The sequence below is a fragment of the Scleropages formosus genome, chromosome 6 (genome assembly GCF_900964775.1).
Source record: "Scleropages formosus chromosome 6, fSclFor1.1, whole genome shotgun sequence".
Classification (NCBI taxonomy): Eukaryota; Metazoa; Chordata; class Actinopteri; order Osteoglossiformes; family Osteoglossidae; genus Scleropages; species Scleropages formosus.
In genome coordinates this window covers 2,383,755-2,455,843 of record NC_041811.1, presented here as the reverse complement: position 1 = coordinate 2,455,843, position 72,089 = coordinate 2,383,755, and the positions used below count along the sequence as shown (strand labels likewise).

The following is a 72,089-nucleotide window of genomic DNA, read 5'->3' as shown; positions in this document are numbered from 1 at the left end:
TGCTACGAGGCCGTGGCCGTGCTCAAGGAATACAATTACTAATTACGTTGGCGCTTCGACACCAAACACGGAGCTAAGTATGCTAATCATAGCTACCAAGAAAAGCAACAAAACAGTATGTGAGCAGCAGGTGTGCCCCGACCAGAAATAGGCGTTTAACAATGTTAGCTTGTCAAGTAATACTGATGCGGACCGAGTCTGGGAACTAGCGGAAAATCTGACGACACAGCCGGCTGAAGAGAAGCGCGCAGTTTTCTGGCGTTTTCGTTAGCTGTTGGAACAAAAACACTAAGTTTCTATACCACAGACTGCACCTTGGATCAGAGCACAATTTGTTGTACCATGCTTTTGCCCCAGGGGGCACGGTGGTGCAGTGGGTTGGACCGGGTCCTCCTCTCTGGTGGGTTTGGGGTTTGAGTCCCGCTTGGGGTGCCTTGCGGCGGACTGGCGTCCCGTCCTGGGTGTGTCCCCTCCCCCTCCGGCCTTACGCCCTGTGTTGCTGGGTAGGCTCCGGTTCCCCGCTAACCCTGTATGGGACAAGTGGTTCAGAAAGTGTGTGTACGTGTACTTTTGCCCCTTTCAACAGTGACTTAAAAAGTTAAAATAATTCATCATGGGGCTTGCTATTTTTTGTATTATGCGAAATGCACTTTATTATTCATTTGATTTTGAAATTTTGTTTTTTGATGTATAAGTAACGATTTTTTCTTAATTTAATGAATTAATTTAATTTGGACTATCACAGAGAAATCTGAGTGTGTGCTCACATGCATGCTACCACATATATTTTTTAAATAAACCGTACAACAGTAGTTGTACACTTGAATACACTTTGTCATTATTTGTCCTGGGCTTATACTTTCAAAGCTAGGTATTAATTGAGTTACTACCAAAACCAGTAGTAACTGAATGCAGAGGTAATTATGCAATGTAATAAAAGAGTAGATACATTCATATAGTCTTACAGTTACAACCGGCCCTTTGAGAGCAACCATAATGCTGATGTGGCCCGGGATGAAATTGAGTTTGACGCCCCTGACCTAGTCAAAGCCCAGATTTGAATCCTGTTGTGGGGGAATTTGAAACGGGCTGTACATGCAAGAAAACCCTAAAACATTTCACAGTTAAAGGAATTCTGCATGGAAGAATGGTCAAAAATGTCAAAGTTGATGTCAAAGACTGGTAGACGTACACAACGGCTACTAGAAGTTTTCTGAAAACGGGCAATACCAGCTTCTGAGGCTTGGGGCTTATGTACTTTTTCCACATAGGAATATTACCTCAGTTAATTACCTTTACGTACAAAAACTGTTTAATAAAGGTCAGTTGTGTGCATGTCCAAATCTTTTTTGAAAAAGGCAGCATTTTCCATGAAGTGTACTTACTTTCTCACATGCCTATACATTTATTCCATTAGCTGATGTTTTCCTCCAGAGTGGCTTTCAATTATTCACTCAGCTATACAGTTTGGTAATTTTACTGGAGCAATTCAGGTTTAGTAATTTGCTTAAGGGCTTTACAGCTGGAGGTGCGAACAAAACCTGCGACCTTTGGGTCCAAAGGCAACAGCTCTAACCACTACACTCCCAGCTGTCCCTGTGTGTCATAGAACATGAAGAAGGCTTGTATTTTTCTGGACATCCAGATGACTTTCACCACACCCTTATACCGTGAGTAATGGATTGGGACAGTGTTTTAATAGGATACTCCCCACGTAGCATTCAGTCATTACCTCCAAAATGACAGGGATTGACACAGTTAAGTAGACATGCTGCCCTGCCTTCCAGGAGTCTACTGGCTATACATCTGTTTTGCTGATGTCTGGCTGGGAACTAAGGACCTGGATAGACATAACATTCGGCACCAGATCGAAGGTGTCCACGGAGCCTGGGCTGACATACCTTCAGCAATTGCAAAAGTACTTACAGTCAATACATAAGTTAGCCAACATGCAACTTTTCACGAGACCATTGATGGGAGAGCCTCAGAAATTGGGTGTCTCTCCAATCAGTCCTAATTGCCTGCTTCTATTTGCAAATTTCATACATAATTCATTTCAGGGTGTGATAACAGGCATATCACATATAATTATATATAACTTTTCCACTTCTTAGTTCTCAAAACTTTCTTTTTTATCGGTTTCTGCTCTTTTCGTGGAACCAGAAGCAGTTAACACCCCACCTCTTGCTAACCTTATTTCATATCATATCTCACGTATACAGGCACCACCTCACCTTGCACGTGTTTGGTCACTTCTGGGTGTCACAACAAGCTTGTTTATTATTTTACTGACTTAGTTAAGTCACATAACATTGTAAGCAAACATTTTAATTTTTAAACATGTATAATCATCAAGGCATACGTCTAGGTCACATTTCAATGAAATTTAACACCACACATGATATGATAATGTAAAATTTTGTGTATTGTTTGTTGTAACAAGGCTCTGTTTATTATTTTGACAGATGTTCGCATCACATTTTAGGACCTCTTTCAATACAATCAGTCAATACAAGCTTAGTAACACAGGTTACATTCTGTAATAAAATATTATGCCTTACAAAATCTCTAAGATTTTGTCTATGAATGTTTTCAATGTTCTTCATGTTCTTATTGAATCCCGGTCAGGAATTGTAAACATTGCTGAACGGAAGTCGCATCTGGATGGGCGATCTACACGGACGTAAAGTATAATGACCCCATGTGCAGAGTATTTATAAGTTCACAGTGCAAACTGGAAAATACAGTACAGATGTAACATAACGAACATGAACATGAACCAAAGACACGGATGTGATATTTGCGCAAGTTAATAAATGAAACAGGAAAGTGTGATTTGAACGTAGTGGTATCACAAAATAAGGACTGAAATCGAGGAACTGGGCAGGTGTACAGAATGGCTCAGACAAGACGGAAATCGGGACTTGGAACACAAACTCCCCCAGGACAGGACAAGACTTACCAGTGCGTAAAAAGGATCACTAGGCATCACAAGAAAAGCAATAGAGCACTAACCAAGAACTCACAACTTTCTGGATTGTTTTGTTACTTTTATAGCTGATGATGGTTGATAATGAGACTATGAATAGATGTGTGGTTGTGGCCTGATGAGACAGAGTTACACCTCTTATTGTTGCAGGGGTAATTACTTGTCTGGGACATGACAAATGTGGAAAGACAGTTTAATACAGTTCCACTGACTGTAAGAACACTATGTCTCTTATTTCATGTCACCAATGCACTTTATCTCCGAGTTTGCACTGCACACTTGTGTATACACTCTTCAACTGAGGTCATTGCACTTTATGTCCGTGTCCAGACATCACAGAAAAACACATTCGAATTTGTTTCACATCCGGGTGTCATGTATAGAGCACCTAAATATCAGAATAATCTTTGAAAATATCAGAAAGAGAAGTTCAGAAGTTTTATAAACATCAGAAGAAGCAGCAACTGATTCTTTGTTTGGAACCAGTGGATCTTATCATTTTTTTCATCTGCATGTTGATGTTTAGAATGATGCACTATTGTGACTTTGAGTGAGTCATTCTGTGCCTTAAAAAACCTCATGGTGACATTTCTGCTGCCGGGAAAAGTTCACCAGTGAAGTGTACAATCATCATACACTTTTCATTGATTGCTGAAAACATACAATAGGTACTGGTAAAACTCTATTACTGTCATTTTGTGCCTTTAAATGTGGGCCTTGTAAATTATTTCAACATTTGTGTGCTTTGCCCATAATCACCCTAACTTTATAGACTATACATTTACCATAACAATTGTTAGGGAAATTATGAAAACTGGCAATGAAGATCTGACACCCTGGTGTAAACTGATTCTTTTCTTAATCATGCCATCAGACCTGGGCATTTTACGGCCCCCGGGCCACATCCGGCCCTTTGGCTGTCCCTGTCCGGCCCGCGAGAGATCAATCGGAAATTAGAAATCAAATGTAAATAAGTGTGCACCATTCACAGAATACAACCGCATGGCTTTTATTTTGAAAGTGACGGCTTTTTTTTTTTCAATTTATGCATGTGTGTTGTAATGATTATTATTGTGGAGACCGAGGGGTTGTCGCTGCCCCCCCGCTCCCCATTCCCCTCTCCCTCGCCGGCTGTTATACTTATCTGTGTAAACATTTGTGCCCTGCACGTTTTGGAGTTTAATGTTGTTTATTTTATCGTGAAGCCAGCTGTGTGAAGTATAAGTCACCCATAGTTGCCTACAAGATATTAAACAAAGAGCTTCTATTCTTCCGTGTCTGTCTGGGTTTATATACACCTCTTTTTCGGAATACTCGTGAGGATCTAGGCTAACTCGTTAGCCAGATCGTTAGTGTGCGTGCCGTAATGAGGAGAAGGATCGAGGACATCGGTCGCGGAAAATCTGGAGCTTCAGCTGCAAAAGCGGACAATTTTGACTTTTCTCCTTGGTTTTGATGAGAGCTGTGATGTCCGCAACACAGCCCAGTTACTCGTCTTTGTACGTGGGATAATGAAGGAAAGTTTAAGGTTACGGAGGAGCTGGCAGCAACGCGGTCAATGAAAGGGATGACGACAGGCAGGGAGGGATTTGTTTTAGTCAGTATCACTGCTGGATTTTTACTCTTCTCTCAAAGAGGAGAACTTTCCACACATGAGGAGGCATGCTCAGAAAATGTTTGTTCTCTTTGGATCTACCTACATATATGAACAAACATTCTCAGTGATGAAGTTCAACAAATCCAGATACAGATCCTCTCTCTCTCATGATCAGCTGTGAGCTGTCCTTCACATATCCACCTCAGGCATTCAACCAGACTTCAGTGCACTTGTTCAAACCCAAGACAGACTGGATTTTTCTCACCGAACACGAAAAAAGAACCAGAAAACATCAAAAGCACTTGTTGCTTTTTGTATAAAGTTAATTAATTGCTGGTCTTTAACACACTGCAAAACATACACATTTTCAGTATTATTTTTGTGAAGGTTAAAAGTACGTTATGTTAAAAATAAAATGAAATAGTGGTGTAATGATTGGTTTTTCTACTATTTTTTACTGCTATATTTGACCTACTCCACATTTTCATACCCTTATCGTAACTTGTATTCTTACGCATAGAAGCTAATTAAAACCATACAATTTACTGCTTTTTATGAAGCGATAAAATTAGTATTGATCAGAATTAAGTTCAGCCTATTGGTTCGGCCCTCCACAACAGTCCCAGTTTCTCATGTGGCCCCTTGGGAAAATTAATTGCCCACCCCTGCATCCCATGAATTGTAGATTAAACTGTATATTCAATTAGGAAATGTGAAAAATATGAGTGTCTATACTTTAAACAAGAAAAGCAGAAGTAAAGCTTACATTTTAAGCTCCTTCTGTCATCAGTCTGCCTGACTCCAACCCTCTGATGGGGTGATAGAAATGTGAAAGACATTCGTTTTTCTCAGAAGAAGTATAACTTGGAAATTCTTGACGGTCAGTAAATAGGAAAGAGCTGAGAGCAATAGGAGCAGCAGAGTATGACAGAGAATAAAATACTTAAATGGTTACTTTCTTAGAGCATGATTTTATTTGCATTTTTTTGCTTTTTTGTCACTAGGTCAATATGAGATTAGTTAAGGTAGTGTAGTGGACTCTCCAGTGTCATCAACATTTTTCAGGAGTTCTAGTGGGTCAGTGGGCTGTATGGTATCCACAGAAACCAGTGTGTGCAGTGAGAAGATTCAATTCAATTTATTTTTATAGAGTGCTCTTCTCATATCGGGGCGTGGTGGCGCAGTAGGTTGGACCACAGTCCTGCTCTCCACTGGGTCTGGGGTTCAAATTCTGCTTGGGGTGCCTTGCGATGGACTGGCGTTCCGTCCTGGGTGTGTCCCCTCCCCCTCTGGCCTTACGCCCTGTGTTACCGGGTAGGCTCCCGTGACCCCGTATGGGACAAGCGGTTCTGAAAATGTGTGTGTGTGTGTGTGTGAGTGCTCTTCTCACGCAGTGACATGGAGCTCTTTTATACAGGCATAAGGCAAGAAAAAAAATACATCCGAACAGTAGAAAAGATCTACTGTGCTCATTCCCTCTATATGTGATGATCCATATAGAAACCAAGGGAAGGAGGCAACGTGGTGTTATGATGTATACTGCACTGGCAACAAATGTCAGTCACAGTAAGAATGTAAACATTAGCTCAGAGAACTAAGACAGAGCAGAGTGTTTGTGTGATAAGGAGAACTGAAGTTTTTTTTTTTTTTCAGAATATCAGACACAGATGCTGGAGAGTAAAGATGCTGATTTATTACTGGAAAGAACAAATGGTTTGGGAAACATGGAGAGATCTCACTATTGTACTCTCATGTTGTCATAAGTTAGTGTAGTTTTTAAACATTTTCTGTTTTATCCTTTTAATGAACTCATATTTGAACTAATTTGGTAATATTTGAAGCCTCCTTTTTTTTTAATCCTGTCCCAGCCAAAGAAGTTTCTCTTCCATTTTTCCAGCACCTGTTTCTACCACAGCTGCTGTTACCAGTGCTCCGAGTTGCTTGGGTCCACTCCAACTCCTCGGCTTTGCATCTTTTGAGATGACAGAAGGACAACCAGCAGGAAACAACTGCTGCTCTCAAAAAAAAAAAAAAAAAAAAAAAAAAATTCATGCACACCACAGGTTTGCGAAAGAGCACCTAGGTGTGACAAAATGCTTGAGAAATAATGGTCTGTGGGTGAATGACTCAAAAATTGAACCATTTTCCTATCTGTTCACATCAAAACCATGAAGCATGATGGAGAGAGCATCATGCACTGGGGCTGCTTTGCTGTCTCACTAAATACAAAGGTTTCTAATACATACTTTTTTCAGTCCGAACTGTGATTATGTCAACTGTGTTCTATATAGAAAAGTATAGTTTGTAACTAGGTTAAGAGTTAAGCAGGTTTCCTCTAGGTGATGTCATTCTTCCAGGACAGGCTCCAGACAACTGCAACCCACACATGGGTAAATAGTTCCTGCCAGTGAATGACTGCATTTTAAACATATCTTTTTTTTTGACTGAATTGGCGATGATCTCTTCTACAGGAAATGAAACAATGACAGAAAGGCAGTGACTCTGATCTGTTGCATATAAAGCTGCTCTCTCAACCAATCAGACTTCACCTGGCTTAAAGACAAACCATTCCTCCCAGAGACACACTTCACACTTCGCTTAAATCCAGTGTCTCTCAGTCAATCTGGAAACTACTCTTGTGCTTTAAAAGGCCACAGGGAAACTGTTTCTGTAGAATTCAGTCTGGATCTGTAAAGGAGGTATCTGTCTTCTGTACAGCTGATATATAAAAGGTGTTGCTGTAGATACAGTGTATTCCATACAAGTGGCTGCATCACTGCATTTCTCATGTATTTCTGAAACAGGTTGTTTTCAAAAGGTCTCATATCCAAAAAAAAAGGGGGGGGGGGGGGGGGGGGGGGGGGGGGGGGGGGCAACTGGACTTAGATGAGTTTTCTTCAATACATTTCACCACTCCTCCAAGTGGCTTCTTCAGTTCCAAAAGACTGGTGGGGAGTTTTGGTTTTTAAACTTGGAACATCTATGGGTGGAGCCCATTTGAGACTCACATGATTGGGGTCTGTTAACGACCCAGTAATCACCTGCCAATTGGAGGATGTTGTTGAAATTAGCCTGGGTGGTGTCCTGTTTTTCTACAATTAGCAGTACTTAACAACCCATTAATGGCCAGAGCCACCAGACCCAAGGTGTAAATGGTTGGGAAACTTTTTGGGAACAGATGCTAAAACTGTATTATATGTGGTTGATAAATTGTGTCTCAGTCCACCTCCCCTGTTCAGAGAGGGGTTTTCCAATTTTACATAGATGGCTTCCTTCACTCCTCTTTCAAACCATCTGTCTTCTCTGGCTAAAATATGTACGTTGTTATCCTCAAAAGAATGTCCCTTGCCCTTCAGGTGTAGGTGGACTGCTGAGTCCTGACTTGAAGAACTAGCTCTCCGATGTTGAGCCATACGTTTATGAAGGGGTTGTTTTGTTTCGCCAATATACAGGTCTGTGCATTCCTCAGTGTACTGAACTGCATAAACTACATTGCACTGCTTTTACCTAAGTGTTTTGTCTTTGGGGTGAACAAGTTTCTGCCTCAGAGTGTTGCTGGGCTTGAAGTGAACAGGGATATGGTGTTTGTTGACCTTTTTTCAAAAGGTCACATATGCTCTGAAAGGTATCCGAAGAACCCAATGTGTGCAGTGAGATGATCTACTGTGGTTGTTCCCTGTGAATATAGTTATCCAGAATCATACAGAATGGAAACAGTGAGGTGTGGTATCATGAGCAGCAGGGCTCTACTGACAGCAAATGTGTTCTGTCCAAGAGGAAGAATACGAGTCAGTTCTGTGTATAAAGACAGAGCAGAGTGCCCGTGGAATACAATTACAAACTGTTCAGTAAAGACAAACGACCTTAAAAGTATCAGTTCTGCGGTGTAAAAAATCAAATCAAAAGCATCTCTTGTGAGATATAGAAATGCAATATTCCCTAAAACTACATCTAGACGGAATCTCTTTACATGTGTTTTATGCAGGAGTAGCTGATATCAAAGTGGTTATAGCTGCAGTCTTCAAATCCAAAACTTGCAGGTTTGAGTCTCATTTATTGCTGCCCTAGAACAAGGTACTTACCCTCCATTGCTCCAGTAAAAAATACTGAGCTGTGCAAATTGGTAAATAACTGTAGTTTTACATTGTAAGGTGCTTTAGAGAAAAGCTCCAGCTAAATTAATAGATGTGTTAAACATGTTTGGGTGTGTCTAAACTAGCCATTACACAGTTTTATTTCCTTTTTCTGTCTGATCACAGTTGTCTACATTCTAAATATATAGGTTTGTGCTTTATTAGACCCTTATGTTAGTATTGAGTCTCAGTTCAACAGGTTTACAGTGTTAAACAGCCTATCCCAGAAGCACTGAGGGAAAGGCTTGGAGGGGTAAACTCAAGACAGGACACTAGCCTATTGCAGGGTACCTACAGACACACAATAAGCTATTTGTTGTCACCAATTCACTTGGACTGTGGGGGGAAAAAAACCCACACAGATGTGGAAAGAATATCCCAACTCCACTAAGACTGAGCAGGGATCAAACCCCTGTTTCTCACACCACAAGACAGCAGTACTACTCACTGGGCCAATTTGCTGTTGATACTTAAGTGCACTCCTTATAACTCCTATTGTTCTGGATCTTTCTTACAAAACAATGTGCATGGTTAATATAGCTTTTTAAATGTGTTCTTGCACAATAAGGCTGCGGCAGTGGGTGAAGTCTGGCAAGAGGTGTTAAAATCACTGGACAGTGTTGGGGCAGCATGGCTCATGTACCTCCCCATTGTTCAGTTTCAGCTCTGTCATAGTGGAGTGTGTATGTTGTGCGTCTCACCATGGTCATTTTCTACCCACCACTCAAAGACCTACTGTTTGCATGAACTGGTGCCTCTGAATTCTCTTTAGTGTGTGACTTGTGTGGTGAAACACTCACACCTTCAATTACTGCCTGAGATTCTCTGCCACAATAACTGACTGCGATACTAAGTGACTAACAGTACTGAGAAGAAAGGGATGAAAATATTGCAGTGTCCCCCATGGAGCTACTAGAAATGGGTTCAGGAGTCCGAGTAAAAGGAATATGCTCTTTATTTACAGGGTACATGTCTTTTGACAGCAGTCTTAATAGAGCCACTAAAGACAGTACAAGTGATGCAGAACAGTGGGGAGTTCGCCTAGGTCACTCTCAGCCCCCCTACTGCACACAACGGTTAGGGGACCACCCCTAGAAGTACCTGGAATTGGCCCCATAACAAAATGCACGTAAACGACAAAACAACCCATCATAACAGAACACCCAACTATGTTCAGACGTGAACACTAATAGTAACTATTTACACTGAGCTATTTCAGCGCCAAAGGGGGTGCGGTGGCGCAGTGGGTTGGACCACAGTTCTGCTGTCCGGTGGGTCTGGGGTTCAAGTCCTGCTTGGGGTGCCTTGCGACGGACTGGCGTCCCGTCCTGGGTGTGTTCCTTCCCCCTCTGGCCTTACGCCCCCTGTGTTACTGGGTAGGCTCCGGTTCCCCGTGACCCCGTATGGGACAAGCGGTTCTGAAAGTGTGTGTGTATTTCAGCTCCCCTTAGCGCCATTACAATATCAGTGATATGTACTGCAACAGTCACTGTGGTTTTACTGCGAGGGACAGGCATCTAACAGCATATTTATGATATTATAACTGTAAATGTTATATGTGTAATAATCATATACAAAATCAGTTATCCTTTTACAATATGTCTGTAAAATGACTAAAAACTTTACGATATTTGTCTTTCATAAAGTACAGAAAAAAATTGTGTACATTTTAAAAAAAGAAAAGCAGAAGTAGAAGAGATCTTCGTGAGGCAGTGTGTACAGCTTCTTATGTCAAATGAAATGGAAATTGTGCAACATGTCTTTCAACAGAAGCAGTAGAGAAGGAAGTTGGAGAAAAATTGATCTTCTGGGATCTGACTCTGGTCATTTTAACAAGCAAGAACATTACTCACCCATGGCAAATATATCCATCCATCCATCCATCTTCCTCCGCTATCCGGGACCGGGTCGCGGGGGCAGTAGTCCGAGCAGAGCCCCCCAGACTTCCTTCTCCCCGCACACCTCCTCCAGCTCCTCTGGGGGAACCCCAAGGCATTCCCAGGCCAGCTGGGAGACGTAGTCTCTCCAACGTGTCCTGGGTCTGCCCCGAGGCCTCCTCCCAGTGGGACAAGCCCGGAACACCTCCCCAGGGAGGCGTCCAGGAGGCATCCGGAACAGATGCCCGAGCCACCTCAACTGGCTCCTCTCGATGCGGAGGAGCAGCGGCTCTACTCCGAGCTCCTCCCGGGTGACTGAGCTCCTCACCCTATCCCTAAGGGTGCGCCCGGCCACTCTGCGGAGGAAACTCATTTCTGCCACTTGTATCCGCGATCTCATTCTTTCGGTCATGATCCAGAGTTCATGACCATAGGTGAGGGTAGGAACGTAGATCGACCGGTAAATTGAGAGCTTCGCCTTACGACTCAGCTCCCTCTTCACCACAGCAGACCGGTACAATGACCGCATTTTAAAATTGTTTTGTTATTATATGGTGGGGTAGCATGGTGGAGCAACAGGCTTGTGGCTGAGTCCTGCTCTCTGGCAGGTCTGGGGTTCGAGTCCTGCTTGGGGTGCCTTGTGACAGACTGGCGTCCCATCCTGGGTGTGTCCCCTCCCCCTCCAGCCTTACGCCCTGTGTTTCCAGGTTAGGATCTTGCTCGCTGCAACCCCACTTGAGACAAGCGGCTTCAGCCAGCGTAGCGTGTGTGTGTGTGTTTATTATACAGAGATTTTTCTATTGTCATCTCAGAAGAAAGGAAACCAATCACAGGTGTGTTTATTTCCAGCAAATCCAAAGGGGCAGGCAAAAACCGTTGTTCGGGGCAGGTGTGAGTCAGGTGATGCACAGACATTGTTCTGTGGGGTGAGGTGAGGCATGTAGTCGGGAAACATACAGAGAGGGTCAGAAGACAGGAAACAGAGAACAAGAGAGGATCGAGGATGCTAAGCACGTGGGAGTTGCGGGTGTTCGAGATGAGGTTCCGAGAGCAGGTGTGGAGTCCCAGCCCCTTCATACCATGTCTCATTGATCAGAGGCACATGTGGGTGTGTTGTACCATTAAGTTTTAATTCTGCTGGCAGTACATTTTCTATATTACAGGTTTTGCCATAAAGTCGTGACTAAAATTTATTGCTCAGATGTTCCTCAACAGATGTATCTCAGTAATATTTCAGTCATACAGGACATTCTATTCAGAAGACACATTAAGTTCTTACTGTTCTCCAGCATGTCTGTGAGGTCCTTCTGATTCATGGTCCTCAGGATGTACAGTGTGATCTTCAGAGCCCCTCTCTGCCACACATCTTCTGGATCTCATCTTCACTCTCCAGGTCATTGTCATCCTGAGGCTCAAAGCATGCTGGGTAATCCTGACTCAGATTCCTCTTGAACTTGCTCCACTCATCTCTCAGGAACTTCAGGGCTTTGTCCTCAAGAGGCTAAAAGAAATATTGAAATTTTAGAGCAATAATAAAATATGGTTCTGTCTTCCTTATTATATACGTATAATTTGACAGCAAACTAATTCATTTCCACTTTTCAACACCAGGGAAGTCCTCTTAATTAATTTAATGTAGCAAATGTAGGAAGACATATAAAAGCTGTGTAGAATGATGGACAGACAATAGAAACATCATGAGGCCAATTAACTGTTATACATACAAGTCCAGCAGAGGATTGTGAAACACTACTAAACTATCCAAAACAAGTTAACAGTTAATACATGTGGGAACAGAGGAAATTACCATTTTAAACTTATAGAGAAATGGGCTGTAAGGAGAAAAGCGTGGACATTTAAAAAAGGTAAACAGAACACGGTAACAGTGAACATATTGTTTAAAACTGTGAGTTAAGGTGTTTCTCAGAAAAAAGGTAGTTTCATCATATCACAACTCATTTTATTGCTACTAATTTGTATAGAACATCATCCATCCATCCATCCATCCATCCATCCATCCATCTTCCTCCGCTTATCCAGGACCGGGTCGCGGGGGCAGTAGTCCGAGCAGAACCCCCCAGACTTCCCTCTCCCCGCACACCTCCTCCAGCTCCTCTGGGGGAACCCCAAGGCATTCCCAGGCCAGCTGGGAGACGTAGTCTCTCCAATGTGTCCTGGGTCTGCCCCGAGGCCTCCTCCCAGTGGGACAAGCCCGGAACACCTCCCCAGGGAGGCGTCCAGGAGGCATCCGGAACAGATGCCCGAGCCACCTCAACTGGCTCCTCTCGATGCGGAGGAGCAGCGGCTCTACTCCGAGCTTCTCCCGGGTGACTGAGCTCCTCACCCTATCCCTAAGGGTGCGCCCAGCCACTCTGCGGAGGAAAGTCATTTCTGCCGCTTGTATCCGCGATCTCATTCTTTCGGTCATGATCCAGAGTTCATGACCATAAGTGAGGGGAGGAACGTAGATCGACCGGTAAATTGAGAGCTTCGCCTTACGACTCAGCTCCCTCTTAAACACAACAGACCGGTACAATGACCGCATTACTGCGGATGCCGCACCGATCCGTCTGTCAACCTGCCGCTCCATTTTTCTCTCACTCGTGAACAAGACCCCGTGATACTTAAACTCCTCCACTTGAGGGAGCAACTCCCCCCTAACCTTGAGGGGGCAATCCACCTTTTTCCGACTGAGAACCATGGCCTCGGATTTGGAGGTGCTGATTCTCATCCCCGCCGCTTCGCACTCGACTGCAAACCTCTCCAGTGCACGCTGTAAGTGTTGATTCGATGAAGCCAACAGGACCACATCGTCCGCAAAAAGCAGAGACGAGATCCCGCGGCCACCAAAACAGACACCCTCCGTTCCCTGGCTGCGCCTAGAAATTCTGTCCGTGAAGATAATGAACAGAATCGCTGACAAAGGGCAGCCCTGGCGGAGTCCAACATGCACCGGGAACAGGTCTGACTTACTGCCGGCAATGCGAACCAAGCTCCTGCTCCGGTCATACAGGGAACGAACAGCCCGTAGCAGCGAGCCCCGAACCCCATAATCCTGAAGTACCGCCTACAGGATGCCACGAGGGACACGGTCGAATGCCTTCTCCAGGTCCACAGAACACATATGGACTGGTTGGGCAAACTCCCACGAACCCTCCAGCACCCTAGTGAGGGTATAGAGCTGGTCCAGTGTTCCACGGCCAGGGCGAAAACCGCATTGCTCCTCCTGGATCCGAGGTTCGACTGTCGGTCGGATTCTCCTTTCCAGTACCCTGGCATAGACTTTCCCAGGGAGGCTAAGGAGTGTGATCCCCCTGTAGTTGGAACACAATCTCCGGTCCCCCTTCTTGAAAAGAGGGACCACCACCCCGGTCTGCCAGTCCAGAGGCACCGTCCCCAAACTCCACGCGATGCTGCAGAGGTGTGTCAGCCAAGACAGCCCCACAACATCCAGAGACTTGAGAAACTCAGAGCGGATCTCATCCACCCCCGGAGCCTTGCCACCGAGGAGTTTTTGACTACCTCAGCAACTTCAGCCAGGGTAATGGACGAGTCCCCCTCCAGGTCCCCAGCCTCAGCTTCCTCTACGGCAGGCGTGTCGGAGGGATTGAGGAGATCCTCAAAGTACTCCTTCCACCGCCCGAGGACATTCTCAGCTGAGGTCAGCAGCGCACCATTTCCACTGTAAACAGTGTTTGTGGAACACCGCTTCCCCCCTCTGAGTCGCCGGACGGTTTGCCAGAATCTCTTTGAGGCCGATCGAAAGTCTTCCTCCATGGCCTCACCGAACTTCTCCCAAGCCCGAGTTTTTGCCGCGGCGACTGCCAGAGCCGCGCTCCGTTTGGCCTGTCAGTACCCGTCAGCTGCTTCAGAAGTCCCATGAGCCAGCCAGGCCCGATAGAACTCCTTCTTCAGCTTGACGGCATCCCTTACCTCCGGTGTCCACCACCGTGTTCGGGGATTGCCGCTGCGACAGGCGCCGGAGACCTTATGGCCGCAGCTCAGAACCGCCGCCCCGACAATGGAGGCGTGGAACATAATCCATTCAGGCTCAATGTCCCCCACCTCCCTCGGGACCTGGTTGAAGCTCTGTCGGAGGTGGGAGTTGAAGACCTCTCTGACAGGGGGCTCCCCCAAACGTTCCCAACAGACCCTCACTATGCGTTTGGGCCTGCCAGGTCTGTCCAGCTTTTTCCCCCGCCATCGAATCCAACTCACCACCAGGTGGTGATCAGTTGACAGCTCAGCCCCTCTCTTCACCCGAGTGTCCAAGACATATGGCCGAAGGTCAGAAGAAACGACTACAAAGTCGATCATCGACCTCCGACCTAGGGTGTCCTGGTGCCAAGTGCACTGATGGACACCCTTATGCATGAACATGGTGTTTGTTATGGATAAACTGTGACTAGCACAGAAATCCATAATAACTCACCGCTCGGGTTCAGATCAGGGAGGCTGTTCCTCCCAATCACGCCCCTCCAGGTATCACTGTCGCTACCCACGTGGGCGTTAAAGTGCCCCAGTAGAACGACAGAGTCCCCGGTGGGAGCGCTTTCCAGCATGCCCTCCAGGGACTCCAAGAAGGCCGGGTACTCTACACTGACACTAGGCGCATAAGCACAAACAACAGTGAGAGACCGTTCCCTGACCCGAAGGCGCAGGGAGATGACCCTCTCATTCACTGGGGTAGACTCCAACACATGGCGGCTGAACTGGGGTGCTATTAATAAGCCCGCACCCGCCCGCCGCCTCTCACCCCGGGCAATAGCAGAATAGTGGAGAGTCCACCCTTGGTCGAGAAGAGTGGTTCCAGAACCCAAGCTGTGAGTGGAAGTGAGCCCGACTATATCTAGATGGTATCTCTCAACTTCCCGCACCAGCTTAGGCTCCTTCCCCGCCAGTGAGGTGACATTCCAAGTCCCAAAAACCAGAGTTGGCGCCCGAGGTTTGGGTCGGCCGGGCACTCGGCCCCGACCACCGCCCAAATCACAATGCACCGGTCCCTTACGGTCTCTCTGGCAGGTGGTGAGCCCACCGAAGAGCGGCTCCACGTCATGGCTTCGGGCTGAGCCCGGCCAGGCCCCGTGGGCATAGACCTGGCCACCAGGCACTCGCATGCGAGCCCCCCCCCAACGCCTGGCTCCAGGGTGGGGCCCCGGTGACCCCATACCGGGCGGGGTAAACGAAAGCCTTGATTTTTTCTTCATAAGGGGTTTTTGAACCACACTTTGTCTCGTCTGTCATCCAGGACCTGTTTGCCATGGGAGACCCTACCAGGGGCATATAGCCCCAGACAACATAGCTCCTGGACTCATTCAGACACTCAAACCCCTCCACCACGGTAAGGTGGCGGTTCACTGAGGGGTCATTTACATTATTTATTCATTGAGCAGACACTTTTCTTCAAAGCTACTTCCAATGGATGCTATGTAGTGTAATCAGCCCACACACCTTATTCACCACAGTACCTTACACTGCTAGGTACACTACTTACAGTGTAGTTACTCATCCATACATCAGTGGAACACACTCTCTCTGTCTGTCACTCACACACTATGGGGAACCTCTACAGCATGTCTTGGACTGTGGGAAGAAACCAGAGCACCCAGAGGAAGCCCACACAGACATGGGGAGAACATGCAAACTACATAGACTGAGCAGGGACTGAACCCACATTCTCTCGTACCACCCCAAGTTTTGTAAGACAGCAGCGGTACTTGCTCTGCCACCACGTCACCTGTCTATATTTTAGCACGCATAAAAACTTTTCCCCTTTAAAACGAATGGTAACAACATCTTTCAGTTATAAAAGTTCGTGTTACGAACGGTTTTTTTCAAACACATTACCTTCATAAGGTTGGGGGAAACTGCTTAAAAATAAAACTTTTCACAGATTCATTTCTTTCATGCATCTTGCAATAGATTACATCAGGATGTTGAAGGATCCAAGACACCCAGTGTGCTCACTGAGTTAGTTAATTTTTTGGGCTTGACGTTTGAACAAGTGTTGAATGTGAATTGTTTTTAGTTCTTTGTAGTCGAAATGTGAGTTGGTGCCATCTACTGACAGCTTCTTGTATATTTTACCTAATACTGAGACTTTTATGCTTCCTCTCTGAAAGGAAGCAGGAAGTAGTTCTGTTATCATCAGTGCACATGGTGAACTCCTCTCCTAATCTCTCTGAATCTTTTCCACCCTCAGCCCTGCAACAGCATCGCCTTTTCAACCTTGCCTAAAGGCATTAAACCTATGGGCAAAAGAAACACTTGTCTTCAGAGTCGTGTGAAGGCTAGGAGTTTAGCTGTCAAACCACTAACGCTGTGTAGAGGACAGTACATCCAGTAACCCTCACCCAGGGTACCCAACTACAGTTGATCAAACACTGACCTGCACCCAGGTAGCACTGTGTTGACCTGACATCTCACCTCTCCTGATCTACAGCCATCTAGATGTCCTATCTGCCTTCCTCAGCAAGGTGATACAGCCTTCATTCAGTGAGTATCTCTACCTATTCAACACAAAGCAAAGTCACTGCAGTCTGCTTTGAGCACACACCTTGCCCCCAGACTGAATCTACTTTTTTTAAAAAAAAAAATTCAGTACTAAATTTTTAAATGCTTACTCTGTAACAGTCCTCTCTAAGCACAAAACCACATCCCAAAACACATCACTTTTCTCTCAGCCTCTCAAAATCAACTGTTTTATACTCTTTCATTTGTTGGGTGGCAACATCTAGTACACATTGTCATTTTAACAAGATGGGACCATGTGCAGCTTTCAGTCTGGGAAATTGGCCATGGGCTGAATAAAGTCTGTCACACTGACAAATCTCTGTCTCGAGGATGCAGTGTGTATTCCCCCAGTAGTACTGACCTCAGTATCTCCAGTTGATATAGTTTGAAACTTGATATCAACATTTGACACAACTGAGTATTCAGTTCAGTGTTTACAAATCTTAAGTTCATGCATTGCTGTGGTAAATATGACATTTTATAAGTGATTTACAGTAATATTGTAAATTAATGTTTAAAAAAATAAGGATTTCTTTAGCAGTATACTGTAACGACCCACGTTACTTGTGTTTAGGTGAGAAGATGTTAGATGGAAATAGATGCATTGTGGGTAACTTGTAAATAGCGTGTCTAACCACTGGGGCCCTTAGGGGGAAAATAATGGGGTGACTGTCTCCCCCAGTGTGTTGGGAGAGAGCCTGGGGGCGCTAAGCAGGGTGGGAAGGCTGGTAGTAGGCACAGGTCCTGGAGGAAACGGGGTCCTTGGACCGAGAGCATTATTTCCCTGGTGCTGGTGTTCAAATAAATTGTTCGTCATGAACACTGCCTTTGTGTCCTTCTTCACCTATCCAAACCACGGTGCTGCGTGCCATAATACTAACAAAGAATTATTAAGGATTAATAGTAGTGACACTCTCATACAATCTCACTCTGTGACACAACAGCCAGACATTCTGTAGAGAGGCTCATTACTGATCATGTACAGTGTGTATTCTCCAGTGTTACTGACCTCAGTATCTCCAGTTTACAGTGTTTGTTCCCCAGTCCAGCAGAGAGTATCTTCACTCCTGAATCCTGCAGGTCATTGTCACTCAGGTCTAACTCTCTCAGGTGTGAACAGGAGCTTGAGGTGAGAACTGAGGCCAGAGCTTCACAATATCTCTTTGTCAGTCTGCACTGATTGAGCCTTAAAAAGATAACATTTGGGGGGCGCAGTGGGTTGGACCGGGTCCTGCTCTCCGGTGGGTCTGGGGTTTGAGTCCCGCTTGGGGTGCCTTGCGGCGGACTGGCGTCCCGTCCTGGGTGTGTCCCCTCCCCCTCCAGCCTTACGCCCTGTGTTACCGGGTAGGCTCTGGTTCCCCGCGACCCCATATGGGGCAAGCGGTTCTGCACATGTGTGTGTATTATAGAAAACTATACAAAAATCTTTTGAATACAGACAATTTAACATTAACAGAAGGAATATGAATAAGTTAAGATTTTTGTCTTCTTTTTCTATTATTGTTTTTATTTGGCTGATAATTCATTTTAATTATTACCTCTCTTTGCCATATATTTGATGTGGTTTCATTTTTACTGACTGAAAATGTTGTCCAGATACGTCCAAAAGATTTGATGCAGTAATATTTCAGCCAGATAAGACAGTAAAGAGAGAGACAAAGTTCCTACTCTTCTCCATTGTGTCTGCAAAGTCCTTCTGGTTCATGGTCCTCACAATATAAAGTGCTATCTTCAGAGCCCCCTCTCTATCTTCTGGATCTCAACTTCACTGTCCAGGACATTGTCATCCTGGGGCTCAAAGCATGCTGGGTAATCCTGACTCAGATTCTTCTCCAACCTTTTCAGTTCATCTTTCATGCACTTCACAGCATTGTTCTCAAAGTGCTACATTAAAAAAAAAAAAAATGCTGATGTTAATCATCAGAAAATACGCATGCAGAAGAAATTATCATCTAACGTCTCCAAAAAAGAGATCCAAGGAGAAAAGTAAACATTACAAAATACAGACAAAATGCACACAGCATTGGCCTAAAGCCCTACAAATTAAATGTAATTGTTTGCCACTACCAGTATAAACCACCTCTATAAACTTATGGAGAAAGGGGATGTGAGGAGAAGAAGGGAGGAAATTTTTAAAGTGCTGGTAAACCACAGTAACATTGAAGATATAGTTTAGAAACGGCAGTTAAAGTGGTTTTCAGAAACAGTTCATTTCTTCATGTCATAACTCATTTTATCTTCACAAAGTTTGTGTAGAACATTAAATACTTTATATTACTTTGTTCCGCCTACTTCTAGGAAGATAAATCATGAGCAGTAAACAAAATAAAATAACAAGAAATAAAAAATTATAAGGGAAACACAAGCTAACAGGAGGATCAGCTTGTGTTCTGATTCTACATCACAAATATATTTCAGTATTTACGTGCTGATGACTCCATTCTGTTTTCATTAACTCCTGTCAAATATAGAATACTTTAAGGCTCAGTGCTGGGTCTGTTACCCTTATCTTACTCCACATTATCCTAACATACAGTATAATATTATCTTCTACTTCTATGTTGATGATATGGAGCGCTAACTGTCTATGAAGCATTAAAACATTCTCAGTACAAAGCACCTGTCTTACTGTCATCAGGAACTGGACACTGATTATCTCACAAAATGGTGACAAAAAACAGAGATTTTGCTTCTGTTTCTGCTCTCCTAGCAGTAAGCTGTCTTTGCTGAAATTGGAGGGGCTATATTTCAGTGTTGTATCATCTACAAATGATCTTTGGGTTGTGATGGTACCAAAGCTATCATTAAAACCCTGTATCAGTTTAGTTACAGATCTGTTTCCAGCTTGTTGCCCTCTACGAGGATTGCCATCAGCTCCAGAAACTTTTACAGTCATATTACCTGTCATATTACTCACCCCGTCATATTACTCACCCCGTCATTGCCTCCATGGATTCAAATAGCATTGCTACGCTGATGATACCCAGCTCTTCCTCCTGCTCTTCCTCCTTCCTCCTTTTCACCTGGAGCATCAGATATTTCCGCACACATCGCTGCCTGTCTGTCGGACATCTTTGCATGGATGTCTGATCACCACCTACAACTCAGCCTCTGCAAAACAGAAATCCTACACCTCCCAGCTGGCCTGTCTTCCTGTGACGATCTCTCGATCAAACTGGACAACTCATTCATTTTGCCTACTTCCTCAGCTAAGAGTCTACGAGTGATGAGTGACTCAAGTCTATCTTTGTCTCACCACACTGAAGCCACAACGCGGACCTGCAGATACATCCGTAGGATCCGTCCTTACCTCACAACTGACTCTGCACAACTACTTCTCCAGGCAATAGTGACATCCCATCTGGACTACTGCAACTCTCTCCTGTGTGGCCTTCCTGCTAATGCCATCAAACCTCTGCAGCTGATACAGAACGCTGCTGCCCGAGTTATGTACTTGTCAAAGCATTCGTATGTATCTCCTCTATTTGTTTCTCTGGACTGGCTTCCCATGCACAGATCAAAATTAAGATTCTGGTTCTGGCCTACAAATGCATCAACAGAACCCCTTGCAGCTATCTACAGGGCTTGATCGTTTTCTACACACCTGCCAGACTGCTTCGTTCCTCCATACCTGCCCACTTCGTGGTCCCACGCACAAAAGGTAAAGCACGGAGGTTCTCGGTTCTGGCTCCGTTGTGGTGGAACGTCCTACCCCTCTTGCTCAGAACTTCTGAATCTTTGTCCACATTTAAATACACACACACACACACACATTTTCAGAACCGCTTGTCCCTCACGGGGTCACGGGGAACCGGAGCCTACCCGGCAACACAGGGCGTAAGGCCAGAGGGGGAAGGGGACACACCCAGGACGGGCACATTTAAATATCGTCTTAAAATTCATCTCTTCCAAACTCATTTTGCCCATGACTCTTAAAATCATGTAAGGTGTAAATCTTCATGCCCGTAAGGCATACATGTTCACGATCATGCTCCAATCAGTAAGTTTACAGAGCCACTCCTAAAAAGTAACATAAGTGTTTATATATATCTCACACACACACAAAGTCTATAACTGCTTGTCCCAGCAAACCAGAGCCTAACCCAGCAACACAGGGCACAAGGCTGGAGGGGGAGGGGACAAACCCCAGACAGGACATGAGTCTACTGCAAGGCACCCCAAGCAGGACGTGAACTCCAGCTCCAACACAGAGCAGGCCCTGGCCTAACCCACTACACCACTGCAGCTCCTATATGTAACTTTTAAAAAAAAAAATACTAGGGAGGTGATTAGGAATTAGCAGTATTCTGGTAAAGTTTTATGCAGCTACTTGTGTAATGAACGCCAGTGCATATGGTGAGGGAAACATACTGTACTTAAGAATCACACATATGCAGCTATGCTGCTTTCTCCTAAGGTAATGCACAAACTGTATTTTCTATGAGATGTACATCACTTTGGAGAAAAGCGTCTGCTAAATGAATAAATGTAAATGTAAATTACATCCACTCTTTGTTCCCTATACTGACTGCCCATCTCTTACAGGTGTAATTTCCAAATACCTTATAAACCTTAGTATTACATCCTGGTGTGGCAGCTGCTCCATACAGGACAAGAAAGCCCTACAGAGGGTGATCAAAACAGCTCAGGAAATCATGGGCACACAGCTACCAGCAGTCCAGAACACCTACACCACATGCTGCCTCAGAAAGAAAAAAATATTGCTGTAGAGAAGGTAATTCTAAAACAGTTTGTGATATCTTTCGAAGTGAAAACACACACACGCACTTTCTGAACCGCTCATCCCATACGGGGTCGCAGGGAACCGGAGCCTAACCCAGCAACTCAGGGCATAAGGCTGGAGGGGGACACACCCAGGACAGGATGCCAGTCCGTCACAAGGCACCCCAAGCAAGACTCAAACCTCAGACCCACCAGAGAGCAGGACCCAGTCCAACCCACTGCACCACCTTCCCTGAAGTGAAAACACACACACACACACTTTCAGAACCGCTTGTCCCTTACGGGGTCACGGGGAACCGGAGCCTACCCGGCAGCACAGGGCATAAGGCCGGAGAGGGAAGGGGACACACCCAGGATGGGACGCCAGTCCGCCGCAAGGCACCCCAAGCGGGACTTGAACCCCAGACCCACCGGAGAGCAGGACTGCGGTCCAACCCACTGCGCCACCACACCCCCCTGAAGTGAAAACAGTGAAGGGAAAAATGATCTAAAGATTAATAATTTCTAAAACTTTACAAAGAAGCAAAACACACACACATCTCCTCTCTTACCTATTCGGACTCATTTTTAAATAAGTTTCCCCCTCCTTATGCTCCCCAGAGTGACTCATTTCTGAAGCAGCACCTTGACCTTCAGACTCTGGACTGAGACACACCAGATTAAGGGTCTATAGGGACAACAGTTCTGTAAATACACACCACAAGATGTATTAACAGTACACCTCATTCGTATTAAAATATATTTCAATTAATGAGCTCAACTTCTTGTATTGTAATAGTATTGTTTTTGACATACTGTATTTTCAAGATCTTTTTTAACAGAAATTAGTTAAATTTAATCAAATCTTTCTGTTAACATATATTCTCAATCTAAATATTCATATGACCTGACGAACCAGATTTAAACATAAAAAACATTTTACATGCCACGTCGCCGAGCCAATGTGGAACATCTGAGGCACGGCACAGACTGATGCGTAAAACGCAGCATCAAACCAGGAGCTGACGTGGAATCTTGTTCAGCCTTATAGCTTGCAACCTCCTTACTGATACTCTACTCCTCCCTGATCCCTGAGTTCTTCCCCTATCCCGTAATCCTAGTCTTTAGTCTACGTACCTCCTTATGATCATCGACCTCTTGCTTGTGTATTGACCTTGCCTTTTGGATTGTCCCTGTAACGACGTTTGCGCCTCGAAGACCTTTTGCCTGTCCTGTGACAAAGTCTCTCGGATTTCCCCGAATAAAGCACAAATTCCACTCCTCACTTGGGTCCGCCACATCCTTCCGGAACCAGCCATGACATTACATATCAGCAAAAATTCACAAGTAGAAGAAAAGCAAACTAATAAAAAGCAAATGAAAAAGTTTGACAGCAGTGACTAGTAATTGTATGGATTCAAATACCACTTCTATGCTGATGATACCCAGCTTTTCCTCTCCTTTCCACCTGGTGCGTCAGACATCTCCGCACGCATTGCTGCCTGCCTGTCAGACATCTCTTCATGGATGTATGATCACCACCTCCAATTCAACCTCTCCAAAACAGAGATTCTTTACTTCCCAGCTGCCCTGTCCTCCTGTCACCACCTGTCGATCAAACTGGACAACTCACTCATTTCACCTACCTCCTTTGCTAAGAGTCTGGGAGTAACGATTGATGTGAGTCTGTCATTCTCTCAACATAGCAAAGCCACAACCCGGTTCTGCAGATACATCCTGCATAATATTCGTAGGATCTGTTCCTACCTCACTACTGACTCCACCCAACTACTTGTCCAGGCCATGGTGACTTCCCGTCTGGACTACTGCAACTCTCTCCTGTGCAGCCTTCCTGCTCCTGCCATCAAACCTCTGCAGCTTCTACAAAATGCTGCTGCACGAGTTGTGTTTGATTTGCCAGAGCATTCCCACCTATCTCCTCTTCTCATTTCTCTGCACTGGCTTCCTATAGCTGCCCGAATCAAATTCAAGACCTTGGTTATTGTCTACAAATGCATCTATAGAACTCTTCCCAGCTACTTATAAGACTTAATCAACCGCTACACCCCAGCCAGGCCCCTTAACTCATCTACTTCTGCTCGCTTGGTGGTCCTGCACACGAAAGGTAAAGCTCGGAGGTTCTCGGTTCTGGGTCCGTCACTCAGAACTGCGGAAACTCTGTCTACTTTCAAGAAGGGTCTGAAAACTCATCATTTCCAGATCCACTTCGCCCAAGATCTCTCCAGCTCATTTACGATGTAACTGTTCACGCATCGTAACTCCATAAGCATCCCCAGATACAACCCTTATTCAGCCACTACTCTGGCATTGTACTTGCTTATTTGTGTATCTTATAATATTTAAAAAAAAAAAAATGGTGGGAGGGTATCAGGATTTGTCTATCCTATGTTTTATGCACCTACTCGAACGATGATGCACCTACTCAAACGGTGCAGCAAGTGGTAGGTAACAAACTAGGTTTGCCTGAGACTTTCATATCTACAGCTATGTCTCCTTCTTTTAATGTAATGCATGAATTGTACTTTTGCTGAGATGTATGTCGCTTTGGACAAAAGCATCTGCTAAATGAATAAATGTAAATGTAAATGTAAATGTAACAGTAATGGTAATTCCCACAATAAGTATATTGTGTATTTAAGTATACACATAAGTATAATGTATTTAAGAGACAATCATTCCAATAACTCACACATATTATAGTAACACTAATACTTCCTTGTTCTCAGAGACTTTTTCCCGTGTTACTATGAAACACAGCTAAACTCAACTAAGACAAAAATATTTTGTTGAAAATGCTGATCTGTACAGAAACCAATAGTTTACATTGTTCATTACATCACTGTGGACTGCAATATCTCAGCTATGAATAATTCATTTGAGCAGTTTTGTTCTTAGGTATTCTGCTCATATATACACACACACACACATTTTCAGAACCGCTTGTCCCTGACGGGGTCACGGGGAACTGGAGCCTAACCCGGCAACACAGGGCGTAAGGCCGGAGGGGGAGGGGACACACCCAGGACGGGACGCCAGTCCGTCGCAAGGCACCCCAAGCGGGATTCGAACCCCAGACCCAGCGGAGAGCAGGACTGCGGTCCAACCCACTGCGCCACCGCGCCCCCTCCTGCTCATATATAACAAAATAAAAGTGAAAGTAAAAGTTAAAAATGTTTCCTTTAAAGCAGCAACAATGCAGATAAAACAGAATGCTTTCTAGCAACACAATACACAGAGACACACACAGACACACTAAAACCGTTTGCCCCAGGCAGGGTCATGGTGAACTGGAGCCTAACCTGGCAACACAGGGTGTAGGGGACACACCTAGGGCGGGATGCCAGTTTGTCACAAGGCGCCCCAAGCGGGACTCAAAACCCAGACCACCCAGAGAGCAGGCAGAGGCCAAACCCGCTACACATATATTGATTGTTATTTTACTTAAAGACAAGTAAAGCATCTTTATCTGTGAAATTCACATTTACTCGGGTGGCTTGATGGCATAGTGAGTAGCACTGCTATCTCACAGCACCTGGGTGGTGTGAGAGATTGTGGGTTTGATCCCTGCTCAGTCTGTGTGGAATTTGCATGTTCTCCCTGTGTCTGCATGGGTTTACTGCAGGTGCTCCAGTTTCCTTCCACAGTCCAAAGACATGCTGTTCAGGTTTCCCCATAGTGTGTGAGTGACAGAGAGAGTGTGTTTCACTGATGTATGGTTGAGTGACCAGTGTAAGTCACCTTGGTGAATAAGGTGTGTGGGCTGATAACACTACATAGAGTTCATTGGAAGTTGCTTTGGAGAGAAGTGTCTGGTAAATAAACAAATGTAATTGTGTGTGTATCTCTGTGTCAGTGTTTCGGTATGTGTGTGGGCTTGTGGGCACATCTGAGTGTTTGTGTGTGTCATTCTCTGTTTACATGTTCCTATCTCAGCTCACACAGGGACACTGAGCCCCAGTAAACTCTAAAAACAGAACAGAGGGTCTCATTAAATGTGGAGGTGAAGCTGTACAGAAGGGTCAGTTCACCAGAGGAAACACTTTAGAAGGATAGAGTGCTGGACACCCAGTCCACATACACTCCTAATTTGAGGGAGGGGGCTGCACGTATGTCAGTGTGTTTGACAAAGTAATTCCCACCTATGTAGCACAGACTCCAGGACTTCTCATTGTTTCCAGGCTGACAGTCAAACCTGTGTCCTTTCCTCCCAATTGCTTTGTAGGTCACTCCTATAACCACATATAATCACCCTTCCACTGAGGGGTGTATCCATGTAAATGGAATAAAATGAATATTTAAATGAATAATATAAATTAATTAATAAATACAACTGGCAACTATTTGTCTCTATCCGCACAGCAACACGGTAATGTGCCTCGAGATATAACGGTAGCAACAAATAAACTCATCGGAATCGACTGCAGCAAGAATCCCCCAATGCAAAATATAATGCACAATGAGGAGAAATAAAAGACTCCCAACAAGCGCAGAAAGTTTGCAGAATCTCTTAGAGAAAACATGCCTCCCTTGCAATCTTTCCAAGTCCCAAAACCTCAGAGTAAACTATTATGTGACCGACCTTTGCTCTGTCTCTTGATACTGAATCAGATAAAGATTTGGACTTTACACCTGACTTGCTGTTCCGTGGACAACGAACTTGACCCTCACCTCGGACCTTGACTTTGATTCAGCTTGCCTCTCGACAGAACTCCGTACCTTGTTGACCCCGCTGATGAAAATGGACAGTCATTTCCCCGCACAGACCCCCGGTCTTCACTCCAGCAACCCTGCACACAACGTCCCCTACCTCAACAGAGCTCCGTCCTACTCAAGATTTCCTAGTTTTCTAGTTTCCTAATTTCCCATCCCATCAACTCTGCTCTTTGTTCCACTCATAACCTGTTTTGACATTCACTGTGACATTTTGAATCATTCATTTTATTTTGCTGACAGCTCATTTTCACTGTTGTCTGTCTTTGCTCTATATTTCATATGATGTAATGTTTACTGATTGAAAATTTTGTTGAGATGTTCCTCTGGTTTGGTGCAACAGCATTTCAGCGATGTGAGACTGTAAAAACAGACACAAAGTCCTTACTCTACTCCAATGTGTCTGCGAGATCCTTCTGGTTCATGGTGCTCAAGATATACAGTTTGATCTTCAGAGTTCTCTTCCTCTGACAAGGGTGAAAGAATGCTCAGTAAACCTGACTCAGATTCCTCTTGAACTTGCTCAATTCATCTCTCCGGAACTTCATTGCACTGGCTTTAAGTATCCAGAAGAAATATAAAATGTTTTACTGGTGAACCCACAGAAGAAACCATTATGTATGAAAATATGGAGGGGGTCAAAAAAAAGGGAGGTCACTTTTATATATACATAAACAATAACACTGTTAGCATTGAAAGTGAGTGAAAAAAGAAAAGAAAAATAAAGTTATCTTTGGCTCAACTGTCCAGACATTAGGGTGAAGACAGATAACTTGTGTAATAATATTGTTCTTCACTATAACCATAAGATACTGTTCTTGACTGTAACCATATTTTATTTATCGTATGATCAAAAACAGATCTTTAGCAACATAGGGCAAGCTTTACACTCTAAAACTGGCTTCATGTAGCCAAAATTTAACATGTTACCATATCATGCGTTACATAGTGCTATTCCTCACATAGTTCACCAAGGCCAATGTTGCAGCAACCAAAGAGAACCAACCCTGGGACCAGAGCTAGGTCCCTTTATACACTTGAGGAAAACATCTTAGAGACTCCTCTTGTTTCATTGACACCTACTGCCTTGGACTTTGGTACAACACCTCTGGGGAAGGATAGGCCCTCTAAATTGCTATTAAAGTTTTAAAACTGTTGTGAATGAAACTTACAAATCATCAGTATAAACAAAAATGGTAACAAAATATTGCATGGAATAAAACAGTCATGTTACAATAGTTATGAAAAAAAATGCAACACTAGAAAAAAGGTGAAAAAAAATTTTGTAGCTGACAAAGATATCTTGGGCTCAAGAGGTGACAACTTCACATAGCAGGAGGGTAGTTCAGACTCAACCCTAATAAATAAGTGAATAAGCTGCTTCTTAGATCCCTGTGGTTGGCTGTAAAGATTGTACTGTACCGTATTGTACTGTAAAGATTCTCTGGGAGCTTCCTGTGCAAATCGATCTCATGTTAATGCAAACAAACCAGGGATCATTTATACCAACCTATCCACCAGTAAAACTTTATTAACAGATATCTCTGTGTAGTGTCACTATAACAAGTGATGATCCAAGGGAAAAGAAACTTACCCATACCCTGGAACTTAGCTATATCCAAAACCTACAGCTATGTCCTCTCTCAAGAGGACTCTTGAGAGCATACAGTATTATTCATAGCTGAAAAGCCATGGGGTCTGGGGTTCAAGTCCTGCTTGGGGTGCCTTGCGGCAGGCTGGCGTCCTGTCCAGTGTGTGTCCCCTCCCCCCCAGCCATGCGCCCTGTGTTATAGGGTTAGGCTCCAGTTTGCCACGACCCTGCTCGGGAAGAGCAGTTGTAGACATTGTGTGTGTGTGTGTGTGTGTGTATGTGTGTGAAAAGCCATGAGAGCCAAAGAACTGAAATAAAAATTAATAAATAAATAATAATAATAACAAAAAGTCTTATAGTATTGATTTGATACCTTGAATATGGTTCATAAAACGATCCATTGGTGTACTGAGATACATCTCTCCAGTTGATCTCTACTATATGCAAATGTGAAGGGAAAAACAACAGAGCATGATACAGAAATATAAATAGCGGAAAAGTCATATTTTCATCTGAAAGCACATCTACCTTCCACCAGCACAAAACTGTCCTTGTTTGAAGTAGTGGGCAATCCACTGAATCTTCGCTCTTCATGGACACACAGTTCGGTACAGGTGAGTGTTCACTCCAACTGGACACTGTCATCAGAAACAGGAATCTACTAGTAGACATTCCAGTTAGTGTCTTTCTGTGACTGCAAACCTCCTAGCTATCCTCACCTGACAACTGCACATTAAATGAACATGAAGAACTCAAGTATCTTGTTTGCATTTTGAATCACTTCTACCTTTCAACTGTTTAAAACTTCCTTAGTCGAAAGTAGATTGGTCAATCCATTGACCTGTTGCTCTTCATGGACACAGAGCTGGGTTTAGGTGAGTCTGTTCTCTCTTGATAGGGGGGTGCGGTGGTGCAGTGGGTTGGACCGGGTCCTGCTCTCCAGTGGGTCTGGGGTTTGAGTCCCACTTGGGGTGCCTTGCGACGGACTGGCGTCCTGTCCTGGGTGTGTCCCCCCCCCCTCCGGCCTTACGCCCTGTGTTGCCGGGTAGGCTCCGGTTCCCCGTGACCTCGTATGGGACAAGCGGTTCAGAAAATGTGTGTATGTGTGTGTGTGTGTGTGTGTGTGTGTGTGTTCTCTCTCTTGCTGGTCTCTGTGGTCACAAAGAGAAAACATCTCATAGACTTTCTAGTGAATGTCTTTCTATAACAATGACATTGCACTTAACCAGAAAAGTTAATTTCACCATACAGTCTTGTACTTTGTCTGCCCATCCATCCATTGAAAGAAATTTTGTTGACCTTTAGGATGCATCCTGACAAACTTCTTAAACAGGGACAAATTGTTTAGAGCAGACCTCTTCTGCATCGGACGCAAGGGAAGTTTGGAAAGTGTTTACATGCCTTATGATGACCTATGTTGGAGTTTGCAAATAAAAGGAGGCAACGCAAAGTGATCGGGGAGACACCCAGTTGTCTGGGGCTCTTCCATCAGCCGATATTGTCGTGTGAAGTCTCTGCATCAAAATTAAAATTACCGAAAGAAAAATATCAACAATATTAACCTTATATTCAGTTTTAAATGCTGAATAAATCAGAGCATAACAATAGTAGATGTTTATTAGCTTCTGGTCACTTCTAGATTTCCTTAGTTTCACAACCATCAGTTGAAGCTTAATAATAAAGTTGATGTTCAAATGATGTATGAGGTTCTGTAAAAGTATGACTGTATTTTATTGTCTTCATAGTATTGACAAATAGTACAGATGTTTCTGTGTTGTTAGCTTAAGCAGATTTTGTTTGTTTATTATTGTGACTTAGATGAAAATAAGACTACATTATAGGACTAATTAATGAAGAAATCTACAAACCACAAGCTGGCATTCTTGGTTTTCCAGTGCCAGCCTGGATGGCTTCCTGTACTGCCAGGAGCTGGGAGTCTGTCTCTGTTCTGCATACAGGTGCATTAGCCACACACTGTTCACCACTGTTTACAACTGAAATCCCTATTTACCATTGTTTACCGTTCTTTATAGCTGTTCCCCATTGCCACTGAATTTCTGCTGTTCACTCCTTTTTTTCCATTTGGAAAGGATTCCAGTTGTCTGAAATGTTTTTGTTTGAATAATTCTTGTTTGGTTGTGTGGCTTTTGGTTGCGTTTAAAAGTTTATTAAAAGTAACAGAAGGCAGTTGATGTAAATTTTATCACAGAACACAAATTTTATGCAAAATATCAAAAATTTATTTAATATAAAATACACACAATCCCCTGATTCCCGCTGGATCTAGAGTCTGCTGCACAATTACACACAATGTTTCTTGTGGGAGGCAGTGGGGAAACACACAGTAGTTTTAATTAACTGTGTAAACAACAAATGGAATGATCTGCTGCAACTGTGGATATGGCTTATTGCGTGTCATATTTACCCTCTCTGTCTCTCTTCTTTCAGTGGGTAATTCTTACCTGGACAGAATGATCACACAGTGCACTAAAAGGTTTAGTGTGTGAAGAGACGAGCTGTGAAGTTGAGCAGATGTCTTAACCAAAGGACACTTCTTGAGCTGGTCCTAATCATGAGATGGAGTTAATAGAAGCTGCTGTGCTCAAATACAGGATGAACATGGACCATGCAGTGATGTGAAAAACTAAGTACAATCCCCTGGAAAGCATTGTAATTTTCAATATATTAAGATGTCGATGGCTGAGCCTCACTGGGATAAAGTAATTGTATATAACAAATGTGTAATATCCGAGGGTTGCAAGGTGGTGAAAGAGGGTTTCCTCCAGATATTCTGGTTTCCTCTCAAAGTCCACAGACATGCAGTTCAGGTGAACTGTTAACTCTAAAATTGCCCTTTGTCTATAAATGGGTGAGTGACTTTGTGTATTGCTACTATCCAATGGACTGGAGTCTCATCCAGGGTTTACCTCCACCTCCCAACCCCACCTTGTGGCTACTATTTCCAGGATAGGCTCCAGGTCACCACAACCCTGCCTGGGACAAGAGGTTATTGAAATTGAATGGATGTAATATTTAAACTTTGGTCTGATTTATTCAGCAAACTTTAGCAAAAATGCAGTTCCTGTTTAAATGCAATAAACAGTAATAATATAAGCTCAATATTAAATTCAGGAGATGGAACAATTAGACAGTCATTGTGCATTTTGGCAAATGCCTACTGTACTTTCCTTTGGGTTAGTGGTGATCAGTAAATTGACCAGAATTGTGGTGACAAGCAGGCCAAGTAGCGAACTGACCCCTAACAGCAGCGTGGACTGACAACCCAAACTAAACAGTATGAAGAGTGATGCATGACAACAGGAACAAAAACAGGTTGTGCTGGTGATGCCCAATGCTATTAAACAAACTGCAGGATCATTGGTACATCTAATCTGAAGTGTGGATTGGGCATTTATGTAGGCTTTTAGGCTATAGTACTGATTTTATTGAATGGTGGATTTAGTTAATGTTAGTTTATTCATTTAACTATAAGTGTAAACTTTAGCGCCTGAGACACAGGAACCATGATGAACAGGGAAGTGTATGGTGACTAATGGAACAGGCACAATGCAAATTGGATGGAGTGGGTTCATTGGGTTCAGAATGAATACAGCAGCCCTGGAGACAGAAGAGAAAAAGGAAACTGTAGAAGCACAAGTGCTCTGAGGAAGAAACCTGAGGTGCGGCACCAAGAAAAGGGGAGGGAGCCTTAGGCAAATAACGGGTGGTGCATGCAGTGGATTAGACAATGGAGTTGATGGGGTTGGTAGTAGACGGCAAAGTTAGTCAAGGGAAAAAGCCGTTTGACGGACTCGCAGTGGTCCACACAGTACTTGGGCACAAAGAAGACAAGGGAAATAGAGGCTGATGGATTTTGGACAGAACAAAGGCAGGAAAAGCACTACATACTGTATATGTTACACATACACTGACTTCTGGGTATAGCCAAAAGTTTGGTCTAATACTTCCCTCCTGACTTTTTCTTAACAAAACTCCAGTAAATGCAAGCACATCCCTGGATTCAATACCATCTGTTTAACAGAAATAACTTCATGTAAGAGTTTTCTGTAACTGTCTATCAGTCTTCTACATGAACCGTGGAGAGCTGTGTCCCGCATTTGCACACAAAACCTCTTCAGCATCACATTTTGAAGTCTGAGTAAAACTTTCCGGGGCTTGTACTTTTTTAACCTCACTGTTCATGTTCCCGATTTCCCACAGTGATCAATATCAGATGTTTCACTCAAAAGTAGCTTGGGTACTAAATAGATCATATTGTAAAATTGGTCATGAGTCCTGAAAATGTTTCTCCATTCAGGACGTCAACATGCTGCTGCAGCGAGTTCTTGGTCCTTCATGAAACTTTATGAAACAGTTAAAAAGTGACCCAGGTGACCTTTTGTGTGACTATGAGCATTTAGAGGGTAGGGCTTCAGGAAGCAGACCGTGACACGTGTGTTTAAAGTGTGTCTAATGGTAAGAGTATGGAACTGTGTTACAGATGAAACATCGGCCCTGGGTGTATGTGTTAGTAACACTAGACTCCTGTCGCACCCAGGACACGAAACTACTGCTGCTAGTTTCTTACAGCCTGAAAGGACATCAATACATAGCACTCACACAACAAGGTTAATCTTTTGCTACCAACTGGACAAAACAGCACAATGCTTTGAAAAGGCTTATATACGTAGGAGATTTTTAACAGCACTTTCCATGACCACGCAACACACATAGTTAATAATCTGAAATCCTGCAATAATGAATGATGGATGTGGGAGAGTGAAAACTTCTTAATGAAAGAGATTCTATGATACTTAATACATTTACTTTATTAATATGCTACAAGGGTGACTGATGTTATTTTTTTAGTATAATGTTTTAATCACGATCCATGGCCCACATCTGTTAGAGATTGCACATACTGTAGGTAATTGCAGACAGCAGTTCTACACGTGAATTAAACACTGAACTGCCGTAATAAACTTCATGAGTGTTGTTCACATGGTCAGCCCTTTGGACTGACTGCACTTTCAGAGGGGCAGAAAACAAGATGTTTCATAACTTTTATATCTCATTCCGAAGAGTTTCAGATTCTTACTGAAACAGTGAAAGGCAGAGAAAGGAACCCAGTTCTGTGTTTCCAGCCACTACAGAAAAGGAGTAGAGGGCAGTGAACCTGATGGTCTGAGCAGCATGTGTCATGTGTGGTCGACTCCCCCTGTAGCCCAGTGTTTAAGGTACAGTAGAAAGGATGAAGTCAGTCTCCCATAATGCAGTGCGGTGGAACATGTGTCTGAAAGAAAGGTGTCAGGTGGCTCTCTTTACCACCGCAAGTCTTTTCCACAGTTTCTTCCCTTTGGAAAGGAGTCCCTTCTTCCTCTTGGGAACAGAGTCACGTGGGACACTAGGGGGTCCAGTGGGTCCTGGAGGTCCAACAGGTCTGGCAGGTGTGGAGGTGGGCATGGGCACAGGCATGCAGGGGCTTACAGGTGGGGAGCCAGATGCTTGACCCATGTCCACATTTTCCTGGAGGTTAGGAGGGAGGGACATAAGATATGGCACAGGAGGGTTATTGTAGAGACAGTCAAGGCTTTTTGTGCTGAAATCTGTATGTTGTGTTTTTGCCACTAGTGCAACTGCGCTCAGAGCTTGAAGGCCAAGCAGAACCTCTGTCTTCATGTACCCAGAGCTATATTTACATTTATTTCTTTAGCAGATTCTTTTCTCCAAAGCGACTTCCAATGGATACTATGTAGTGTTATCAGGACACACACCTTATTCTCCAAGGTGACTTACGCTGCTGGATACAATACTTACAATGGGTCACTCATCCATACATCAATGGAACACACTCACACAGTAGGGGTGAACCTGAACAGCATGTTTTTGGACTGTGAGAGGAAACCGGAGCACCCGGAGGAGGAAACCTACACAGATATGGGGAGAACATGCAGTCTCCACACAGACTGAGTGAGGATTGAATCCATGTCCTCTCACACCACTTAGGCACTGTGGGACATCACCGTTACTCGCTGTGCCACGTTGCTGCCTACTAACTGAACTAAACTAACTTTTTAAAATACACTCGCTCCTCGTAAAAAAATACAAACTTTTCCAATTTATTCTTAATTACATTATACTGTATAATGGCAACCTGTAGTGTATTTTTCCTGTTGTGTAGCACATGTGACCTGTGTTTACCCTTTGAGCTGATAGAGGGCAGTAAAGAGCATTCTTACGGTTGTCCATATTTATCTGTGTTTCCAAGACAACCTGACCAGAAAATAGATGGAGGCAGATTCACATGTAAAAAGGGGCATTAATTGACTTTGATCTTTTAGGGATATGAACAAAGTGATTTATGCAAAGATTTTCAGTACTAGCTGTGATTGTAAGGTGAGGAGCCAAGTATACGTGTGAAGATTAGAAAGCATGGAGGAAGAAAGTTGCTAGTAGCGTCTCTGAGGTCCATGGGCTGGCAGGAATTGCAGTGGATGAGGACAAGCTCTGCGTTTGGGTAAATGACCCAGATTGTGCAGTGGACTCAGTGTGATCCTTGACACACAGGGACCAAGCTTGCCTGTGTAATGTGTTGCACGGGTGTATCTGTGAAACAGGCAGCAGAGCAAGAGAGGTGGTCCCTGGTTCACCTACTGCTAACTTACTTGGTGAAAACAGAGGTTTTTGCCAGAAAATGAACCTTTTCATCTTTCACTCCAAGTAGATGAGAAAATGAGTAAAATTCAGGGAAGTAATGTCAGTTCATAAGGTAAACAGAGCACAAGATACATGATGTACACAGGACCAAAATCCAAAATACTGACACTAGACTTGCGGTGAATTTTATAACGCATTAATTTAGCAGTTCTGCATGTTGTAGTACTGTAGTTACAGGGATTGTCTTGTGATCTCTAACCACTTGATCACTGACAACTACCTGGGCAACTGATGGGAGTTAAACGTTTTTAATGAAGTGCACGAAGATATGGGAGGTCATGTTTCAGTAGTGAGATGGAGCCGTACCATTTTGGTTTGGGCATCTGTTAGATAAACCTCCACATCATCAGGCACTTCTTCCAAGAAGTTGGAGGGGACAAGCCCTCTATGTCCGTTCATTTCACCCTGCAGGGATGAAATCAAGGTGATCATCAGCACAGCAGTTTCACAGACACCGGTAGATTGACGCAGCCCAGATCGAACTTACATAGTAAAATCCATCTTCATCAATGTCCCCCAAAACAGTGATGATGTCTCCTGCAGAAAAGGTGAGCTCAGCCTGTAAGCAGACAGTATGTTATTACAGTGCCAGCACAGCAGACAATATGAAGTGGAAGTTGAGTAAGGCCTCTCAGGACCTCCACATCCACGTTGGGGGAGCTCTCCCTGGGGTCGTAGTCATATAGCGCTACCATCTTCCGTGTGGGCAGCAGCGGACACTGACCAACTCGTTCGTCTCGCTCTGTGCAAAACCAGGAAACAAACAGATCGGATGAATTCACATCTCAAAGACTCTAATTCCATCCATGACTGCATCTGCATATCATGTCCTTCTACCCAAAGGTAGTTGTACACCAAGACATTGAGGTGAACTAACTGTACATTCATTTTCTTTTTTTTTTAATTTCCATTTTTCTGTTTAATTACCAGGACAAGATAACTAGTTCACAGAGAATGAATCAATAGAGACACAAGTCAATAAAACACTGGCACTAAAGGTTATGGTATTCAGTAAACATGTATCCCTAAGAAGTTGACAGGAGACTAAATCTTCAGAAATTCATTGTAATTGTGATGAAAATCAAATATGAATATTTCTAGTGTAAGAAAATCAGACACTTAAGGCAACCATATACTTCTAGGGCAAACCTTATTAGTAAGGCACAGTACATTTTCATTACATTTATTCATTTAACCAATGCTTTTCATTAAAGTAACTTACAGTGTTAATCTACTGACACTTATTCACCCATTTATGCAGGCAGGTAATTTTATTGGAACAATTTTGAGAAGTACTTTGCTCAAGTACAGCTACAGCTGGAGGTGAAATTCAAATCTGCGACCTTTGAGGCCAAAGGTAGCAGCTCTAACTGCTTTGCTACCAGTTGCCCATATTTTCTTCCAATATATTAAGAATATTCCATACAAATTTGGCTCTTTATCAAAAAAGGGCCGTGGTTTAACAGGAATACGGAAGAGGAAATCAAACTTGATGATGGACGGGACGCTGTGTTACCGATCTTGTCCACCGGGGTGCTGAGAGGCAGGTAGCCCTGGCGGATCAGCTGTTCCATTGTGTCCTTGTCCTCGGCCTGGATCTCCGACACCATGTTGCAGGGTATCAGACCAGTTTTTCCATCGAGTTCACCTCGGTAGAATCCATCTGTGTCTTTGTCACCAAACACCTGTGTAGGGGGCAGCCAACAAGAAGGAGGCAAAACAAAAATCCCATTTCCTGCTGTTGTTTGCTGGCTCACTGTCCAGTAGAGTTTGGTCAAAGAGAAACCTGTCCACCTGCAACAAGACCGGCAGGTTCCACACCCACCTTGAGGATCTGGCCTTCTTTGAAAGACAGCTCCTCATCGGCAGCATCAGGGTTGGGAGACATGGAGAGAGGGTCGTAGTTAAAGAGGGCCACAAATATCCGCGATGAGCCCTTGGGATCTGAGGTGAGACAAAGGTAATTGTCTGAAGGAGGGGCATAAAAAAAGTCCATGTGTACGTGAAGGGTATTTGGTGGCCCTTCTGTCCCAGTGACTCGGACCACTGGTTAGAACGTCTCCCTGTGTCTGTAAGGTCTCTGAAAGGGCAGCCAAGATTACCCTGTGTCTGGCGCTGGGGCCCAACTCTGGTCCTCATGTGGGCACCATCGCGGTAAACCTCCGTAACTGATGGCAGGTTCTCCTCGCTGTTGCTCTCGGCAGTGATTGCTACAGGAAACACCAGTGTGAACATTGGCTGTTTCTCCACACAGTTCTTTGGGTTGTCTCTGAGCTTCTCACTGAGCTGACAGGCTCAATCTAAATTGATCTCATGGAGGTTAACATGTGGTAACAATGGATTTTGTGTATTTACTGCTGTCCCTGCATATGTGGTCATGTGGCTGATATCGTAACACTAACACTCCATCCTGTTGGCCAGTTTGTGTTGTGAATCTCTGCAAGAGGGCAAGAAGGTTTTCTGGTGCAGCAACTGCAAAACACATTACAGACTGAACAGAAAATGATGATAGTGACATTCACAATGTTAAGATGAATTATATTAGCAAAGCATTTTGCATCTGGAGGTCTAAACTGGATTGCGATGGACTGGTGTCCCATCCAGGGTGTATCCCCTACCCTTTAGCCTTGCACGCTGTGTTTCCAGGATAGGCTCAGACTCGTCGCAACTCTGCTCGGGGCAAGCAGCTGTTGACATTGGTTGGATTGGTATTGGGCTAAACTGGAGTAAAATTCACTCCATCTTAACCAGTCTGCAAGTTTTTCTTTTTTGTTTTTAAATTGGATTATGGGGTTAATCTGTTAATCTGTACATTTTATCTGCAGTTTTAATTTTTTTTTCTCTTTTTTTTTGTCATTTGAAGTATGTATGCTATCTGAAATCCTTTTTAAAGTCTGTCTGGGCCATCGAAGCACATTCGTTCCTAATAACAGGACTTTAGAGAGATGACCAGCAGGGTGCATATGTGTGAAAATAGAAATCCCATTGTTCACATTCAGTTCACTTGGAACACAGTAGGAAAGAGTGAACCTCACTGACCGATGGATGGGACCATGATGGGTTTGCGATGGGGGTGGGCACCGCTGTGGGTTGACTTTTGACCTGACCCATCTGCTGGGCTGGACTGTGTCCCTGAAGGAGGGGTCCCTGAAATCTTAAAACAACAAGAAGGACTGGAGAGCTAGCTCTTTTCACTTGGGCTTGTCTTGAATATAATGCATCTACATTACAGCCATAAACCACTGAGCTGGACAAAGACATGAAGTCTAGGAACAGGAAGGCTGTGGGCAGTGTGCATCCTACCTGCAGCGCACCATGGCAGGAGCTACCACGGCGACAGCCCTCGTCCATCTCCATTTCAGAGTAGAGCTCTTCCTCATCCTCCTCCAGAATGTCAGAGAGGTCGGAGCCCCTGCTGCTCTCAGTGTGGTACTCGTCACTCTGACTGCGCTGGAGCTGGGAGCAGTTCAATAGTTTGGTCAATGATGTCAGAGGAATATTTGCTCTATTGCCATGTTTATGTGGCTGAAGTCATCACACAGGCCTGTGATTTGGACCTTTGTAAATAGTGCTTTATTTCTACAAAGCAGTACCTTACACTCTAAGAACACAACAAACTATAGTTTGCAGTCAACAATCCACACAGACTCTTCACTAGCTGCTCTTCCCTACTCTAGCCCCCTCCTTCTCCTCCCTCCTTTTTCACTGCTGTCTTCAGAGATAAAGACATCTTCATTATGAGCAAGGTCTTGGCACCTAACTGCCACAATCATGCTGAGGCTTTCTGTAAAGTTTTGTTACGCATTTCAACCCGTTAGAAGGTGAAATTTCCAACCTTCTGCTTTTACACAGAACTACCAACTTTTCCCTCGATCCCATCCCTGCATCTCTTCTACGGGACATTTCCCTGCAACTTATCTCTTTTATTTCCATAATCATGAAATCCTTACTCTCCTCAGGTTGCTTCCAATCTGCCTTCAAAACTACCCTTATTTCACTGCTGTTGAAGAAACCCTCTCTGGATCCATACTCAGTCCAGAACTACAGACCAATCTACCTTTTTCCTTTTCTGTCAAAAACTCTGAAACAGGCAACCTGTGATCAGCTCTCTGCATTTCTTGCCCAGGATGATCTCCTTGACAGGTATCAGTCCGGATTCAAAGCTACAGATTCCACCAAGACAGCTCTCTTGGCAGTGTCAGGTGCTCTCCAGTTAGCTAGAGCAGCCTCCCTCTCCTCGGTCCTCATCCTCCTCAACCCATCTGCAGCATTTGACACTGTGAATGTCACTGTCACCCGATTCTCCTCTCTTGGCATCAAAGGAATAGCACTGAAATGGTTTAAGTCCTACTTATCAAGTAAATCTTACAAAGTGGTCTGACATAGCTCCCAGTCATCCCCTCAGCCTATCTCAACTAGTGTTCTGCAGGGCTCAGTACTAGGCACCCTGATCTTCTCAATCTACACCTCTTCTCTGCTCTATCATCACTTAAAAAGGGTCTCAAAAATAACCGCTTTTAGATTTCTCCCCCTAATTTCCTAAGTACTTGAAAAACATGTACATGCTTGCTATCTGTTTAATAATTTTTAGTAAAAATCCGTTTAATGATGAAAAAGGCTATATGCAGCTAGTCACACATGTATACTGGTTTATAAAGTGTTACGTGACAAATAGACTATGCAAAACAAAGCATCTGTCACATGAATTAATGTAAGAATGTGGATTGCAAAAACAAAATTTTTTTTTCCTATCATACAAATTTCTGGCAAAAAAGTTAAATATTAATATTTCTGTAAGCTTTTGTTTAATTTTATTTTTATTTTCATCAATGTTTCTCATTTTGGACAGTTATTTCCTTCATTGTAATGGTTTATTTTTCTTTTTGTGGTCACTGCTTTGTTTAATTTGATCTGTATCGACATGCTTCTCGCCTAACACTTGCAAAAATTCTAGAAAGTAACATATCCATACAAAATTACTCATGCAAATATTTCTATGCTGGGTTCAGTTCAGTGGAATTGAAGCTTCAATTCTGATCACTAAAATCTGTCTTTTTGTCCATTTCTGATGTCCATATTCCGGAAACTCTTTTTTTCACCATACAGCAATCATCAGAAAACACGTTCATGTTCTTCCTCAAAACCTCCTCTACATTTCCCTCATCATCTGAGCCCCATCCAATCCATTCAATACATTTTGATTCACTGTAGAACAATCCAGAGGATGTAGTTATAATTGTATATACACACAGACACACACATTTTCAGAACCGCTTGTCCCATACGGGGTCACGGGGAACCGGAGCCTACCCGGTAACACAGGGCGTAAGGCCGGAGGGGGAAGGGGACACACCCAGGATGGGACGCCAGTCCATCGCAAGGCACCCCAAGCGGGACTCGAACCCCAGACCCACTGGAGAGCAGAACTGTGGCCCAACCCACTGCGCCACCGCACCCCCGTATAATTGTATATATGTATTTGTAATTATTCCTTAATAAAAGCATTTATTATTCACATTGATTAAATTATGTTTGAAACGCAGGATTGACGTTTTATGATTATATGTGCATGATGGAAAAAAATCCAAAGCTATTTCAGTTTTGTATGTTAAAAATGTTATGAAGATGGTTAAATGACTATGAAAGTTTCATCGCAGACTTGTGTTATACTAAGGTAATATTTAGATCCTTAGAATGATTATAACATGTCACATTAATCTGTTATTCTTTACTTTTCTTTGTTATTTTAACCAGCCTAAAAATCAAATACCTTGACAAAGTTTTGATTCAGCAGGGCACTCTTTATGTCTTCACATGTGGACCTTCCAGCATTAGGTGTGGATGTACCTGCATTCGGGTGTAGATGTACCTGTCTGCCCAGCTCTGAGCCCCTGAGGAACTCTTCCATGGAGACTCTCCTCCTCCTCGTGTGTATTGACGCCTCCTCTTCTTGCTCTTCTTCATCTGAGCTCTGTGACGAGTGACACAGTTTGTTTAACCACGCAAACCTTATGACACAGCTCCATTTATTCCACAGTGTAGCATATCTATAACATCTATTACATATTAACACGCGCAATACTCACCCGGCCGCTGTCTGCCACCATTCTCTGCGCTGCCTCCCGGGCTATCGCCTTGGCCACTGTGTCTGGGGGGATGGGAGCCCCCCGGGGCTGAGGCAGGATCCTCTGAGGGGAGGGGGAGCGGCGGGGAGGTACAAGTGGTGGTTCTAGGGTATGTCCTGGCAACTGACAAGGAGGGAGGGTCAAGGGTGAGAGGTATGGTGGACCCCAGTGCTGGTCTGGCACCATGCCCTGGTGGGGCAGGGTCACATCTTGGTCTTTGGTCTCTGAGTCTCTGCCACTGACTGAAGATGTTGGCCCGGGCTGAGGGGGGACAAAGTGCAGTGGAAGTGGCTGGGGGTGCGGCTGAGGTTGGGTCTGAGTCTGTGACTGAACCACAGGGTGTACTGGGTGGGGCTGGAGACGTGGCTCCAGCTGGAAAGAAGGTTGTGATGGCTGTGTCTGGAGGTAGGGGTCAGTCTGGGGAACAGGGTGAAGTGGCTGTGGCTGGAGTTGGGATTGGGGTGGGGGTGGGTGCTGAAGTGGGTGCGGTTGGAGTCGAGGTTCAGCTGGAGGGGGGTGTGGTAGTGTGTGTGGCGGCGGAAAGGGTGACCCAAAGACATTGTGGGGGATAACAGCAACGGCAGAATCCTGAGACTCGCCCTGCATTGACAAGGTCCGGACCACCACCTCCCTGGCCTCCAGGTGCAGGATGTGACTCATCTCCACTGTGACGTAGTCTGCCGTGGGATGCATTACTTCTGCAATCTGTCACAAAATATGAACGTGACCTCGAATGTTCGTTTACATCCATAGAATTTAAGTACACTTCCTCATCATTTTACCACTGATCAAGTCAAAAACTGTTGAAGATACAAACTTTTCCGGTTTATTTCTTTAGTTTTAACTGCACACATCTAATCTTCTCCTACTACTGAAAATTTCAAACTTTTGCAGAATGAAAACAACCTGTGTTTACACCCTCAGCCACTGGATGACAGCAAAGGACACCCAAATTGAATAGGAAAGTGGGACCGCAGTGTTTCCTGCTCATACCTGGTGGTCATTAGAATATCACAAATGTTGTATGTTTATGACTGACTACCAACCACTCCTGTGTGGGTTATCAGCCTAAAAGCTACACTGGCTACACTTCCACCCAAACCCTAGAGGGATTACTTGTTATACATCCACCTACCTTTCATATATTCATCATCATATTTGTCCAACAAATAATGTCAACATGCTCTTAGAGTGATCATACACAGTGTTCATGCATAAACTCAGTGAGCAGCTCAAGGAAAATGGTTTCTCTTCTTCTGTTGTTTAAATGCCTTGCTAAATATTAGTTAATTGCTTAATAAGCTCTGCTTGCTTTCTAAACTGGACTTCAACTCCAGGAGTATAATATTTTTCAAATAGCTGCGACTTTATTTAGTTAGCTGCAGTAAACTAGCCAAAAGGTGTAACGTGTATCTAAACCATTGCTTTCTACATTCTGACTGTGACATCTTAAATAAACAATTCCTAGCTAGATAGCAACTAGAATGGCTGACTGAGTTACGTGCATAGAAGCCAACTAACCAGTTGATTGGTTGGCAGCCACTGGTCATTTGTATTTATGTTATTACTTTTAATGGTAATATATAATTTTTTGAAACATCAGATTAAATTTATTGAAACAATGTGCAGATTTTTTTTTTCCATGAGTTAAAACTATGTTTTTGCTGCTAATATCTGAATCAAAGTTGATACATGACCAGTTTTTTTTTTTATCTGTTATTTTATTATTTTTACTCTAGCATATTTTTGGATAAGTACTTTTACTTCCACTTGAGCTTTATCTTTTCAAAGTGACCAAACTCTTACTCAAGCACTGTTCCTGACTGCTCTCTAGCTACATGTATTAGCCAAGTGGTGTGTATCCAACTCTGTCAGGGGTATGAGGGATGAACTACAACACTCACTCTCTGGCCTTTGGTGCACACAGCATATCCGGTCACACTTGCTCCGTTAGACGTCCCTGTGGCTGTGAGGTCAGGAGGCGTCCAGTGCACATGGATCACCCCCGGAGCCTGTCCACAAAGCACCTGCACCTCCTGAGGTGGAAAGGGTGGCCCTGGTGTGAGAGAGCAAAGGTCAACGAAAGGAATCCTCTCTTTCAACAGCCAAGGTCAAGGTCAATCGCTAACTTGACACCAAATTATATTGACATTCCACCGTTGGGGGACAATCAAGAGCCTCTATAAGCACACTGGTGAACACATGATGATCGTGTTCTGAAATCGTCAAAATCTGGTCAGTTTCATAGTAGGCTGAAGGAAAAGGAGCTCTGCAACTCAGGATCAACTGCATCTGGTGTCACAGCCAAAGGCACCACACCTCTCCTACAACCTCACCTCCTTACGCAGCCTATACCTGCACCTTTCCATTCACACCTTCGCCTGGGTACTATGGTCTAAACCCTGTGAATGTCTCAGAGTTTCCAGAACGCAAATGGAATCTCCACAGATCACATCACCTTAACAAACATCTCAAATGAAGGCAGGATAGAGGGCAGAGCTTCTGACCTGCAGCCTGGGTGCAGAACTCAAGAGATGCTTCACGCTTCTCTCGCTGCTCCAGGGGCAGCTGCCAGGGCATTTGATGGGGTAGAGCCAACACAGCCACCCGGTACACGCTCACGGGCTTCAGTTCCTGCAGATGGCAGCGGTACCGACCCGGGCCGACCACCACATGTTCGGAACCATTCAGTAACACAGAGTGGCTGTAGTTGCTGTTGCTGGGCACCCAGGAAAGGTGAGCGGAGTCCCGGGTGATGTTGTCCACACGTAAGCGGCTTGGTGCGAGCACCACGCCCCGACCCACCAGCAGGCTGCAGCGGAGCCCATCCGACAACCCTCGGTCCGTCACGCTGCGCACAGACACCCGGTATGCTCGGGCAGACAGGTCCAGCTTTTCAATGAGCAACTTGGTTCGTTCTCCAAAAGGCACGTTGGCTCGAACCTCCTGATCCACCAGTACATCAAAGGAGTTGATACTGCCCCAGCTCCTGGGAACCTGTGGCGGATCCCAGCCCACGATGACGCTCTTGGCCAGCTGCTTGATGAGACTGATGTTACGGGGGTATGGCACCATTTCATTGCCCAGTTCATCCACCATGATGTCCAGGGGCATTTTGTCATCACTTCCAGCAACACTGAGACCCATGTCTGGGCCCTTCCCCTCCTCTGCATCCCCATCTGCCTCATGGCCATCATCCTGGATGAGGGCCATGTCTTTGTCCTGGACAAAGTCCACAAAATTGGAGGGGACAAGACCTCGCTGGCCATCAGGAAGCTCGCCTGGGACACAGGAACAGGGAGGAAATTGGAGGTGTGAGCCGAACTCTGTCGAACCCACATCTAGTCACACATCACATCCAGAATCACATGACAAGAGGTCAATAAAATACAGATTAATCGACTTAACATCTCCTTTTCAGACTGACAATAAATGAAATGCCATTTTCCAGAAGTACAGCAACAGGAGGATGGGTGCGTGGATGAGCGTTACTGTGACTCGGCTTCCTCCTGTCAGTCCAAAATTAAAAAGCGAAGGTCTAAAAATAGGGAATCCAATTAGAAAAGATTAAAAATTATTATAGGCAAAGTGCAAGCTGTGCGCTCATACTTGGGGAAGGTGACAAAGACTCCCCAAAGACGGAGACTAATTGAAGTGGCGGGACTGTTCCCTGCATGCAGAACTCTCTCTCTCTCACTCTGCATTAGCTTCATGTGGGATTTTAGTCATGGAGTAAGAGGAATGACAAGAAGAAGCTTTAGATTAACTGGTGTTGACGTCATTTTCAAACCCTTCAAGCAAGGAGCAGCTTTCAGTCACATGACACCAGAGGACTGGAACGTAAATGGAAAAATCCTGAACTATAGAAAACTCCAAAGTCCTGCCAGTCCAAGGTCAGGGGTCAATGTCACGATGCCATTGCTGGGGTGACCAGGGTGGAGGTGAACCTTGGTAGAAGCCATCATCGTCCATCGCTCCATAGACATAGAGGTACTTCCCAGCCACAAGGGGGAGTTCAGCCTCTGGATGTTCGTTGGGTCCATCGTAAGGGTTGTAACTGGTCAACACCAGAGAAGAGTGTGGTGTCAGTGTGTTGTTAGTCAAGCAACTGATACTAGGAACACTATCTCTTAGAAGAACATCTCCACCACAAACACAGCGTGCATATGCTCTGCTTCCCCTTACCTGTACCGCGCCGTGCAGAGGCGGACCTTGCCCGTGTAGCGGGCTTCGGACCTGGCTGTCACTCTCCCATCATCATCCATCTGGAGTAGGGATGGAAATATGAAAGTTCAAGGGTCATGAAAGATCATCCAATGGTATGAGACAAAGGCAACAACATCGTCCTGCTTCAGGATATAGAAGCTGCTGCTGTAGTTTTGGGAATAAGACTTCAAAAATGTCTTAGTTGTACTTAGTATTAGTTTAAAAAAATTCTGTAATTGTGTTCACAAAGAAATGACATCAAATTTATGTTTTAACCATAATTCACTCATCATAAGGGATATTACATGTTGTCAGAGCAAGTCTAAGTTCTGGATGTTCATGCAGTAAACTGAGTGCCTGCTGGTGGTTCACAGTTGCTCTTTGAGACGTTAAAGCACAGCGACGGACCAGGTCACAAGACGCACTTCTGGAGGGGAGATTCGCTGGGGGCTGCCGGATTGGCTGTTGGTTCTGGAGGTCAATGGGAACTTGATACCTTCAGACTGTGTGAATGATGGGCGCTGGTGTGTCAGTTGGCTGTCCGTGGAACCCCTGCAGTCTGCAGCCACAAGACAGACAGACAGATATGGTTTCCCATAAGCTCTGAGCACATATTTCTGCTGGTGATGATCAGCAATAGTTCTCACAAGCGCACCAGCTTCTCTACTAACAAACACTACAAGTCCATTTCTAAATTGATTTACATTTTATTCATTTAGCTGACACTTTTCTCCAAAGGAACTTATAGTGTTGAGGTTACAGTCATTTACCCATATAACAGCTGGATAATTTTACTGGAGCAATTCAGGGTAAGTACTTTGCTTAAGGGTACTATAGCCAAAGGTGATACTTGAACCTGCAAGTCCAAAGGCACTAGCTGTAACCACTACACTACCAGCTGCCCCTCTAAACCTGCTTTAACTCCAAAACCAGTTTTACCACTGAGTCACAATCAACTGAAAGGATTAATAATACAGATGAACCTTTAATTTATTGACTGGTTAGATTCTGTAAAAGTCTCCAATATAGCTATAATAAATAACTAATTATTTGTAAGACATTTTATTATTTTAATGACATCAAATTTAATTCAATTATTTAAAACAACTAAAAACAAAAATAATATTGTTGCCCCCAAAAATTCCTGTTCGGTACCAATTGCTGACCAATTCATCCCATGAAAGTGCAACATTTGTCATCATGCTGTTGATCATCTACACTCAGGAAGACCAGACACGAACTGTAAACACAGAGGAAGTGAGCTAAAGTAAAGGGGTTCCACACTTCTGCTTTGTATTTCACAATTGTTTGTATTCAACAGTTTACATGTCAAGGGTGTATAACTCAAAATTTAAAATTAGTGTCATCAGAATGCCCAAATTCATTTGCTTTTTTAAAAGAGCGAAACCTGTGCAAATTCACTGTGTTGTCTGGTAAATTTTACCTTGCAGGAGATGCCTGTGCTGTACAGGAGAGGTATTTACCTTGAGTATTAATCTGTGGACCAAGTGCAGAGAGCTTACCTTTGCCCACCTGGGAAGTCAACGCATTGAGGATGTGGGACAGGGTCTTGTCTGGGGTTTTCAGAGCCTGGGCATTCAGCGCATCATCACCCCCTGTCTGTAGTCGGAACTTTTCCAGTTGCTGCGACAGCAAATTGAAGCGCTCAGTCTGAGACCTGCATTTCTGCTCCAGCTCCTGAACTTTGGCCTGTTGGCAGGAGGCGAGAGAGGGAGCTGGAGAGCAGTGCAGTGTGGTTAAGGCACAACATCAGGTCCGGAACTGTATTCTCATCATATGCTGTTCCTTATGGTGAAGGGTCGAAACCACCTCCAAAGAGAGAAAGAGAGAAATACAAAGACAAGGGCCAGAAAAACACACATACTCAGCAGTAGCCCATACAAAACTCATGTGACCTCTGCACCTGAGCGCCCCACTGTAGCACAGAAGAACAAAAGCAGCAGTAGATTTGAAGAACCCACATCTTCCCCTCCAAAAGAACATTTGCACAATCATAAGAGGAGGGGCAGTACCACTTATAAAGCCTCCGGAAGCTGCAACAACTACCCCTACCACACACATACACACACACACGAACACACACAGTATCTGTTCCACAAGAGATAAGCGCTGCAGAGCCCTGAGGACCTGGAATCCGGGCTGCCGCAATTATCCAGGCTCCACTGCTCGCATCATGCAGCAGTCGCCAAGGGAACGGCACGAATGACGTGGAAGAGGCCGCAATAAAGGCACCCGCACCCTTGGCTGCCGTGAATCCGTTTGCAGGTTCAAATCCCACTTTGGCAACTACTACTGTGCCCTCAGTCTGGTTTTAATCTGTATAAGTAAAATAATAAAAAATTTGTCAGCTCTATGTTTCACTTGGGATGAACATGACTGTTACCATGAGGCCCTCCCTAGTTTATTTTAAAGCTGATTGAGCGCAGTGGGACGTGGCCTAACAGACATACGGTGCAGCTCATTCACCCTGAAAACGGGCATCTGCTCACCAAATAACTAACCAAACATCGTGAAAAAGAGATGTACAACACAGCAGGAAATATAAACACGCATGATGATCCACATACACAAATGACAATAGGCACAAAAAGAGACGCGCACACATACACACACTGTGAGGCTTTTAGATGGGAATACACAGTGTATGACACTGTAAAATTAACAATGAATTCAAGTGTTTTGAGAATATCTGAGTATTTACATCTCCCCAGGAAGCAGACCCCAGCCCAAGTATCCTGGACTGGACTACAAGACCACCCCTTGTCCCACCTATGATGCAGATACCTGGCCATGACCAAATATTGCCCCACTCATGTTCCACTAATAATTAGCCCTGCCCACACCCCCCCAACACCACACCCATGACCAGCCCTTGCCACACTAGTGCCCACCCTTCCCATACCTGAGGCTCACCCTTGTCTCTCCCATGACCATCGTTTTCCCTGCCCATGACCAGCCTTTGCCACACCCATGAGCATCACTCACCTCTAATAGCTTCACCGTTCCCTCATGCTTCCTCTCTGCGTCTAGCTGAGCCTACAGAGCAAATCGGGGACCCTCAGTGATACATCATATCATAGCATATCCTATCATATCATATCATATCATATCATATGAGTATCATTCAGTTGGTGTTTTTGGCCTCCCCAGCACTGAATTCCCTCCATGCCACTCTGACCACATGTGTTGAGGAACCCCAAGTAATACAAGTTACCCAGCACTCCCCATGATACGTGAGACAACCGAGGTTCACGCCATTCATCACACACATGCTGGAGTCAGTTCAGCTGAACTGTCTGTATTTTACTGCCCAGTGAGGCCTGAAACTCAGCAGTTGGAGACGGTGTTGTGCTTCAACAGGGATATGAAAGAAAAACATGCTATTTTGTGTGAGAAAAATGGTTTAAATTGTTAACAAGATGAGAGGTGGAGGGATAGAAATGGGAAAATGGGGAATGCATGTGGAACAGGTGTGCCCTCCCAGGACTGCAGGGGTCAATGAAACACTCTGCCCAGGAGGTGCTCCTGACCTTCTGTAGAAGGTCGATCTCCTGCTGCTTGACGTGCAGAACAGCCAGGGCTTGCTCATGATCCTGCTCCAGTTGCAGCCGTCCCTCGAGGGCGTTGCGCATGTGCTGCAGGCGGATGGGAGAATGTGGAATCCGGCTCAGTGAGGTACCTGTGTCTTAACTTCCTTGCAATACAAAGTCAGCACATGGGTCTGCACAGTGAGTGGCTGATGTGTAGTGTGTTGGACCAAATTAAACCTCTGCACACTCTTCTCATACACTGGTGGCTACGAACATTGGCACTTGTGCATTTTCTGCAAATAGTTCTCAATAGTCTATGAAAATAAATGTAAACTGACTAAGGTATTTGGTACCTGTAATTTTTTTAATTGTTCATATCACAAAACCTTTTCATGGAATCAGAACTCAAAATATCGTCTTGAATGAGAAAATGAAAAGAAATAGAACTGAGAAAATTATTGACACCCTGGATTCAACATTTGGTAGCTCTTCCTATAGGCATTCATGAGCTCTTGCTCCTCTTGGTAGTAATGTATGTCCCTCTCTGCATCTGGAAATGGCTCCAGTTCTCTTAGATTTGAACGGTTCCTTCTCCAAAATGATGTTTTCAGATCTCTCCACAAGTGCTTAATGGGACTTAAAATTAGACTCACTGCTGGGAACTTCAGAACAGTCCAATATTTTGTCATGAACCTTTCTTGATGCTTTCTGAAGTGTGCTTGAGGTCATTTTCATGCTGGACGACCCTTGACCTTCAATGGTGGCCCACCTTCCTGACAAAGGGTCTGACATTGCACTTCAAAAATACTTCGGTGTTCTCTTGATTTCACGATTCCATGCATACATTCAAAACACCTAGTGCCAGAGGCAGGAAAGCAACCCCAGAACATCAATGAAGTTTCTCTTTGTCTCATTGTAAATACGGTGCTCTTTTCTTTGAAGGTTTTGTTGGCTTTTCTTTTAACATTTAGAAGGTTGTGCTTCACCAAAAAGATCTAATTTAGACTCAGAATACACTCCTGGAAAGACTTTGACATGTTCACTTGTGTTTTGGAAAACTGCAGTTAGACTTTGTTCTGTCTCGGTCTTCTACGATATAACCCAATATCAATGAGTTGGTGACAGATGATGTAAGATGAAACTGTGGTACCTTGTGTCTGAAGGTCAGTTTGAATCTGTGTTGCAGTTCATCAAGATACTTTCTCCATCATTCTATCAGTACTTAGTGTTAGAGTTCTGATCAAGTTTTCTCCTGTGGCAACATCCTGGGAGATTTATTACAATGCCACGAGACTTGACCTTCTTGATAATATTACATACGGTGGAAATAAGACTGCCAAGGTCTCTGGAGATGAACTTGTAGCCTTAAGATTGTCCAAGCTTGCCTACAGCCTTTCTTTCTTTGGTAACTGTGGTGCACACAGTGACACAAAACAAAAGAATGAGTCCTTTTCTTTTTTCAAACTGGCTGAATGAGTGATTTTATACTGCAGGTACCTGCAACTGTCCATAGGTGAGTTCAGTTCCAAAGCAAAGAAAAACCACCAGCATAAAATTAATTATTAGAAAATGTCTTCAATTTTTACTGCTTGTATAAGATGTCGATAGTATTGGATGGGCCTTTTTAGAGTTTCCTGTGGAAAAAGCTAATATTTTGTAAACTGTTCAGTTTTTTAATGCAAACCATAGAAAGAAATAAAAACATATGGGGATAGCTAAAAATATTTTAATTCAAACAATTTTCTGGAAAAATTGTTACTGTTATTATTTGAAAAATGTCCAGAGGTGCCTAATTTTTTATTTTTTTATTTATTTATTTATTTATTTATTTTTATTTTTTTTTTTGCAAAAGTTCGTTTTCCTGCTTGAATGTCACCTCTACAAGCAACTTCTTGAGGGATGTGAACCAGAAATATGGTGGTGTCAGACACACAAGCTGTGTGTTCATAATCCTGTGTCTGTGTTTAAAGCTCTTTGACTGCTGTTCGTGTACTTTTGTTTACTTTGAGATGTACGTCACTCTGGGGAAAAGTGTCTAGTAGGTGAATTAATGTCATTGGAAATGGTTGAAGGTGAGATGGGTGTGTCCTTACCTGTAGCACCTGTTCCAGGTGCTCCAGTTTCCCCTTCAGCTGAGTCCTCTCCTGCAGGGCTGAGTCTCTCTCTTGAGTCACAGAGGAATAGGTTTTTCTGAGCTTCTCATACTGTGACTCCACCTGCAATCAAACAAAAGCTCAACTAGATCTTGCAGCATCAGCATGGTGTCACGCGGAACCGCGGACGGGGGGGCAGCTGGACCCAAGTGCAGGATCGATCGTCAGGAACCAAGGGATCAGGCAAGTTCTCGCTGTCGGGGACGGGCGAAGAGTTGGTTGATCGGCAGTCAAGGTGAGAGTGAAGATCCAAGGACGAGGTCAGGGGACGAAGCAAAGGGTCGAAAGCCGGGAAACGGAGACGGGAAGCAAGGAATGAGTAAGAACTAGACATAGCGCAGGAGGGACAGTTGTCTCAGCGAGATTCTGCAATTGTACGGGAGCTGAGGAGGGTCTTTCAAGGGTGTGTGTACTGATTGGTGTCTGGTGCTCGAATGGTGTCAGGTGTTGTCTAGTATGATGCGGACATGGACGTGACACAGGGTCTTTCCCCACCCTAAAAGTCATAAACAGAGCAAATGCACTATGACCATAAGAGACCTCAAAACATGACCCAAGGATGCTAGAGGAAGACCACAAGAAAACTGCATAAGAACCACAGGATGACCACACAGGAGCTGTATGTGGACCTTCAGGTTGAAGAACCACATGTGACCTACGAGGTGCAGGTCTACACTTTTTGCGATCAACCCATTACATGCAAATAGAAGGGACTGTGATCCCAACCAAAACATGCTATACCACTGTTTCCAGTGAAGCCTAAACACAGACAGATGGGAGTCAATCGCCCAAGAGCTTCATTCATCATGATGTCATCAGTTTGTAGTTAATGAACTATTAGCCATGAAATTGGCCATAAAACTGTTCCCATGTGCTTTGAAAGATGGTGAATTTTTACTCCATTACGAGGTCAGTTATGTGTAGGGATGTGAAGTCTTTATGATACTACATACCTGATGACATCAGGTCACTCATCTGGATCTCGCATGGGCACTTGGGGCTCACCTGCCGGTAACGCGCAGCCCTCTGGGAGTGGCTGAAGAGCTCAAGGCTGAGGCGATTCTTCTCCTGCAGGGCATGCTGCAGCTCATTCCTCTAGAGACAGAGAGAAGTGTGCAATTCGGTCACCATAGGCTAAACAGTGTCAGCGCTGCCCATCTACAGGAATGAACTGGGACCAACGAGGGGCACCATCCTGCAGTTGCTTTCTTTAAAATGTTGAATGGGCAACACAGACCCTGAAAGGGGAATGCTATTCTGGTGACAGCTCGGCTTTAGCACAGCCCACCTGCTGCACCACAGGTGAGATCAGTGGGGAGGGCTTGAGGATGGCAAGAGAGAAAAAAAGGCGGTTCCCATGGCAACCAGCCAGGAAGCAAGATCTCAGAATCCAGCACGGCATCCGCCACCTTGGCTGAGTCATCTTTACCCGCCTCCAGTGAGCTCTGAAACAGCAGATTTCCCGTGATACACAGCAGAGGTGTGTCAAGCTCTTTTTTGTCCTTTAAGGTGACACTCCGTAAACATGACATATTCATCTTCAGCTCCATTGCTGTGCCTTTAAGGTACTTTTTGACAAGGTATCCATTTCCTGCTTCACACAGTGTGACCTCCTTAGATAACACATTGTACCGTGATACAAATCATGTAAAATTGTGTGTTGGCACTAGAGAGGAGGTGTGTTCATACACAGGCCAGAACACACACAGCACACACAATATGCTCCTCCAGTGATGAGTGATGAGTTTGGCCTCAGTCCAACAGGTTCTTGGGGAAATGGGTACTGACCCAATGGCTGTAGTCATGAACACATGAACATACTCCCTGCGAGAACGTAGGGCAAAAGCACAACCCAATGAAACTATCCCAATGACAGCAACAAGCCAGATGGATGTAGTCAGTAAGAGTGACAATGGACACACAGTGTATTATTATTATTATAAATATTATTATTATTACCAAAGATTACATTTATTCATTTAGCTGATACTTTTCCCCAAAGCTACATGGTTAAGGTTACAATTATTCACCCATTTATACAGATGGGTAATATTATTGGAGCAATTTAGGGTAAGTACTTCACTCAAGGATACTGCAGCTGGAGGTGAGAATTGAACCTGTGGGTTGAAAGACAGCTGCTCTAATCACTACACTACCAACTGTCCCTTGTAAACAGTGACACCTGGTAAGGATTCAAGGACGAGCGGACATCAGTGCTCCAGCAACACACTCACAAAATTGCTGTTTCATATAGAGCAGCGGTGAATGGCAGAGTCAGAGAAGACAGAAGGATGTGCGTGTGTACATGTGTGTGTTCTACTCAAGTCCAGTGCAACATCCCATAAATGGGTTTTTGTAGCAATAATTCACTCCAGATGAGTCACCGTTAAATTGGTTATGTGAGCCTTGCAAGATGAACACTGGGGCCATAATATATAATCTGATAATGCTGATAATGATCCATACAGAGAACTGAATTTATCTAAAAGTCCAGTTTAGGGTTCGACTCCTGGAGACAAGAAGGACCTGGCCACAGGTGGGTACTGTTGGAGACACACTCAGTGAGCTTTAATGTTAGGGAAAGTCTGTGGTCACACACACACACACACACACACACACACACACACACACACACACACACACACACACACACACATACATAGAGACCCAACACAAGAAGAACTCATGCAAAAACCAAACAAGTGGAGCGTCTAATCCCACACACCAAGTGAACTGCTCCCATGATCCTTTTCTCAGACGCTGAAGAGTCATTTATTTTTAGTAGTTTCTACGCCCAGAAAAATCCAAGAGTTATTTTGGACTGTGAAAAATGGAGCTGTTGTGTTGTGAATGTTGATGTTGCAGAACCACAGGTGGTGCTCAGAACGGGAGGAGTTTGGATGAGCCTCGTGGGGAGGAGGGTATCACACACTCCTCCTGCATCACATGCAAACGCTCAGCAGTCTGCGGACGAATGAACCCATCGCACTGCATCTTCTCCATATGTGACCTCAGAAGAGCTGACAGCAGGGGGTGCGGTTTGGCAGTAACGCTGTGACACGTGAGATTAGCAGTGTCCAGCGCTCTAGCCTGTGTATGTCTGCATCTGTGCATGTGTGTGTGCATGTGCAAAAAGAACATATCTTCATTTTCAGCTGGACATACACAATGCGGCCAGGGTGTTGTGTGTTCTTGGACGGTGGGGGGATCGGTCCTGGCTGTCGGCTGTCACCGTGCTGCCGACACCCCAGCTGTTCTGGCCACCCAATCTGTTACCATGGAAACGATGGAGCATCGCAGAGAGCTGTGTTCCTGACACACAGTCCTCAGGGCTTCCCCAGGCCTGGCCTCCAGCCCTCCCAAGCCGATCACCGATGTCCCCTGAGAGGCGCCTCTACATCACCATGGCAACCACCCTGAAAGTATTCCGGAATACATAACGACTTTGAACACAACAGGTCGTACACAGCGGCTGCTCTCTTAGAAGGATGCGTGGCGAACAACAGTGAACTGGTTAAAGGACGCGTAGCGGATTGATTCAAGGTCCAAGTGGACACACTCAGAGCCTCTGACGGCCCAGCTCGCAGTCACCCCCTGCTGTATGAAGGGCAAACAAGCAGCAGCAACAGCAGTCCTGACTGTCTCCATATGGAATCACAGCTAAAGGACACAGCAGAAGCCCCCACCCAGACCCGACCTGGCCAGCCCGGCCCAGCAGACCCACAGACAGAGCTACAGGCAGAGTGAAGGCAGGGGGAGGCACAGGGGAGAACAAGACAGGATGGGGTGAGGGATGGAGAAGAGAGGAGAGGAAAGGACGGCGGGAGTTACCGCTTCAGCGTCTACGCTCCAGCGCACGGTGGCAACGGCATGGGGACTGAGCGGAGGATGACTGTGTCTCTCTCTGCTGCTGCTCGGCTCCGCCCACACCCCCTCACGTGCCACATGCGCACACATACACACACACAAAATCACTCACAGAGTGACATTCATGGGGGTGTGTGTTTGATGTGTAGAGCAAATGGGGAGTTCTGTCTTACACTGACATTTATTCTTACAGTAAATTTATATAAATTCATATTTTTTCTGATGCTTCTCTCTAAAGCAACTTCCAAGCTGCTTAGAGCAATTTCTCCATTTTTACAGCTGGGGCATTTTTACCGTATCAGTTCAAAGTACCTTGGTCAAAGGTGCTGCAGAGGGGGGATTTAAATTTGGGTCCTTCAGTCTGAAGGTAACAGCTCAAACCATTGCGCCACCTGCTGCCTGTCTCCAACCTGACATTTGTGAGCAAAGAGAATTGGCAGTGGGTGCCGTGGCTCTGCCGTGTGAGCAGCAGTGTGTCGTCTCCATTGCCAGATGGTTCTTGTAGCTTCAGCAGTCAGGCAAATTGACTCTACTCATTATCACGGTTCTCCACGCAGCTTCAGGAGAGCGGATAACACTGATATTCCTGTTTATTAGGTACTTTTCTGAGAAGGAAATGTAGTTTTAGGGCAATATATTTTGAATTCATAGAAATTTTTCTAGGAGGTGATCCTTAGCTTTCATCAGATTGTAAAAGGTGTCTATGACCAAGAAAAAATTTCCAGTCATTTTTCATTCCATCCTAATCCCTGGACCACTGTCATTGGCCCAACCCCTCTACTGCATCATTCTTTCTGACTCCCCTATACCTACAGTGACACAATCCAAACGTTTGGTTAACAAACATATTTTTCTTATGTTTGTATGAACACTGACAGGACACCTGTAATTAATGCTAAGTGCTTAACACTATTAATGTTTCAGGTTTTCTTTATTGCAAATTCTAGTAGAAGTGGTCCTGATGCAGGTTTGTATCAAAACTTGGAATGTAACATCATCAAAGATGCAAACAGATTCTATTCTATTCTATTCTACATATACAGTATACAGTGCCTTCCCAATAAGTAATTCACTTATTTAATTTTCTTTAACAAAATTAAATGTGTGAATCAGCAAAAATTAATGGCACAGCTACAAGTTGTGTGATGCAGGTTATGAGCAGACAGTCGGTCACCTCAGAATCGATTGGTTGCCACATGATCAGTTGGTGGCAATTCAGGTCATTGATTTGGCAGGAGAGGTTTCGGGATATTTCAAAGCTCTCTCACTCATTTCAAATCCATGAATGAGACCACTTCAACACAGAAAAATTAATTTTTCATTATATATCACCAGAACCTGACTAGCCTAACCGTGCTTGGGAGCAGCCAAAGGGTATGTTTGATGAGCGCAGTAGTGGAGTGCGCTGGACACTGAAACACGAGTGAGCCAGGCTTGTTCATCCAGGGAGAGCAAACAGGAGGGGGGAGAATGTGATTGTCCCGGGAGAGAGAATCCATGAATCTGCAAAGTGCTGGACATCTGAGCGCCGTGATGTGGCAGGATTGCCGCCGGCGTGTGGCCAAAGTCACGCTCAGCCTCCATTCACCTTCTCTTCCCGTTCATCCCGCGGCACGAGGCTGTCTCCTTTAATTCATCGCATAGCTCTTTAAGAGAATTGCTCATAGAGCATGTCTGTCGCCTTTCATTTATCACTCTGTGTGCAGCTGATGAGCAGAAAGGTGCCGGGGGGTCAGAGTTCAGAGGAAGGTGTTTGGTAAGTGTTTGGTGATGAATGAGTGCTGCTCATCACACGTTCACACATCCACTGTATACAATACTGATCCAGTCTGAGTTTGTGTGATGTTTCATTGATTTCATCTTTCCCTGTGTGCCTCATGTTCTTCAACAGCATCTGTTTCACGCTCGAACCTCAGAGCTTGCGTAAGGATCTTTTCCAAGGCCTCACTGTGTTATGCTAATGAACGACACACTAGGTTTGTCACTGGACAGTCATGCCATCCAAGGCTCATGGAACCCCAGATTTAATTAATAATCTGTGTGGTGACACATACAGAGCTGTCTTGCAGTAAAAGTGGTGGGAACCGAAAGAAGCATGGTGCAAGCCCCCCTTTCATCTGTTTGTTTATATTCTCTTCTCACTCCTTTTCTCCTCCATATGGATGGGCTATGTTGCCAAGGAAACGGCATCCCCCTCAGCTCAGACCCACTACCTCCAGTGATTTCTGCCCATAGAATCCTGCTGACAGGTCGTCTTTCCTGTTCCGCTGTTCCTGTTGCCAAGGGGATGTATACCCCTCACACCCCTACCAAGAAGTACCATAGACCTTCTCTAATACGCATGAGATGGCATCCCAGAGATAGTCTCCAGGCAACCATCAGGAGATGGGACAACCCTTGGAGCATCTCCCTCTGCTTGTTGTTCATGTTCCAGTGGGCCAATGACAATGGGGCATAACAGTTAAGGCTAAACTAATGCCGAGTGACAGGGCAGCGTTATGTTCCCTGCCCACGGCCTCCTCCAACTTCACAGGCCAGATCTCCCAAAACATCACAGCTGGAGATGACAGCCTTGAGAGGTAGTAGTAGCAATGGCTGCAGAAAAGCAGCTCCACATTGTACAGAGACATCTTAAGTGATACCAGAGTGTCCCCATTAGTACTTGTGGATTTGATTATGGGATAACTATGGAGAGATCATAGGCAAGTCAAAGGGCCAGTAATAGGATTGATCATTGGGAGCGATCATAGGGTAATCATGGCTTCAGCCATGAGGCTGATCATGAGGTAACACTGGAGTAATCATGAGGATGATTATGTGGTAAACATTATGTAAATCAGTATGATCATAGTGTAGCTGTTGCAAGATGGCGCCAGCCGAGTGGCAGCTTGTTGCAGCAGCTCGTTAGATTTCTTTGTTTCTTTGTTTTTTTAAACTTAATAATTTCCCTTGTGGGATCAATAAAGTATATCTATCTATCTATCTATCTAGATAGAGAGATAAAAGCATCTGCTAAATGAATAAATGTAAATGTTCGGTTGTTTGTTTTGGTCACCATTGTTGGAGTAGTTTCAGTTTCGATTAGGAACCTCAGCTGATAGGCATTAGCCTGGTTTAAAAAGCGGCTGGTGCTCTGTAGTGGCAGCCTCTTGGTGTGAAGACTTGGGGTGCAAAGACAAGGGAGTCTACTTATGGGAGTCCACCAAGAAAGGCCACTAGTACAGTTGTCTGCAAGAGATGATGTGTCCAACATGTCAACCATTAAAGCCTTCTGCTGTAGGTGAGCTGTGTGACTTTGCCACCACTGGAGACCTGGGTGCTCTTGCTGCCACTGTAACCTAGTCTATCCTCACCTGTCAAACCCTCCATCTTGCTTTAATTTCTCCATGGGACTCTGGAACTGCCAGCCTGCTGTGAGAAAGGCTGACTTCATACCAGCCTATGCCTCCCATCTCTCACTGGGCCTCCTGGCCCTAACTGAAACCTGGATCACACCAGACAACTCAGCCACACCTGCAGCACTCTCCACTAACTATTCCTTCTCTCACACCCCTTGTTACTCCGGCAGAGGTGGAGGCACAGGCCTGCTCATCTCTCCCTGGTGGGAATACTCTATTCTGCCTCTTCACTTGCATGATCTGTCCTCATTTGAATGGTATGCTGTCTCTATCACTGCCCCAATTACTCTTGTTGTGGTTATTCTTTATCGCTCTCCTGGCCCTCTTGGCTGCTTCTTGGATGACCTTGACATCTTGCTGAGCCCTCTGCCAGGGGACAACACTCCATTCATTCTCCTGGGTGACTTCAACCTGCATTTTGATGACATTCGTGCAAGTGGCCTTCTGTTGCTCCTACAGTCCTTTGATCTCTCCCTGTCCCAGTCCCCTACTACTCACAAAGAGGGAAACTCTCTTGACCTTGTATTTTTCTGCAACTGTGGCTGTCCCATCCTCTCTGTCACTCCGTTGTATGTCCTGACCACTTCAGTTCCTTTCAAACCTGCCTCACCACTGATTCCTCCCTTCTTTCTGCTCCTGTTGTCACCCTTTGTTGCAACTTTAAAATCTCTCTCACTTTCCTGCTTTGCTTCTGCTACTCTGTCCTCCCTCCCTTCTGCTGCACAATTCTCAGATCTATTAACAGATGACGCCACTAACATTTTCCTCTCTGCCTTTTCTTCCTCCCTTGACTCGCTCTGTCTTCTGGACCGGCATTCTCCATTGTTACCCCATGGTTGTCTGATACGTTATGTGCTAACAGGACTAAACTGCAGGCGGCAGAGCGAAGATGGCGTAAATTCAAAACTCCACTGGACCTGGATACCTACTGGTCACTCTTAGCTGCTTTTCACTCTGCTGTCTCTTCAGCTAAAACCTCCTTCTCCCACAACAAAATACAATCTGCATCTCAAAAAAACCACACAGACTCTTTGCCACCTTCTCATCCCTTGTGTCCCCCCTCCACCTCCGTCTGCTCTCATTGCTGATGACTTTGTTTTGTTTTTCAGAGACAAAATCAAGTCAATCACTGACAAGTTCTCAGCATCAACCTGCCTGGTTCGCGCTGGATCTCCCTGTGAAGCTATCCTCTCCAAACTCAAGCTACTCTCTGAATCAGAAATCTCTGGCCTCCTGTTATTGTGCAAAGCCACCACCCGCTTGCTTGATCTGATCACATCATCACTCCTACAGAACATTTCCCAACTCTTCACCTTCATCTCTAAGATCAACTCCTTGCTCTCCTCTGGCTGTTTTCCAGCTGCCTTCAAAACCGCTCTAATTTCACCTCTTTTTTTAAAAAAAAAACCCTCTCTGGAACCCAAATGGTCTGAAAATTAGACCAGTCTCTCTCCTCTCTTTCCTGTCTAAAACCCTAGAACAGGTGGCCTGTGATCGACTGTCTGATTTCTTCACCCAGAACCAACTCCTCAATGGTTATCAGTCTGGTTTCAAAGTTGGTCACTCCACTGAGACGGCCCTTCTGGCGGTGTCTGATGCTCTCCAAGCCACCTCCCTCTCCTCGATCTGTCTGCAACAGTTGACCACTGGATTCTACTCTTCTCTCTTAATCAGCTTGGAATCAAAAGTGCGGCACTAGGATGGTTTGAGTCCTACCTATCTGACGGATCCTATCAAGCGGTCTGGCAGAGCTCTCGTTCTTCTCCTCTGCCTCCCTCAAGCAGTGTCCTCCAGGGCTTGGTATTTGGTCCTCTTCTTTTCTTGAGCTACACCTTCTCCCTCGGCCCAGTCATAGCCTCCCATAGATTCAAATACCACTGCTATGCTGCTGATACCCAGCTCTTCCTTGCCTTTCCACCAGGAGCATCAGACATTTCCCCATGCATTACTGCCTGCCTGTCAGACATCTCTTCATGGATGTCTGATCACCACCTCCAACTCAACCTTTCCAAAACAGAGATTCTTTACCTCCCCACTAGCTTGTCCTTATGTCACGATCTGTCGATCAAACTGGACAACTCATTTCAGCTACCTCCCTGGCTAAGAGTCTGGGAGTAACGATTGACACGAGACTGTCTTTCTCTCAGCAGATCAAAGCCACAACCCGGTCCTGCAGATACACCCTGAATAATATTCATGGAATCCATCCCTACCTCACAATTGATTCTGCCCAACTACTTGTCCAGGCCATGGTGATTTCCCGTCTGAACTACTGCAACTCTCTCCTATGCGGCCTTCCTGCTCCTGCCATCAAACCCCTGCAGCTACTACAGAACGCTGCTGCACGAGTTGTTTCATTTGCCAAAGCATTCCCATCTATCTCATCTACTCATTTATCTGCACTGGCTTCCTATAGCTGCCTGAATCAAATGCAAGACCCTGATTACTGTCTACAAATGGAACAATAGAACTGCTCCCAGCTATGTACAGGACTTGATCAACCGATACGCCCCAGCCAGACTCCTTTACTCGTCTACTTTTACTTGCTTGGTGGTCCTGTGCATGAAAGGTAAAGCATGGAGGTTCTCAGTTCTGGCTCCATTGAGGTGGAATGACCTTCACCTCTCACTCAGAACTGCAGAAACTCTGTCTACATTCAAGAATGGTCTGAAAATTCACCTTTTCTGGACCCATTTTGCCAAAGATCTCTCCAGCTCATGTACAGTATAAATGTCTATGCACCATAACTTCATGAGCATCCCTAGATAAGTCTTTATTCAGCTGCTATGCCAACATTGTATTTGTTTGTGTATTTTATAATATTAAAGAAAAAAAGATTGGTAGGATAGTATCAGGATTTGTTTATCCTGTGTTTATGTACCTACTTGAGCAATGAACATCGGTGTAGCAAGTGGTAGCTAACAAACTAGGTTTACTTGAGAGTCACATGTCTGCAGTCCTGTCTTTCTCTTAATGTAATGCACAAATTGCACTTTTGCTGAGATGTACGTTGCTTTGGACAAAAGTAGCTGTTAAACGTAAATGTAAAATCGAAGGCCAAAAGTTTTTAGGAGGGAATGGTGAGGTTGAACTGGATGTGGGATGCAGAGGAGGGACCAGGTATTTTAGCAGAGGTCAAATTTCTTCATAAGGAAATTTCTGTGGAAGTTACAAGACATCACAACTGGGTCCCATAGTCTCAACAGCCTGGATAGTAGTGGCACTGATAGCCTTTCAGTGAGAAAGCAGCTTGTAAGATGTCATACTCCAGAGCAGCAGCAGCAGTATACTTGGGAGTGTATCCCATAATCAGATTAATAAGACTCCAACCAAATCAAAATTTGACAAAGATCATTTGTTAGATATGAACTTGTAGCAGACAGCACCAAGCTATAATTTCTGCACTGTAGTAGCTGAACATTAGTTTGGTGTCCTGCACTCACCAGCACGCGGCACTGCTGCCGCTCCTGCCGGAGGGTGGCCAACTCAAGTCGGAGGGCCCGGTTTTTGTCCTCCAGCCTGCGACACCGCTCCAAGTTGAGGGGTGTATGTACAGCAAACTCAGTCCTCAGCTGGGTGGAGGAGAACAGAAGGAAAGATGGAGGAGAAAATGTAGAAGGCGAGAAAGTTTTTGTTAATCAAACTGTTTTATCCCAAACATCGGTCTAAGACACAATTGTATATTTATGCGACAAATTTCTCCAAAGTAACATAGTGTTAAACTTGCACAGATTTATCCATTTACACAGCTGGGTAATTTTTACTGCAGCCATTTAGAGTAAGTACCTTGCTTAAGGATATTACAGCAGGAGGTGGGATTTAAACCTGGGCCCTTCAAGTCCACAGGGGCAAGTTTAACCACTGCACTACCTGAAACTAGTCACTGCCAGCATGACATACCTCTGACAGTTATTAGAACACCAGGAGGGAAGTTTTTCAGGACAATTCATTCATATAATTAACAAATAAGATGGCTGAACATGTGAATGTATGTAATATATGAACTTTATGTTGGGCATCTGGGAGGAAATAAGGGTTAGGGTAAGGGTAATGGATAGGGTTAGAGTCATGGGCCTTGGCTGGCATCTATATCTGCACTTTGCTCTGGAATCGTGATTCTTTTTAGATAACTGTGCGAAATTTTATAAAAACCTGGGATACATGAGGGATACCTGAGTGAAAGTCATGTTTCATGAGAGGCCAAGCAAACACTGATTATGAAGATATAATACAATAGCATTTAATTTATTTCACATGACCAGCAAGTCCTTAATTACAAACCCCATTCCCAGAAAAGTTGGGACACTTTTTAAAAATGCAATAAAAACTAAAAACTGTAATTTGTTCAATCACTTGAACTTTTATTTAACTGATAAACGTACAGAGAAAACATTTTCAGTGTTTTCACTGACAGAGCTAATTGTACTATTTTGTAAATATAAAAAACACCAACACATTCAAAAAAAGTTGGGACAGAGGCAAAACAAGACTGAAAAGGTTACAAGTAACACCGTTCTGGAAGGTTCCACAATTAGCAGTTTAACCGGTAACAAGTGAAGTTATCAAGATTGAGTATAAAAGGAGCATCCACCAAAGGCTTAGTCTTTGCAAGTAAGGATGGATCATGGTTCACCACTTCGTGCCAAACTTTGTGAGAGAATTGTCAGTCAGTTCAAAGACGATGTTTCTCAACGTAAGATTGCAAAGAATTTAGGTCTTTCAGCATCTACAGTTCATAAATCGTGAAAAGATTCAGGGAGTCCGGAAAAATCTCAATGCGTAAAGGCCAAGGGCGGAAACCGCTGCTGAATGCGCGTGACCATTGAGCACTCAAGCAATTTTCTTTGAGAAACCATCATGCTACAGTGATGGACATAGCCACATGGGCTCAGGAGTCCTTTGAAAAGTCATTGTCACTCAATACAGTCCGCCACTGCATCAAGAAATGCAACTTGAAATTGTATTATGCAAAGAGGAAGCCATCTGTTAATTTTGTGCACAAATGCTGCCTAGTTCTCTAGGCCTGAAGTCATCTGAAATGGACCGAAAGACAGCGTAAATGTGTTCTGTGGTCAGACAAGCCTATGTTTCAGCTTGTTTTTGGGAAAAACAGACATCAGATTCTACGCGCCAAAGATGAAAAAGACCATCCAGACTGTTACCAACGAAAAGTGCAAAAACCAGCCTCTGTGATGGTATGGGGGGAAGAAGTGCCCACGGCATGGGTGATCTGCATACATGTGAAGATACCATTGATGCAGAGGCTTATGTTGAAATTTTGGAGAGACGTATGCTGCCGTCAAGACAACGTCTTTTCTCAGAAGCTCCATGTCTATTTCAGCAGGAAAATGCCAGGCCTCGTTCTACACGAGTTACAACAGCATGGCTTCAGAGGCATAGAGTGCGTGTGCTTGACTGGCCTACCTGCAGTCCAGATCTCTCTCCTACTGAAAGTGTATAGTGCATAATGAAGAGGAGAATCAGACAATGGTGACCACGGACTGTTGGGAAGCTCAAGTCTTGCATACAACAAGAATGGGCAAAAATTCCACTTGAAAAATTGCAACAATTAATTACTTCAGTTCCCAAACAATTATGAAGTATAATTAAAAGAAAAGGTGATGTGACCCAGTGGTAAACGCCTCTGTTCCAACTATTTTTGATTGTGTTGCAGGCATCAATTTCTAAATTTGTTTATATTTAACAAATAGAATTAAGTTCATCAGCAGTTCATTAAACACTGAAAATCTTTACTTTGTCTTTTTGTCTGTTAAATAAAGGTTCAAGTGAATGAACAGATTACAGTTTTTAGTTTTTGTTGCATTTTTAGAAAGTGTCGCAATTTTTTCTGGAAATGGGGTTTGTACATGTTCAGATATAGATATTGCCAAATAGAAAGGAGGTGTACCTTGGACAATGTATGTGAACGTGACTTTACAATAAACTATAATTTTTTTTTAATGGTATTTGATCAAATGGGTTTTATCTTGTTTTACTAACTACATGTCCTCTCACAAAAACTGTCAGTAATTAGATTCTTTCCTCACCAACTGATCAAGGTGTCCATAGCGAGGAAAACAAGTGAGTAATAACTGCAGCCTCTGCAGTTTTCTGCAGAAAAGCAGATGCTGAAAACTGACTGTGACACTTGAGTCACTGAGTCACAGTTGGTTTGGAGAGTGCAGAACAACATCTAGCAAGCTAATGGCTAACAGACCACGTGTCTTTCTCTGTTCTGTATCTAACACCGGGTCTTTTGATTGTACACACGCAGCTCAGTCGTCATCAAGCTGAGGGCCTTGTTTATCCCCCTACTCCATTGTTGTTTATTTTTATCTGTCACCACACATAACCTGATAGTCCTTTTGGGTGGGAATGACTACCACCTTGTGGCCAAGCATAACAATGCAGAGGAAAAAAAAAACTGAGGAGAGTCACTGGGGACTACCAGCACAAATTCTGTCCAGGAAATTTAACAGCTGAGACAGTTAACAGATATGGACTCTTTGCCCTTCATCCTTACAGCATCTGGAGTTCAGTTCTGACTCCTGCACCGGTGAGACGGGAACACAGTTGGGGGTCAGCAACAGGCTCACCTTTTCCCTGGCCCGGTGATGACCACAGCTCCTTCTGGAGATGATGGACAGCTGCCTCTGGATCCACAGCAGCTCGGCCCGAGATCGTCTCAGCTGCTCCTCCACGTCCCACGACCTTTGACCTCCCATCATCTCCTGCACCACACAGGCAGGGACACAGTTCCTGTTGAGATTATTCCTAGCTATGGATCTGGCATCCCTCACACGCACACACACGCACACACACGCACACACACACACACACACAAGAGCACCCAGAGAAAAATCTCAGACTCAGCAGATCCGACACCGCTTTCTGTGCCGCACTGTGACGCACTGTGCCATACCATGAAAGCAGCGTGTGCATGTTTGCTCGAAGCTCCTCCAGCTGTGAGCATGAGACTGTTAATCTGCGCCATCTCTTATGTAAGGCCAGAGGACGGATTATATTGTCATTTGTAACCAGGGGCCTTTGGTCTGCTTTTGACAGCCAGTAGAAAATCCCTGTTAACTCATCCAATGGCATGTGACTAGCCTTCCTGGGAAGGACTCGTCCACCGCCTACTTTAGCAGTTGAACACAAAGGGGTCCACCCAGCTGTGGCTGTGTGTGGACAGGAGACACACCTGAAACACTCAGCAGACTCACTACCTTCTGCATTTTGATGGATGTTTCTATTTACATGGAACTAACACCCTACTGTGACCAGTTAAATTTGGTTTATTTAGATGGTAAGACAATATCAAAAAATCCGCTGCAATCTCAGTTTATGAGTATATTTGGGGCTGGAGGAGTGTTCAGCACTTGTGTTTTTGTAACTTTTACCATTAAATTACAGTCAAGACCTCTAACCATAATCCTAATGATCATTAATAGACATCCCTTCATTTATCAGCTGGTTATTTTTGGTAAAATAGATATACAAAAAAAAGCGTAATAAGGCTAACGCTTTTCTCTTGAGCACTTCAGTTCTTTACTGATTTACCTTTTTATACAGTTGTGTTCTTTAAGGAGCATTATTAAATGGTTTTATAAACACCACAGGGTCACAACAGCTAATAAAAAGAAAATGCACTGAGAAAATGCAAATATCCCCACATACTTAAAGCAAGGACAGAGAGCAGTCTAAAGGTTAGAATATATCACAGGTATGATCATGGAGCACTTTTTTGTTTGTGCACAAGTTTTTTGGAATGTTGCCTGTACCCCTGTCCAGTAAACTTGCATCTTATCAGATCCCCAGAATAAATGTATGTAAGTGCCTGGAGAGGCTTTGCATTTAAAACATACCTTAGACAAACATCCTGTCAAGACACAATGGAGTGAGACAGATTCTGTGAATGAACCTGAAGTTTTGCTTCCGGATGCTGAGGGAGGTGCAGGCAGAAGCAATTTAAACTATTTGTTACCACCTTGGTCAAGGGTACTAGAGCAGAAGGTGGAATTCAAATCTTACTCTTTTGAATGCAAGGCAGCAGCTCTAACCATTGTGGTACCCGTTGCAGAAAAATATTTTAATATCTTTATTTCCTTGAAGCTACACCTATCCATCCAATTTCAGTAATCACTTGTCCTGAGCCTATGCAGGAAGCATTGGGTGCAAGGCTGCGGGGGTTGTATTCTGGATAGGATGCCAGCTGATCGCAGGATAGCCACACACACAAACAGAAACACACACTCACTCATTCACATGCTAAGGCCAATTCAGCATCACCAATTCACCTGAACTGCAGGTTTTTCAACTGCGAGAGCAAACCAGAGCACCCAGAGGAAATCTTTGCAGATACAAGAAGAACATGAAACTCTACACAGACTCAGTGATAATTGAATCCTCGTTCTCTCACACCATCTACGCACCTTCAAGCTACGTTCAGTTTAATAATAATTTAACCAAACATAACCTCCCCAAACTTTTATTTAGAGCTGAGTGTTGATAGATTCATAGTATAAATGTGTGTAACCTTCACCATTTTATTACTGATCTTCAAGACCAGAGATGAGCTGCGAACACTGTGGAACTGAGTTGAACTCAGTTGTTCCAACCTCTATTTTCCATGGGGATGCTTTCTTGTGCCGCTGCCATCTATCATCTTGGTGAATGCCAGTTAAAATAAATAATCTGGAAAATGTTTGCATCTTTGAAAATCTATAACTCGACAGTTTGCAACATGAGGAGCCAGTGTATAACATCGATAACAACGCTGTACTGCAATGCTGAGAACCAAATCCCTCTCGTCGCCACTGTGAGCCACCGGTATGCCCTCCCCCAACTGACACCCTTGTCAGCTTACGGCTCCGGGCTCATGAGCCTCTGAAGAACTGACACCATACCACTGTGCACACCTCCCAGTAGAACTTCTGACATTGTACCTTGAATGCCAGCAGCCTCTGGTTGCGGTCGTGGAGGCCGTCTCCCATCTCAGGGCATTCAGGGCCTACAGGGTTGTGTTGGGGGGGCTCTCTCACTGCAAAAACAAAATCGTTTTTCACACATTTTTCATCCAGTGCTCACATTAGTCATTTCCCTCTCAAGGTCTGGACACGTGACCATTTTGGAATGGAAATCACTGCTGCTTGTAGAATTGACTGGTATATCAGGTATCACTGAAAGGGAGACAATTGAAATTAGTGGGTGGACTCCTCTCAACTAAGCTATTTTTGTTCTTCATACTTCTCTTGTTTCCTTATTGTACCCTGTATATCTTTTTGCGAATACCTTTAAAAAGCTGCTTTTAAAGGTCCAATTTAAAATAAGTTCCATTATCATTATTTTTCAGTATACAGGCTCTTAATATTATGAATGCTCAAGTTATGAATTTTCAAAGATGCCAACACATATATGTTTAATTTTTTTTTAATTTTACTCATTCAGATGATGCAATTTACCAGCTCCAAAGCAAATTACAATATTAGGCAGCTTACAATTTTTTATCCATTTATATAGTTGGGTAATTTTACTGGGGCTGCAAGTGGGATGTAAACCTGCAACCTTTGGCTCTCAAGGCAGCACCTCTAATCACTATGCTGCCAGCTATCCCTTGCTTGTTTTATTTTAATTTTAACTTGACCTATGTTTATCCCCTGAGCCAGTAGACAGCAGTAAAACAGACCTGAATGGGATAGTTATATGGGACTACCTTTATTCTAATCACTTCCAGACCAAAGAGATTACTGCTTTATTTCCAGTAACTAGTTCAAATTTAATTGTTTTAATTCTGATAAATCCTTTAAATTTGCACACAGATCAAAGTTGATAAAACAACTGAAAAAGAAAGTTCTGCATAGTATTCATTACAGCTATATGTGAGATTTTACGAAGCTAGTCTGTGGACATTTATATTCATTTAGCTGACACTGAAGGGGGGCGCAGTGGGTTGGACTAGGTCCTACTGTCCTGTGAGTCTGGGGTTCAAGTCCTGCTTGGGGTGCCTTGCGATGGAGTGGCATCCCATCCTGGGTGTGTCCCCTCCCCCTCCAGCCTTACGCCCTGTGTTGCCGGGTTGGGCTCCGTGACCCCGTATGGGACAAGCGGTTCAGATAATATGTGTGTGTGTGTGTAGCTGACACTGTTCTCCAAAGGATGTACAAGGTTAAGGTATGTACACTTATTTGTCCATTTACACAGCTGGCTCATTTTTACTGGAGTAATTTTAAGTAAGTGCCTTGCTCAAGGGTACTACCACCAGCGGTGAGAATTAAACCTACAGCCTTTGGGTCCAAAGGCAGTAGCTTTAACTACTATACTGGCAGCTGTCTCCTACTTTTCTACATTGTTATACTATTATTGTGACTTAGTGGTGAAAGTGACTTTAAAGTTACAAACAAACCAAATTACAATGTACTTGCGGTTCAGATCATATTCATACAGAGGTAGCGTCCTGTCAGTAAAATGGCCCAGGCTGATGTCAACAAGCTGAGTGACATTAGCATGATAACACTATGGTCATGTACCAGAGATGATGTCCCCGAGCTGTGCTGACGCACCATCCTCAACAGGGGATGCTGGTGAACTCCAGGGTCCGGATGTTGACAACGGTGTTTGGAATGCACCGGGCAGGGGCTTAGAAGCAGAATGTCCTTCTGCCCCTTCAAGGTCGGGATTGGGGGCAGGGGGTCGCTCACAGAAGAGAGGCTTTCAGCCCCTGGTCACTTTAGAACCAGAAGACACAATGAGAGAGGAGAGAAGGACTGGTTTTAGTTTCTCATGCACACAGCGATAAGGAGTACACACACGTGTACTCTACACCACATGTTGCATCAACAGGTGGCATCACAGGTGTTTCTCCACACAACATTCACAGCTCTGTTATGATTCCACCAGGGAGCCCTTACTGGGTAGGCAGCAAATAAAAGTACCAGTTATACTGGGGGCAGCAGGTGGCACAGTTGTTAGAGCACTCATAAAATCTTCTTGCAGTAGTGCCCTTGATCAAGGTACTTACCCTAAACTGATACATGATCCTGCCATAATGAGTAATATATTAACTAATACAACAGGAATGAACTGAACTATAAAAACCAGTGAAAATACCTTGGTGATTTCCAGGGCTCAGCTGGGTCCTGTAAAAGTAACCAAGAGCATCACTGTAAAACACCAGCTGATGATGAGCCCTGTCCCACACCACTCTACCAATCGCGCGCACGCACACACGCACACGCACACACACACACACACACACACACACACACACACACACACACTTACTCCTGAAGTCTCCAGTTTGCTGTGAGTGTCGCCATCCGGGGACTCGTGGTGTGCAGCACAGTGAGTTACCACACTGTGGTAAAAGCACCTTGATTTTTTTAGTCCATATTACAATATGTACTGTCACATCCCTTCAAACATGTAGCACTTAGAAGAGTAGATATTCCCAAGGAGGATCACAGATGAGGCTGACAGGTTTATAAGAGCTCTGTAAAGGGTACATGAATCAGAGGACCCACCTTATGCTAGGTACTTCCAGGAACAGGACAGGACGTCTCATCATGTCTGATGTCCAGGTTACCTGCTCATGTCAAATTTCATCTGCTGCACCACGGCTATGAGCACGAATCCGATGGAAACACTTGGCTAATGAAGGACTGAGCCCTGTGTCTGACCTGAACAGCTTCCTCCCTCTCTGCTACACACATACACACACAGACACTGAATGGGTCCCATCTCTACTCCCTGTGCTCCAGCTCTGAGCTCCACTGACACTGTTTCTCACCTGAACAGAGCAGGGCGTGGCATTCCAGGGACCTCATGCTGTCCATCCAGCGCCTTGTCCAGCAGGTTGTGGGGTCCCGACAGCCCTGTTGGTTCATGGAGATCTGCACTCCATGCCCAGCACTTACTGAATGTGATTCATTTGGTCTCTTTTCCCTCTACGGCTCCTGTTTATGTTTGCATTCGTACTTCTCTCTGTTCGCATCTCCCTGCGTGCGTGAGCCATGTGTGATGTGTCTCCATGGTTTCGGATGTCGTGTGTATGCAGTGGGATGTGTCTCCATGGCGCTTGGCGCTCCGCATATGCAGTGTGTATGTGGTGTGTTTGTGGCTCTGTTGGTCCCTCCTTCCCACCTCTCTCTCCTTCTGTCTGTCTCCCGGTTCCTGTGCGAGGAGCTGCTTGCTGTGCTGCCATCTGTCACCAAGCGGCTCAAGAGAGACGGAGTGAGACGCTCCCACGCCCGCAAGCTGGACCCCAGCATTCCTGGACACCAGGATGTCCACAGCAGGGACTGGTACATGGTCACACTGAGGGCAGGACTCCATATAGGGTGGCAGCTGAGATGGACTGGTGGAGGGGACTCAGCCTCCTGGGACCCCCTTTCTCAAGTGCTCTGCTCTGACATTCTGGTAACTCCTTTTACTTTTACCCAGTTTATATAGTTTTGCTAATTTGGAACTGGACCTTTTAAATGGGCACAACTCAGCTTGCACACATCTGTAAACTCAGAGCTGCAACAGCTGTTCTCACGCTGCAACCCAACGGCCACAAGCCTAACTCTACGACCATCTCCATCCCACTCAGACATGGATCAAATGAGTGATCGAGGTATCATACAGAAATCACACATTGCTACCATGGTAACACTGGGAACACAAAGTAGTGATTCCTGGATAGAGACTATCAAGGAAGCCTGGTTTGATAGGAACCAGAGTGGAGCACATGGAGTCTGATGAAACAGGAGCCAAGATGGAGTCTGCTTAAGAACCAGCATGAAGCTTGGTGAGACAGGACCCAAAAATAGATCCTCTGGAGGAAAGTTCCAGAAGGGTAGTGCTAAGACAGGAGCTAGGAGGCCTATGAATAGGAATATTATAAATAGCTCTGTGGTTCGTGATTATGGACCATCCTTCTGGTCCAGCAGGTGAGCTATTATTGGGCAGAAGATCAGTCTCCTCCTCACGCCACACATCACTGCTGATATTTGCATTCCATCTGGATGGACCACAATGTGAACATCAGAGTGAAACTAATGTAACTCTATGTAGAAATAAAAATTAAAATAACAGCTGACAGGTTTGTTGAAACAAATAGACTAATAACGAGGTGTCCAGAAGCATTTGTGCCCCCAGGTCCCTATAAGGTAGATGTTGGTGCTCATACATTTATTAATTTAGCTACTGCATGTCTTTAAAGCAATGTGCAATGTTAAGGTCCTGACAAGAAGCTATGCATTTATACAGCAGGGTAATTTTACTGGAGCAATTTAGGATAAGTACTTTGCTCAAGGGTACTACAAGAGGAATTGAGGCTTAAACATGCAACCGTTGGGTCTAAAGGTAGCAGCTTTAACCACTACACTACCAGCTACTCCAGGTCAACACCACTGCAAATTTCCTCTTGTGACCATGTAACCACAGTTCACTAACTCCATTGACCTTCTGATCAGTCTCTGCAAGAGGAACTGATCCCATAGAGGTCCTCACCAACACACACTGATATCTTGGCTTTCCCAGTGTGGACCACTAGATGACGCTCTCTGTTGCTAGTTTTGGCAAGGTCTGCCGAATTAAACGTGGAATGTGATCCTTGAAACCCCAGTGAACACAGTAGAACTGAACCCCAGAACTTTACTGTTTGTAATGAAAATTCAAAATACAAGAATATGGAAATGATTATTCATTGATGTCTATAGATGGTAGCAGAAAGTGTATAAAAGACACTTATGCACAGAAATGGCACTTAGACATCTCTCCCGCTTGTCTGATCGTGTGCTGGTGGAGCGGCAAACTGCAGAGACAGGGCAAAGAGGATGGCTTTGGGCTGTCATTGTCAAAGTTAGTGAGAAGATTCTGCTTACTGACTATGGAGGATGTCTGAAGCATCTTGCCAAGCACAAACTGATGCAGAATTG

The 72,089-nt window shown here is 44.4% G+C and overlaps 1 protein-coding gene across 5 annotated transcripts; it reads right to left on the bottom strand.

Moving 5' to 3' along the window:
- Positions 1-30,424: 30,424 nt before the first annotated feature.
- Positions 30,425-70,327, bottom strand: rimbp2a (RIMS binding protein 2a). 5 transcript variants are annotated; one of them, XM_018742604.2, is made up of 27 exons: positions 69,956-70,327; positions 69,277-69,305; positions 68,697-68,894; positions 67,116-67,210; positions 64,767-64,901; positions 61,614-61,742; positions 51,911-52,000; positions 50,846-50,968; positions 48,753-48,857; positions 48,208-48,258; positions 46,725-46,911; positions 45,627-45,760; positions 45,181-45,260; positions 44,943-45,052; positions 43,503-44,276; positions 42,900-43,051; positions 40,957-41,700; positions 40,740-40,841; positions 38,174-38,326; positions 37,910-38,024; positions 36,973-37,080; positions 36,696-36,814; positions 36,387-36,555; positions 35,509-35,612; positions 35,358-35,429; positions 35,177-35,275; positions 30,425-33,679 (listed from the first exon to the last, which is right to left on the bottom strand). In XM_018742604.2, the coding sequence occupies exons 4-27, from the start codon at positions 67,161-67,163 to the stop codon at positions 33,461-33,463; spliced, it is 4,122 nt and encodes a 1,373-aa protein (XP_018598120.2). In that variant the 5' UTR covers positions 67,164-67,210; positions 68,697-68,894; positions 69,277-69,305; positions 69,956-70,327; the 3' UTR covers positions 30,425-33,460. The 5 variants fall into 5 exon arrangements, with proteins under 5 accessions (XP_018598120.2, XP_018598123.2, XP_018598122.2 ...); XM_018742607.2 differs by having other exon boundaries at positions 68,730-68,894; XM_018742606.2 differs by lacking the exon at positions 69,277-69,305.
- Positions 70,328-72,089: the final 1,762 nt, after the last annotated feature.

Coding starts and splice junctions, on each gene's coding strand:
- rimbp2a (XM_018742604.2), bottom strand. CDS start 67,163: ATGGGAGACGGCCTCCACGACCGCAACCAGAGGCTGCTGGCATTCAAG. Junction 40,842..40,956: donor TGGTGGCAGACAGCGGCCGG/GTGAGTATTGCG, acceptor CACTCGTCACAG/AGCTCAGATGAAGAAGAGCA. Junction 35,613..36,386: donor CACCCCGGTGGACAAGATCG/GTAACACAGCGT, acceptor GGTTTTGCACAG/AGCGAGACGAACGAGTTGGT.